The 69,209-nt window shown below is 53.5% G+C and overlaps 3 protein-coding genes across 3 annotated transcripts in view; 2 read left to right on the plus strand and 1 right to left on the minus strand.

The window, feature by feature from the left end:
* Nucleotides 1-8,564: 8,564 nt before the first annotated feature.
* Nucleotides 8,565-33,950, plus strand: Wnt3a (Wnt family member 3A; the record flags this gene model as incomplete). Its single annotated transcript, XM_048801248.1, has 3 exons — nucleotides 8,565-8,826; nucleotides 28,850-29,115; nucleotides 32,109-33,950. Coding segments are annotated over 3 exons (1,008 nt in total), but the record flags the coding sequence as incomplete, so codon positions are not given.
* Nucleotides 33,951-51,937: 17,987 nt separating this feature from the next.
* On the plus strand, nucleotides 51,938-66,661 carry Arf1 (ADP ribosylation factor 1). The gene is made up of 5 exons (XM_015498762.2): nucleotides 51,938-52,078; nucleotides 64,567-64,750; nucleotides 64,853-64,963; nucleotides 65,184-65,308; nucleotides 65,383-66,661. Exons 2-5 carry the CDS (start codon nucleotides 64,603-64,605, stop codon nucleotides 65,542-65,544), a joined length of 546 nt encoding a protein of 181 aa, XP_015354248.1. The 5' UTR covers nucleotides 51,938-52,078; nucleotides 64,567-64,602; the 3' UTR covers nucleotides 65,545-66,661.
* A 715-nt stretch (nucleotides 66,662-67,376) lies between these two features.
* CUNH1orf35 (chromosome unknown C1orf35 homolog) overlaps nucleotides 67,377-69,209 on the minus strand; it is a 4,136-nt gene continuing 2,303 nt past the window's right edge. Inside the window, exons 2-5 of the mRNA XM_015498831.2 lie at nucleotides 69,109-69,203; nucleotides 68,892-68,974; nucleotides 68,149-68,283; nucleotides 67,377-67,981 (exon numbers count right to left, since the gene is read on the minus strand). Of these exons, the coding sequence (XP_015354317.1) occupies nucleotides 67,855-67,981; nucleotides 68,149-68,283; nucleotides 68,892-68,974; nucleotides 69,109-69,203 (440 nt within the window). The 3' untranslated portion in view covers nucleotides 67,377-67,854. The remainder of the gene's footprint in view (nucleotides 67,982-68,148; nucleotides 68,284-68,891; nucleotides 68,975-69,108; nucleotides 69,204-69,209) is intronic.

Consider the following 69,209-nt stretch of genomic DNA (forward strand, 5'->3'; position numbering starts at 1 on the left):
GCCAGCCCAGCCCAGCCGTACTGCAGCAGACCCGACCCCCCCCCCGACACGAATTCTCCTTGTCGCTCAGGGCTGGGCAGAGCCACTGTATCCTCCCTGACTAGATCAAACTCTGTGCCAGTGAAGAATAAGACAGGAGAGGTGCCTCCTACCCCAGATGCAGATGTGGGAGAAGTTGGGTGAGGGTCAGAGGCACCAGGAAGGCACCAGCAGGGCCAGGGCACACAGCTCTCCTACTAGGGGTGACCCCTGAAGAGCTGTCTTGGGATGGGTCCATCCCCAGTAAGGTCAGAGGAGCAATGCAGACCTGGGAGTGAACACAAGTCCAGCCCCTCCTCAGCCTCTCTTGTGGAGCCTTGGGTAGGTCAAGACCCGATCACCTAGTCTGATAGAGAGGAAAGGTGAGGCCCAGGCCGGGCAAGGCTGTCACAGTGAGCCAGCGAATGCTGGGGCCCAGCCGGAGCCCACATCCAGGCCCAGCGCAATACCACTGGCCTCAGCCCCACTGCTGAGCCCTTCTCCCTGCCAGCAGCCTACATGAAGAATGACTGGCAGGTCCCCTGCTTGCACCTGGACCCCCTCCCTGGGACATGCAAGCACAGAGTTATGTCCTTGGTGCACAGGTGCTCCGACCTTGCCAAACTGTACTACAAAAAGAAACCTGAAAGCCTGCCAACCCCGGGAGGACTTACTGGGGAGCAGCAGCGACTCTGGAGCAGGACCCCCTGGGCTACCAGAACCCCACATCCACAGGATATGAGGAGGCCTTGCAAGTCCAGCATCACAGAGCCTGCCCTGAGCTAAGTGCCACCAGAGACGGGACACATGAACACTAAGACACACTTGAGACCCAACAGAAGCTGGAGGCCCTCGGCCCAGAGAGGCCAGCACTGGCCCAGGCTGGGCTGGCCTGCTGCCCGCCTTGAAGTCCTGGGCTGGCCTCCTTCCTCCAGCATGTCACAGCCAGCATCTCTGCTGTACCCCTGGCCAGGTGCCCGGCCTTTCAACAGGAGCGAGGGGAGGAGGGAAAACCATTAGTGCTGGCGGATGGCGGGCGTGGCTCGTGTGGCTGTGGCCACAGCTGAAACTGTGAGCGAGGCACAGGGTCCACTTTCCAGCACAGCATTCTGCAAGCTCAGAGTTGAAGGCAATGGTCTCCCCTTAAAGACCAGTAGGACCGAAAAACAAAAAGCCACCAGCGTGAGAGAGTGAGGCAGGACACACGTCCCACGCAGGCTTCTCCAGTCATGCTCATTTCACTCTCAGACGTGCTTCCCACGGAAGGAGAGGCCCATGCTGCTTTCTAAGGCCTCCTGTCATTGTTGAACAACATCTTCCTCCTTGATAGTGACCATGGGGTGGCCTCCACTCGCCGGTGCTCAGGCCATGACCCACTTGCCCAAGCTTGGCCATTGGCCCTTTCTGGCCGGGGCATGGTCTCTGAAGGCTGTGATTCCAGAGGAAGGCACAGCGGTGTGTTCCACATGGACACCAAGTTTGGGGGTCTGGGGGACATCGCCTTGTCACAGTGGGACAGTTGAGAGCCTTGCTGCTTGGCCAGGGGGCAGCTGAGCAGGGGCTGTGCACACCTTCCGAGACTTGGTTGGCTATGAGAGGGAAACTGGAGTGAATTCCTCACAGGGTGAATCACCGAGGCCAGGTGCAGGGAAATGGGTGCAGCGAGGGCGGGCCAGCCTCTCGGCTTCTCCTCCTGGGGCTGGGCAGGGCCCTCCAGTCTCTGCTATTGCCACTATCCCGAGGCAGGGATGGACCTCCCTGTGACCTGGATGGACAGACAGGTGGGATGCAGGGTGTGAGTGGAAGTTACTGATTACAGGGTCCCACTCCCAGTGCTCACCTGAGCAGGCCGAGGGTGTGATCTGAGCCCAGGCTCCATGGTCCTTCAAGTGAGTGACCTTGAATAAAGGCCTCCTCTCGGTCTGGACACTGGTCTTCGTCCTCTGAAGCCCCTTTGTGAGAGGGTAGTGAGAAGCCTGCAGGAACCTGGTGGGAGTTGGGTGGGCACCTGAGGCTCCAGGCAGGGGTGGGTTCATGCTGGAGGGGTGAGACCTCTAGCTTGGCTGCTGGCCTGTAGATGTCTCTTGGGACCGACGGCCAGACTCAGGGTCCACTGGCTGTGTCCCTGCCCACACCTGGCAGCTTTGCGTCTTGTGCCAGCCTACTCTGGGGTGTCCCCACTGTTTGTGTATCAATGGTACACCTGGCTCTCTGTAGCATCCTTGTGTCCTCCAGAAGGCAAGTTGAAGGTCTAGACATCCGGACCCTCCCAGTTGCTTCTATGGAGATGGGCTGGAGGGAAGCAGGAGAGCAGATGGCAGGGACCTTGGGATCCCTGTGAACTTATACTCAGGGCTGTGGAGGGCAAACACATTTTGCATTTGAACTCATTCTTTGAAAATTCCGGTCTGTCCACCAGCCTTTGACATCTTGGAACATCTGAGTCACAAGTAGCCTCAGAATCCAGCTTGTCTTAAACCAGCAATTCTGCTGTCTTGGGACCACCTGAGAGGACCCTGCTCTAAACCAGGGACCTCCCCCCAGTTCAGCAGAGGTGTCAAGAGTCTCAAAGGACAGGCCAGAGTAGACCAGCCCTGGGGGGCAAGACCTGACAAGGGGCCACCACCCTTGTCCCCCTCAAGGACTATCCTAATATGCAAATAGAGCAGGGCAGGAGGTGGGCATCCTGTGATATCCTATGTCCTTAGCCTGTGGTGGCTGATGTGGGGGCTATTGAGCCATGCCATTGAGATCAGACTCATCATAAATGTTATTTTGCATGGACAGGGCTTAGTACATTTTAAGGTCACCATAGGGTATTGGGAAGGGAGGACCTTGGGTCCAACATGCTGGAAACCCTGTTTTGCCATCCCAACCCAACAGCATGCACAGGCTCCTGGAGGCTCTCCAGTTGTCCTGCAGGTTGTGTGTTGGAGGGAGCCATACACGGGAGAGAGGGCATCATCCATGAGCTCCATCCAGTGGTCACATGGGAGATGGGAAGGGGGAGACAGCTGGGGACAGTCACAAGTGGCACGAGCAGTGGGGGGTTGGAGGAACCAATTTAGCACAGCAAGAGTCCCTGTGCAAAGCAGGGCACTGTGGCACAGGAGTGGCAGGAGGTGGATCCTCCGGGCGGCTTGCATCCCCAGAGCTTGTGGCATTGGGCTCAGGAAGCTGTGTCCCTCCTCAACACATTTCTTTTCCCCTTTGGGCCCAAGAGCTTAGAGGGTGCTGAGACTCAGGGAAGGTGGGAAGTCCAGTATGAGCGGGAGAAGGGAGGTGGTAAACCTTAGGCTCCTACTGCTGTAAAGACAGGGGCTCCTGAGGCTCACAGGCCTGTCTGCATCCGAAGCTCAGGGTCTCAGGAAGCCAAAATCAAGGAGTCTGTTGGGCTTGGGAAGAGCCTGTCTCTACCCTCATCCTCGTGGTCGAGGAGCAGTTGCTAGCTGTAGGATCTACTCTCCCAGTCCTGGAAGGCTGTGGCCCAGGGTCCCTCTCAGCTCTTAGTGGTCATTCTATGGTCCTGGAGTGTGGCCCCCTTCTCAGGGCCAGCAATTGCAAGGTGCATCCCAGGCTCCAGAGAAGACTCAGAGAGCTCAAGGTGGCCACAGTAACTCGGATTGCCCGACATTGATTTTCATCTGCAAAATACCACTGGGACATCCTCTGCACAGTTCTGGGCCCCGGGATGGGGAAGTTGGGGTCCTGCCAGATTCTGAGCTTGCAGAGGTTTGGGGATGAGGACAAGGCAGGTGCCATCCACTATCCAGGCCAGGTCCTCTGGGTGCAGAGCAGACAGCTGAGAGGAGCAGCAGGAGAGCTGAGGTGGAGAAGAGCCCTGGGAGAAGGTCTGTGTCTCCAGATCTCACATCACATCTCTATTAAGGCTCAGGGCAGCCTCCGGGTGCCAGGCCACTGAGCAGGACCTCTCCAGCCTTCCAAGACAGGAAAACAACATCTCATTTTCACCTGCCACTAGTTGCAGCAGGGTCTTGCCTTCCGTCCTAAATGGGGGTGGCTGTGGCCACACTGTCACAGAGAGAAGGCAGGCACTCTCATCTCAGGTAACAGTTGATGTGGAGAACACAAATGCCATCAGTTCTCTAAAATTGTGTAGGAACTCAGCCACTTGTTGGGTGAGCTGAGGGTCACGGCCGGGGACCAGGAGCCTGCTGTCCACATGTCTGATTCCTCCTTCTGTACCAGTGCTCCAATTGTCCCTTCTGGGCCAGCACTTGAGAAGGACATATCCAGCACCCAGACCAGGGGTTGCATGAGTAACAGGGGCTCTTGATGTTGTTCACTAAGGACTGATGAGTGGCTGGGTCAGGAACTTGAATTTGACAACCCTCAGCCATCAAATGCTTGGACTTGGTTCCTTGAAACTGTTCCCTCTCCACCTGCTCCCTCCTTAGTACTTGGGCACCTCAACCCACAAATGCAGACTTCCATGTCTGTGTGACCGGCCCAAGAGCCCAGGTGAGTTTGATGTCATATTTTGTGCATCCTGAGAAACTGTTCTGAGAGTGGCTGGGAGACACAAGCACTCTGTGCCATCCTGGGTGGGGTACTTTTCAGCTTGTGAAGTCCTCTGCCACGCAGCACCACCATCCTAGCCACAGCTCCCTAAGGAAGCCCGTCCAGGCCTTCCCCTCTCTTGGCCCTTATCCCAGGCCAGAGCTCCCATGTCCTCCCAGAGGGTGCCACAGATGGTGGCTTTGCAGCTATTCATTCATTAGGGGCACCTGTGTTCTCCCTGGACTAGAAGTTTGTGTCCTGGAGATTCTGGGGAAGGGAGGGACAGTGTGCACAGTGTGTACTTCTGTATGATGTTTCATAGGACAATATATCTTGTGTGGGGTTGTTAAGGCCCAGTTGAGCCCCCTTGGGCCTTATGCCTCTCCCTCATCAGTGAGAGCCCTCTCAGCTGCTGCCCCCAACCTGAGACGCTGCAGTGCTGGGGCCTTCTTGGGCCCAGCTCTCTAGGAAGGAGAAAGGGTCTGGGTACCCTAACTCAAAGGGCCCTGGGGTTCAGAGAAGACAGGAGAGGCCTCCCCTCCAACCTCCCCAAGTCCATGAGGACAAGCAGAGGGACCCAGTGAGGATTCGTGGGGGCCAGAGCAGCTGCTGGCACCCTGGTTGGGGAAGGTGGCAAGCTGGGGCCTGCCAGGGCAGTGGGGGGAGCAGAGGAGCTGACTCAGCACCTGGAAGAGCTGGCGCTGGGAGAGCCTGGGGAGCCCCCTCTGCCTCCCAGCAGCACCCCACCCTACCCCGTCCTGACCGCCCGGCGAGGTGGGAAAGGTGCTGAGACTGCAGGCCCTGTCCTGTCTGCAGAAGCTGCAGGGTCCAGGGCTGGGCATTCATCAGCTCACTTCCCCCATCCACCATCGGCAGCCCCGGAGTAAGACGCGGCCTCTAGCATCCAGCAGTGGAAGCCACCTGACCTTCAGAAATGGTCACAGCCCCAGGATCAGTTCCTATTTTGAAGACAGCTAGAGAGACAAGTCCTCGTTTTTTCTGTCTAAACAGATGCCTTTATTTTCCATTTGTTCTCCGTCTCCGAGTCAACAAAACATCCAACAACAGTTTCCTTCTTGTGGATGGATGGACAGATGGACAGACAGGTGTAGCTCACCCCTTCCCTGGTGGCTGTGAGTAACCAAAAAGAAGAACAGGTTCTGTGGGCCTCAGGACTGGGCCATTTCTGAGAAGCTCTCAGATGGAGCCACAACCTACAAACCTCTCCCCACAACTTTCTGTCAGGGAGATTGTCGAACATCCAGAAGAGATGCAGAACCTGAACCCCAAACACCGCGGGTCCGCACCCCACATTCCACACTGCCTGGAGCGCCCTGGACCTGCCATCCTCTCTGGCCCATCCTTCCCTCTTCATGCTTTTGTGTACAAGCCAACCCCTGTTGCCCTCCACCACTTGGGCATGCATGTCGCTAACTAGCACCTCCTGTGTGCCAGTGACATCACGTGTATAATGTCACCCCATAGAAGGGGTGGAAGTGAAGCACCCTGGTCCTGGTGGAGGAGAGGTCCACCAAGGTAACTAGCCCATCCCCAATTAGACAGAAGGCTCCCAGTCCTGAGTGGCCAGTCCCCCAGCTCACCGCACTCACTTGCCCCTGAGGCACCTCAGCTGGGGCTGGGGCTCCTGGCTCCCACCATGCTCAACCCCCACAGAGGGCTCCCTCCGCACCCCCTTCTCATCATTCAGGAGGCCTGGCAGGAAGTGAGAAGGGCCAGCCAGAGGGAGACCAGATGTCTCCTCCAGTCTGTTCCTGCCCGTGTGCTGGACACCCACGTGACCCCCAGCTACTTGGTCCTCAGAGACCCCTCTCCCTGAAACCTCCACTCATGGCTGAGGGTGTCATCCCAACACCTCAGGCTGCCTGTGAGGGCGGACCCCAAAAGGAGAAGGCACAGCTGAATCCAGAGGCCCAGCGCCACATGCAGGAGGGGACCCAAGAGGGAGCCAGGGAGAAAGCCTCAGCAGTCATCAGAGTGGGGGACGTAGAAACCAGGATGGAGAGGGTTGGACAACAGGTGATGGAGGTGTGGGTGCTTTGAAGGGAAGCATGACTGAGGTCCAGGGGAGATTCTTCTTAGTTTTTACAGCTAAGAGTATCTTGGAACAGGGTGGGTGCCAGTGGACAGCTGGACCAGAGGGAGGGCTGAGGCATGGAGGGAGTGGCTAGAGCTTTTCATGACTCATTGCTGCAGGAGGTAAGCAGGTGCCCAGTGGGCAGGCCTGATGTGGGTACATCTGGGGGCCTCTGGTTTTCAGTGTGGTCAGCCAAGAGTATAGGGGAGCATGAGGTACAGCCACACCCTTCTCCCTGGTTCAGTCTTTCCCCTCTCTGGGCTCTAGGGCACCTGGCCTGCCCCTCCTCTGTCCCACTCTTGAGGGCAGGGACCACTGATCCTGGCCCCATTCCAGTTTCTCAGCCCCTGAGCCAGGGCCCAGGCAGAAGGCTGACCTTCTGCTAGGCATAATGGCACATGCCTGTGATCCCAGCTGTAACCCAGCTGGGGGTGGAGGGTTGCAAGTTAGAGGTCAGCCTGGCAACTTAGCAGGACCCTGCTTCGAAATAAAATTCTTGGAAAGGGCTGGTGCAGGAGGCAGCTCAGCAATACAGCTTGCCTAGCATACAGGAGGCCTTAGGTTCAAGGAGAAAGAAAGAGGAAAACTATCCTTCTGTCCTGCCAAGTGCCACTCAGACTACACCTGGAGCACCCATGTGGTTTGTGCAGCACTAGCATGGACACTAGGGGGTCTCCATGGCCTGTACCCAGAGAGGAAAATGTGAGCCATTCTCATCCCATGTGGGGCAGGTGTACCCTGAGCTGGATCAAGGAGAGAAGCACAGGAGCGTCGACGGGAAAGTCCATGTGACTCTGAGACCGGAGGTGGCCCCCCAGGTACTCCAGGGCCAGCCCTCCCAGTAGCACTACAGGGAGGGACATGTGGGGAAACTTGGCAGGTGTCACCTGCCCGCAGACCCCACAATAGTGGGGTGAGGAGCAAGCGTGACCCACAATGTCCTGCACACAGGGGACCCATGGCACCATGAGTGGGGTTTGGAGGCAACAGAGGGGGTGGTGGTGGGCAAAAGGCAATTGGACCCACTGATGTCTCTTTCTGTTCTTCCCACCCCACCCTTCTCCAAAAGGACTTGGCAAATCTTTCTTTTAGATTGAGGTGCAGTTTTATAGAGCTGGTCCCGCATCTGAGGCTCTGCATCTGCAGGGTTAACTGAGGATTGAAATATTTGGGAGAAAATTGCGTGTGTCCTGAACCCTGGGGTCCTATTCCCTGAATGATACACTTTAGCAGCCATCTACACCATGCTACATTGTGTCGGGTATCATTGTAATCTAGAGATGATTTAAAGTTTTAGGGGACAATGTGCCATTTTATGCAAGGGACTTGAGTAACTGCAGATCTTAGTATCCAAGGGAGATCTAGGAGCCAGTCCCCACCCTGTGGATACTGAGGGGTGCTGTGTCTTGAACGCATCTTATTGAGGGTGCATGTCTTGTATCTTTGGGGTAAATAGCCAAATATGGGCAGGAATGGGTTTCATGTGATTCTTGCCCCGATCACATCCCTACTCCAGAAGCTGAGCTTCTCCTCCTGGGCCCTAAGGTGCCCCTATTTAGGAAGCCCCTGTGCAGGCCTGGGGCCACCTGTTCTGGGGTACATCCCAAGGCCCTAATTTAGTAGCCAGCAATTCTAGTCTCTGCATTCTCCAAAAGCATTGGGGGCCTCCACCAGTGTCCTAATGCACCCAGGATCCCTGCATTCCCAAGGGTGGGGGGGTGTGGGCCCTTCTTTTGCCTCCCACATCCGTCAGTTTGCTCGGTGCTGTATCAGGTACACGGATGGGAAGGGCCCTGGCTTTTCCTTAATATCAAGTTTCCTTCAAAGCAGAAGTGTCCTGCCCCTCAGTGCACATGTGCCCCCAAAGCAAAAGGCCTATGTGTGCCCCAGGGCAGGGTAGCCTCCCCACTGTGTTCCCGGCTGGCCCTAACCACCTGTCCTCCTTGCTAGGTCACTGGCCATCGGGCCCCAGTACACCTCTCTGAGCACACACCCCATCCTCTGTGCCAGCATCCCAGGCCTGGTGCCCAAGCAGCTGCGCTTCTGCAGAAACTACGTGGAGATCATGCCTAGCGTGGCTGAGGGTGTCAAGCTGGGCATCCAGGAGTGCCAGCACCAGTTCCGTGGCCGCCGCTGGAATTGCACCACTGTGGATGACAGCCTGGCCATCTTCGGGCCTGTGCTCGACAAAGGTACCTGCCCTGCTACCATGTGTCCTCTCAGGGACTTGGGAAGCCTGTGAGGGAGGGGCAGGCTGGCCTGGGATGTGCAGATGCAGGGTCCCTGGGTGTGCCTCCTCCTCCCTCCCTCTCAGGAGCCAGGGCTTATAGGGAGAAAACCCCAGGAAGGGAGAGGAGCTGGGGCTGTGGGTTGGTCCAGGAAAGAGAGGACGGTGGGAGACTGGGTGTTGGTTGGCTGCTGCCAAAGAGCAAATTAACCCATAATGTAGTGGCTAGAGCAATGATTACCATGTGCCGTTGCAGCCTGCTGGCCAGGGGTGCATCTGCCCATGTCATGAGGCCAGCCCAGCTGGACACCATGAAGGGCCTACTCGACGGGGGCTTCTTAACAGCCTGGGGCCTGCATCTCAGGGCAGATATAGGGAGAGAGAGGAAGAGACAGACAGAGACAGAGAGAGGCAAAGAGAAACAAAGAGACTGAGACAAGGGACTAGGGGACAGAGACAGGGAGAAACGGGTAGGGAGACAAAGACACAGAGACCCAGAAACAGACACAGCCAGGCAGAGAGACAGAGGGAAACAAAGAGAAACAGGAGGCAAAGGTGGAGAGAGAGACACAGAGGGGGACCATGGGAGAGAGGACACACAAAATGCAAGCTTTTGTGGCTTTGGAACAAAACTAAGGAAAATCAAACGATTGGAATCACTTCTAAGCATACAATCCTGTGCATTAGCACATTCATAGAATTGTTGACACAACCTCTCATTCCAGAATGTTTGCATCACCCTCAAAGAAACCCATGCCCATGAGTGGCCCCTCCAGGCCCTCTTCCCCTCCAGACCCTTGGCCACTGGCCTGCTGCCTGTACCTATGGACTCTCCTGTTGTGGACATTGCCTACAGCATGGTCACTCACTGTGCGACTTCTGGGGCTAGCTTCCTACCTCAGCATGGCGTTTCAAGGGACGTCTGTAGGAGCATGTCAGTACTTTGTGGCTTTTAGTGGATGAATACTCTACTCTCCCAGGAAGGATGGACCACATTGTCTATCCCTTCCCCAGTTGGTGGACACCAGGGTTGTCTCCACCTTTTGACTATGTGAAGAGTGCTGCTAAGAACAGCATTTCTTGGGCAAGCATTTCTTTTTGAATCTTTGGGGAATAAAATCAGGAGTGGTGATTGCTGGGTCATATGCTAATTCTATACTTAGTTTTTCAAGGAACTGCCCAATGTTTTCCATAGTAGCTGAACCATTGTGCATTCCTACCAGCAATGCCTGAGGATGCCGATTTTACACATCCTCAGCAACACTCAGTTTTGCTTGTGAGCCATTGTGGTGTATGTATGAGGCATCTGTCTGTGTTTCATGTGCACACGCCAATGGTAAAGTGTGCTCATTGGTTTTCTGCATATTGTATTTGAAGAATTGTCTGTTCAAATCCTTGATCCATTTTTTAATTGAATCATTTGTCTTCTTATCATTGAGTTACATGTGCTTTTTATATATTCTGGATACTAAACGTTTATCAGATACATGATTTGCAAATATTTCCTACCATGTGTATCACTTTTGTGATAGCGGCCTTTGATGCACAAAAGAGCTTACTGTTGATGAAGTCCAATAAATTTAGATGTCATATCAAAGCAAGCATTTCCTAAGCCTAACTCACAAAGATGCACAGCTATGCTTTCTCTCTTACCTTCAGGCCAGGTGAGTGAGCTACTTTGAGCTTCTTTATGCATTTGCTATCAAGTGGGGATCCGGTCACATTCCTCTGCCTGTGGAATCCTGTCATTCCAGTACTTTCTGTTGAAAGGTTGTTCCTCTCCCTCTGAATGATCTTCACACCCTGGTCAAGAATCAGTTGGCCAATTCCATTCCATTGGCCTATGTGTCTATATTTTTGTGAATACTACACTATTTTGTTTGTTGTAACTTTGGAGGATGTTTTGGGCAATGTGTGTCCCAACTTTGGATTTCTCTTCCAAAATTATTGTGGCTATTGGAGTTCCTTGCAATTCTATTTTTTCCACTTTGTTGTTGTTGTTGTTGTTGATGATGATGCATTATAGTTGTACATGTTGATGGGTTTGTTATTATATATACAAACGTGCACACAACATGATAATATAATTTGGCCAAGGTCACTCTACCTTGCAATTCTATACAAATTGTAGATCAGCTTTTCCATTGCTGCAAAAAGTCAGTTGAGCTTCTGGTGGGACTGAGTGAAGCTGTGGGCTGCTTTGGGATGGTCCTGCCTTGCCAACCACACTGCGTCTTCCCTCAAGAGCGCAGGATGGAGCACCCTCTCTGTGCCTACTTGTATGCTGTGGCTTTCAGGACACAGGGCTTGCACCTCTGTGGTTAATGTATTCCTGAGTGCTCTGTTCTCCTGGTGCTGTTGTAAATGGAATTGCTGCCTGATTCTTTTTCCAGGTTGTTCATTACTGATCTTTAGAGACACATCTTGTCAGGTGCCATGGTGCATATCTGTAATTTCAGCAACTTGGGAGACTCAAGACAGGAAAATCAAAGTTCAAGGCCAGCCTTAGCAAGACGCTGCCTCAAAATAAAGAGTAGAAAGGGCTGGGGATGTAGCTCAGTGGTAGAGTCCCTGGGTTCAATCCCAGTACCCCAAAAAATTATAAGATAAGAGTTTTCTGTGCTTTGAGTCTGTATCCTGCAATTTTGATTATTGGCTGTGAAGTGTGTGTGTGTGTGTGTGTGTGTGTACTGTTTGCACATCTGTGTGCATACCGTTTGCCCCTTGTAATCCTCTAGGGACAGGTTGAAGAGAAGCAGGACTACTCTCCCCTTACCTCTTTCCCTAACTCCTCTGGCTTGGACCTCCAGAGCCCTGCTGAAGAGAAGTGGTGAGAGTGGCAGCCTGCCTGGTCCCCCACCAGGCCGGAGGCCTTCAGCCTTCACCACTGTGTGCCACTTGGTTACAGGTCCCCACGAGGTCCCCAGGTGGCAGAAGTTTCTGTACTTCACTTTTGAATGTTTTCAAGGAAAACCCTGTGCAGTCGCTGCTCTACCCCCACAGAGTTCAGAATTCAGCAAAGCAGTGTCTTGACTCAGAGAGATGCCAGGTCCATTTTGGGATGCTGGCTGCCACTTGTCCCCAGACCTCCCTGTGCCAGTCTCAGCCCCCACACCCACACCACCCTTTGCTGGGCGCTGTGCCCTTTGGCTATTTCCAGAGGTCTGACTGTGGGGTCCGGCAGTTTGGGCTTGCTTTTCCATGGCTCCTGGAGTTTCCTACCGGGTCCTGGGGTGTGAGCAGACCACAGACCCCACCACTCGATGGCATAGAGGTCACCATGGAGGAGCATCATGAAGTTTGCAGTGTAGTCAGCTCCTGAAGGGGCCATCGCTTCCTGGAGCAGGGCCCAGGAACACACTGTCCATGGAGGCACCCAGGTGACCAGCAGGAGGGAGGAGCTTGGGCAGAGGGCCAGGTCGTATGGGAAGGGCTCACCAGGGACCCTGCATCCTGCAGTGTTCCTCACAGCATGGCCACAGCTGGGGTCCACTTCCCGTCTCCACAGCCCTTCTCCTCTGGCTTCCTGGGCTTGCGCCCACAGCCCCAGCCTTCCATTGCTCAGGTCAAAAGCCTTGGGCTCCCGATGAGCCTCTAAGGCTCAGAGCCCCTTGGCAACACCTTCAGCCTCCATCCAGAGCCTGGTACTTCCCACCATGCCCTCCCACCACCCAGATCCCAGTCACTGCAGGCGCTCCCATGAGACCCCTTGGCCATGCCCCATGACCAAGAGAGCTGGTGTTCCTCCCTTGACAGCCATGCCACGCTGCCCACCTGCCTCCTTGGCCCCGTCCCGGCAATGCACAGAATGTGTGTGCCCCCGCACTCCTAGCCCCCCAGGCCACGGTATCAGGAGGTAAAGCCTGTGGGAGGTGATGAGGTCATGAGATGGGAGCTTCACGATGGGATCAGTGTCCTTATCTGGGGATCCCAGGGAGCCCTCCCCCAGGATCCACCTCTGTCCTCACCATGTGAGGACAGTAAGATGGGTGGCCGTGGGCCAGAAGCAGCCCTCACCAGGCCGGAACCTGCCAGGCCGTGACCTTGGGCTTCGGCCTCCAGAACTGGAGCAGCACATCTGTGTTTCACACCACCAGGGCCAGCGTCCTTGTCAGGCAGCCCAAGTGGACCAAGACACTCCCTGACCCGTCCACCCGTGGGCCTCCTGGCTGCTTCTCAAACTCGAGGCACAGTTTACTCCTGACTCACACCAGGGAGGGCTGCCAGGAGCACTCTTCCCACTCTGTCTTTACAGATCACCACCCGGATCCCACGAGGCCCTGTCCTCATGCCAACAGGTTTTGTCATACATAGCACCCCCACCCCCAGTGCCTCTGTTCCCCTCACATGGCTTCTCAGTCCACCAGCCCTGCCTCAATTTTCCTTCCCATGTACAGTGTCAGTGCAGCCCACCCTGCCCAAGGCCAGGGGAAGCCCACCTTGCACACACTGTCTGATACCCAAGGAAGGAGCAAGTGGCCTTGCCATAGCCCAGCAGCTGGGATTCAGGAGGTTGGGTGTCCAATCGAGGAGCCAGCCCTGCGGGCCACAGGCATTGGTGGAAGCCAGCTGAGGAGGCCTGTGTGTGGCTGGTGCAGCCTGGCTGGGAGAGTCTGCACCCTGGTGTGGCCATGCCCCACCCCCATCCATCCAGGATGGCAGTCCGGTTGGAGGTAGAGGAAGAGACTGGAGCTGGGGGCCTGAGGCCCCTGTGCCCTTGAAGGAGAGTGGCTCACGTCCTGGACTGTCAGCGTCCTGTCTATGAAGTGGGAGAATGCTGCAGCCTGCCACTTCACAGAGCTGCTGCTCAGGTGTCACAGACTTGATCGCAGCTTGGTTCTGGAATTGGAGGAGTTGGGTCCTCAGGGCCACATGGCTCCCCAGGAATGTCAGGGTATGGGGGTGTTACTTGTGTAGGCATGTGCACTTGAGTATGGGATGTGTGTATTGTAGTGCGTGCAGTGCTGACACACAATGGTCCGTGCACATGTGTATATATTGGCCATACACAGTTATCACGTGTGTGTGTCTTGGTGTGTGTGGGTGCAGGATGTGCATAATGTGGCACACACATGTGCTACAGTGTGTGCTGTGCATACAGGTAGCACTGTGTCTTGGTGTGTGTGGGTGCAGGACGTGCATGCATGTGGCACACACACCCGCTGTAGTGTGTGCTGCACGTACAGGTGGCACATGCAGCTTGGTGTGTGCTATGCACGTGTGTACATGGTGCAGAATGGTGGCCCGGGGCAGGGAGAAGTGTGCCGCGTGTGCTGCTGCCGAGCAGACCCAGACAGGGTGCTGGTGTCAGGGGGGTGTATGGCTCGAGAGCCAGGTAGAGTTCCCAGGGCCTCCCCCTCCCCAGAAAAGGAGTAAGCAGCAGGGATTTGGAAAGAAGGCAAGAAGCCTGTCCACCTGGCAGCTAGCCCAGGTGGTGGAGGAGGGTGTGCGGAGTGGGGTGAGGAGGGGACACCATCCTTCCCTAGAAGCCCTGTTGCCATCCAGGGAGCCTGGGGGCATGCCACACCAGTCAGGGTGTCTCTCAAGAGAGGGGAGGATACCTGCATGATTCCATAACTGCTGTCCTTGGGCCAGAAGAGAAGATGGCCCTATGACCCCATTTCAGTGAGGGGCTACAGGGAGCAGGTAGACGAACTCCTGTAGGGCTGCCACTCAGACAGCAAGTCTGTCCCCAAGACTAACCCTCGGGAGCACAGCTACCAGGGCCTGGACTGGACCACAACCTTGGAAAGGCACAGGTTTGCACACCAGGGCCCTAGACTGGAGATTGACTTTGGGACCAGCTGGATGAATGCAAACCCCAAAGTCAGCCTGTGGCCTCATCTCAGCCAGCTGGAGGAGCCTGCAGACGTGTCCCTCTCTGAGCCCCTGGCATGCCTTGGGACTCATCTTCAGGGCTGGGCTGTATTCCTGTGTGGCTAGACCACACTTTGCTTATCCACTCGGATGTCGATGGACATTTGGGTTGTTCTCTCTTCTGGCCTATTGTAAACAACGCCACTCTTTGTGGGGGTGTATGTTTCCAGTTCCCTGGGGAATACAGCCAGGGCAGTGTTGCTGGCCACTGGGGACCACTGGCATTCGAGGAACAGCTAAACGTCTGCAAAGCATCTGCGTCCTTTCACCTTCCTTCGGCCAGAGATGAGGGCTCTGACTTCCGCTCCATCTCACCAGCACTTGCTGTTTCTGGCTTTTGCTCTGCTCTGAGCTCCCTGCTCCGTGAGCAGGGGTGTCTCACTGAGTTTTCCCTTGGATTCCCCAGAGGCCCGAGGGTGTGGAGTGTGTTCTCCTGTGTTCATTAGCCATCTGAGTGTCCTCTTTGGAGAAATGTCTGCTCAGTCCTTCCACCACGTTCTGATGGCGTTGTCTTTTTGCTCTGGAGTTCTGAAGTCCTTTGTATAGTTGGTGTGCAATCCATTATCCAGGACATGATCTGCACATATTTCCTTTCACTCTGTGGATTATCTTTTCACTTTGAAGCATAAAAGTTTTCAATTTTGATGAAGTCCAATTCATCTTCTTTTTTCTTTGGTTGCTTAGTTTGGGGCACCACTGCCTAATCCAAGGTCACAAAGATGTATTCTCCTCAAGTTTTCTTGTAAGAGTCTTATAGCTTTAACTGCTGCGTTTGAGTCTCTGATCTGTGTTGAGTTGATCTTGTGTGTACGGTGTGAGACATAGATTTTCCTTTCCATGTGAAAGTCTAGCTGTTCCAGCCTCATTTGCTGCAGGGACAGCTCCCCACTTCCACAGCCAGCCCCGTTGGTCTGGGCATCCTTGTCAAAGCTGAACTGCCTTTATTTATAGGCCACCTCTTCTGTTCCACTGGTCTTTCTGCCTGACTCTACACTGTACTGTAGAGTCAGTACTGCTTTGGTATCTGTAGCTCTGTAGCATGTTTTGAAGTCAGAAACTGAGAGGTCTCCAACTTTTACCTTTTTTTCAAGATTTATTTGGTTATTTGAGGCCTCTGACAGTTCTGCATGAATGTTAGAATCAACTTATCAGGGGCTGGGGCTGTAGCTCAATGGTAAAGCGCTTGCCTCATATGTGTGAGGCTTTGGGTTTGATCCTCAGCACCACACAAAAATAAATAAAGATACTTGTGTTCATCTACAAGCAAATGAATATATTTTTTAAAAAAAGAATCAACTTACCAGTTTTAGCACAAAAGACTGGATTTTTAGGGGTTGTGTGGAATCTGCAGGTCAGTTGGGGAGTATTGCCATATCAACAACATTAAATCTTCTGATCCACGAACGCAGAATCTTTCCATTTACATTGGTCTCAATTTCTCCCAATGTGGCACAGTTTGAGAGTACCATTCTTATTCTTCCTTGATTAAATCCACTCCCAACTGCCATATTCATTTTTGATGCTGTCATAAATGTGTTGTTTTCTTCATCTTCTGTTCAGATTGTTCATTCCTGGTGTGTGGTATTTGTTTTGGGGATTTTGTTTGTGGTTTGTTTGCAGACCTGGACGTTGAACCCAGGGCCTTGTAGATGGTAGGCAAGTGTTTCACCACGGAGCTACCCTCTCAGGCCTTTGTATTTCATTCTGAGACAGGGCCTCACTAGGTTTCCCAGGCTGGCCTTGACTTTCGATCCTCCTGCCTCAGCCTCTGGAGTTACTGGGATCACAGGTGTTCACCACACCCAGCGTTGTATATTTTTAGTATGCCACAGGAGCTCTGTAACCTGGCTGAAGTTGTTCATTGTTCTAACAGACGGGATTTTTGCAGATATGTTTTTTTGTACATAAGAGGGTTTTACCTCTTCCTCACAGTCCAGGTTCCTTTTATCCAGGACGTGTTGAACAGCAGTAGAGGTGGGGCACTCGTGTTTCCCTCCAAATCGGGAAGATCCAGCTTCTCACCATTGGGCACCATGTCAGCAGTGGGCCCAGCCCATTTTTAAGCTTTATGGATCTAGGTGTGAAAACCTTGTCCTTACAGATAAAGAGAGGAAATGGGAGAGTTTTATTATAATGCATCATTCAATTCTTTGGAATTTTTTGGAGTTATATGTGCCAAAAACTGTAAGGACATCTATTAACAAAAAGTTTAAAAGTCTGTCAGCACACAAATCAATTAGATCTTCCTTAAATTGTGTGGAAAACAGGAAATTAGAAGTAACTGATTCTCATAAGATCCAATCATTATGAATAGCACCCTACTTCTGGGACAAATCCCTAAGGCTGAGGGCTTTCCAGGAAGATTCTGGGATATCCTAGAACCAGAGGGGTATATACATGGGCCTGATGTATACAGTCCTCCCTATTGCAGGCACACACCCGGGCCTGTACACAGTTGGTGCCCTGAGGGCAGCACAGAGGTATGCTCCAGCTCTTCGCAGGTGCTCTGTGAAGGTGTGTCCAGGGTAGACAGGGCTGTGCCTGGGGCTGTGAAGTGGGAAGTGTTCCCCCAGGGGAAGCACCCTTGGCCAGATCTCCTAGTACTCTCCCTCTCAACACACAGATGGTACTTTCCATGTACCATTTCAGGGCTCAACACCTGGCAGCCACTCAGTCCTAACACCCATCCAACAAGGCCAATGCTGTCGTGAGCCTGTTTTCCAAGACAGAAAACCAAGGCACTGTGGCCATATGGGCCTCCAGCCTTAATGGCTTAGCTGCAAAGTCTCCAAACAGAGGGTGGGGCCTCGGATATAAGCCCAACAAGGTCCCCCTGGTGTGGCTCAGGCCTGTGGAGGTAGTGGGGACTGCCTGGAGGGTAGGACAGTTGCTATGGAGGCCAGGAATGGGTTAAGACTCCTGAGCCCCCACCTCACCCCCAAGTTTGTTTGGGGAGAGGGTGAAGAGTCTGCAGGTCACTGAAGATTTCTTCTGAATAAACTCAGAAGGCTCCCCAAGGCCAAGCAACCCCTGCAGGTGTCTAGTCCTGCCCTAAGGAGCGGACAGGCAAGCTGGCTTCTGGCCAGAAGGCTAGAGGAACCCCTGACCCTCATATTCATTCCTTCACTTCCTAACAGTGGCCTATGTGCTGGCACCTGGACTGTTTGGCTTCAGCATCCCACACCCTCTCCCCACCAATGCAGACCCTGTCCTGCCTCAGGGTGGGAGCAGGCTACATTGTCCCTTCTGCAAACATGTCTGAGAGCCCGCCATCAGTTAGCAGCCTCCTCTGTCTCTCCTGCCCCCCCTTCTCTCAGGCTCCCTCCCCTCTCCTTGTACTTCTCTCAGACTGTCTCACCCTCCTCCCTTTTCCACTGGATGAGCAGGGAACTCTCACTGCTTGGTTTAAATAGGAAAGAGGATGCCTGGGATTAAAGGGCAGGATTCCTAGTGGGCCCCTCCAGGTGCCCCAGAGAGAGGCCAGCTAAGGGAGCCATTGTGGAATCCCCCAACCCCGCCAGCCTCAGAGGCTCAACTTGGCTCACAGTAATCAATCTGATTGGATTAGGGTCAGGGTGACCCTAATCATGTCAAAGGTCACCTCCGGCTTTGTGGCAGACACCATGGGGATGCCTGGTCACCCTGCTGAGGCGGCCTCGTTGAACAGAGTTTAACATCGGCCAACCTGTGAGGGGAGCCAGCCTCACGCAAGTGTGCATGTGAAAGTGCATCTGAGCATGCACTGTGTGTGGGTGTGTATGTGTATGTGTGTGTGCACATGTGTGTGCACGTATGTGCTGTGTGGGGAGTGTCTGCGTGTACGAGCATGTGTATGATGCGCCATGCTGTGCTTGTGGAGTGCACATGCATGTGTGTGAATGTGTGTTATGTGGGCGGCGTGTTTGCAATGTAGTAGTTTGTGAGAATAGGAAGGAAGGGCCATGTACACCTTCTGCTTCTAGTCCCATCTGCCCTTGGTCCATCTGGCCTGGGACTGTGGGCCAGGCCCACCAGACAGCTTGGGGAAGCACAGGTGCCTGGGACAGCCAGAGAAGCAGAGCCGGGCAGGTTCTGAAGAGTTCTCTCCTCTTCAATCCAACCTAGCTCTGGGCAGAAAAGCATTTGAGGAATTTTGAGAGCATGGAGACTGGTGCAGCTTATCTGTTCCTTAAGGCCGGCCCTGGACACCTGGAGGGCCTGAGCCAGCTGACACCCTCTCTTGACCTCTGGTGAGGTGAAGCCAGTGGGGAGGCTGTAAGCACAGAGGCCTGCCAGGGCTGTCCAAAGAAGGCTGCTCAGCCCCAGGGCCTGGGACCCACGGATGGACGTCAGAAGAGCAGCAGACATTCCTGGGAGGAGGCCAGTGGGAAGTGCAGTAAATGTGGCTGCCCAGCAGGGTTGGGGGTGACTTGTGGCTTTGCCGGGAGCCCGTCTTTGTATTGGCTGAGTGGGCCGTTTGTACCTCAGAGAAGAATTACAGGGACCATAAGGGGATGAGATCTGATGCCCCAGGACCCCTGGATGCTGGGGCCTCAGGTTGCACTCACCCTGATATGAGTTGCTCCCAGAGTCCTCCTAAGCCCAGGTTCCTGGGCCATGCAGCTCCTTTTGTAGGAGGGGCCTGTCAGGGCTTGCCTCTCTGAACCTGCCTTGGGGGCATTTCTCTTCCACTGTCCCCAGCAGCCCCTGGGGGTGCTCTGCTGGCAGAGGCAGCCCTTACTCACTATAGGGTTCTTACTGGAACCTCACCCACTTGGACAGTCCCCAGCCCACACATTCTGACTCCTGTTGAGGGGTGGCTGACCCCACTCAATGTAGGGTATGGTCAGACTCCCGGTGTTCCTCAAGCCCCAAGGGTGGCAGAGGTGGGGGTTTTGGGGTGTCAGGTTCTCAGTGTGTGCCCTTGGTCAGCCCAGAGACAAACCCCCACGTCTCCCAAACTTAAACCCTGTTCTCTTTAGAGAGGGGCAGCCCAGCTTTCCTTCCCTCCAGGGCAAAGCCCCTTCCTAATGATTGTCTCCAACATCCGGAACCCCTCAGGGGGTGGTCCCTGCACCGTCCTGTGTGTCCACAGCCTACCCAGAGGGCCGGCAAGGGGAGGGGCTGCCGGCCAGCCCCGGGCGTCCCCAGCCTGCATGTTCAGGCGGGGACCAAAGGGCAGCTCTTTAGGGAAACGGCATCCCCAAATCCAGGTTGCGACCCCTGACCCCTCCCATCCGAAAGTGTTGCCATTCACGGCGCATTGGGGGTGGGGGCTTGGCTGGCTCCGGGGGCCTCTCCGGTATATCATTAACTCTCCGCAATGGGAGGGGGACCCCGGCCGACACCCCGCCGCGCCCGGCTCTGAGCACAATGTCCCCGCGACGACGACAAGATTAAGCACAAGGGAAAAGTGAAAATGCTGTTGGCGATTCACACGCCCTTCGGGGTGTTGAATTAGAGCGACTGAATAGGGATTTCCCCTCGCGCCGACGGCCCGGCGGGCAGCGCATACTTCCAGGTTGCTATGACTGGCCGGGGATCGCCTAATCACCGGCCAGGGGGAAATTCATATAAAATATCGCCGGCCATTGTGGGCCTAACGCGGCGTGACAGTGCGGCACAAAGCCGGATTCATCAGCCCCAGCGGGTCAGCAAGGCGTCCGGCCGCGCGGGCCGCCGGGCGGTGTCAGGGGCCGCGGCCACGCTGGGGCGCGGGCGCATTCCGCTCTCAGGTGGCTCCTGGGCCTTTTGTGCCGCCGTGTGATTACCAAATGCCACCGCGACACCCCCTCCGGGCCGCCAGGCTCCTCAGCGGCCTGGAGAGGGGCCGCGGGAAAGAGGGAAGGTGGGCAGCTTGGACAAGAGGCGCCGGGGCGTCGGCCGCCAGCGCGCACCCGCTGGGGCACACCGCCCGCTCCTGTCTGCCTGGCAGTGCCTGGTCCTCCCGCCAACCTGACTAGCTGGAGTACTAGGCCGGGAAGGGGTGCCCACCGTTGGGAGTTCTGGAAGCCCACGGAGCCCTCCCTACCGAAATGGGAAGGATGGTTTTGTTGCTTCCAAGTGACCTAGGATTGGAGCAGCCAGGACCATGTCCAGAGTGGCCTGGAGGCCCCTACCAGGATGGACTCCATCGCTGAGTCCTCCCATCCCAGCTCAGAGTGAACCCCCAGACAGGACCCTGGTGGAAACTGAGAGAACTTGAGGAAGAGGCTTGGTGTATTTGGGGCAGCAGGCGCCCACCCTGACCCTTGTGTGGGCCAGGTGTGGGGGGGTGTTGTAAAGTGCTGATGCTGGTGGATTAGTCTGCTGTGCTCTCTATGACCATCTGCCAGGATCTCCCCAAGGTCCATTCCTGTGCAGTGGCAGTTTCAGCAGGGATAGGTCCTGTGCTCCAAGAATTCTTTGGCAGAGGAGGACCCAGAGAGGGCTCTGTCTGTGCAGGCTGTGGCTGGATTTGAGCTTCCCTGCACCTTGCTCATAATGAACTCTCAGATCCTAGATCAATGAATGGACACATGGATCAATGAATGGACAGTTGGTGAGTGGATGGCGGTTGGGTGAATGGAATCTGGAAGACAAAATGGATAGAATAGATGATGATGGGTGGATGGGGGTGGATGGAAGCTGGAGAATAGGATGAATGGGTGATTGATGGAGAACGTATAGATGGCTTGTTAGTTGGATGGTTGGTTGGTTGGATGGATGGTAGCCAGATGGATGGATGAGTGAATTGATGGATGGTGGATGGATTGAATAGATGGGGAGTGAATGATAGATGGATATAGATGGATGGGTGGGGAATGGTGGATGAAGGGTGGATGGGTGGATGCGTTGATTTTAAAAAATGGAAAGAAGGAAGGAAGGATAGATAGTTGATACTTTGCTTGAACTTTCTAAATGAAACTACAGCAAGTGCTGGATGAAGATGGTTTCCCCAGGTGTCATTCACTTCTATTTTGGAACAATTTACCACATATTTCTCTTATTTTTCTCTTTCCCTACACCTGACCACAGTGTAGGAAGAATCTTGGGTCTGAACAGAGCAAGCTCTCTATAGCCTGAAAAGTTCACCCAGGCTCTGCCCTGGGTGACTTGGCCAAATGTCAGCATTAGTCTAAGTGTCCTGGTCCCTCAGCCCACAGCCTCTCCCCCTCCTCCTTTGACTTTGAGTGGCCCATTTGAAATAAGGCATTTTACCTCAGACTGGAAAGGTCTCCTGCTCTCTGGAGTGATGGCTGATGGCTTCACCCCACACCCACCCACAGACCTCTGTTGTGCCAACAGAAACGGAAATTTCTAACAACGGTGTTATTTGTGGCAAAGAAATTGGCTGTGATGAAGGCAGCAGCCTTGCCCTCCTCAGGGACCTCATGAAGCCTTGTCCCCAGCAACTCCAGGAAGGAGATTACTCTGGACTGGTTCATTGACAACCTGCTTATTGCAACACCCTGAGGAAATCTGATAATAGCAACAGATGCTCTTTCCAGGAACACACACTCCTTCCCAGACACACCCATGCATTCTGCCACAACCTCAGAGGGCTGCCAACCCTAGAGGACTGCCTGCCCCTCGACCCCTGGGTGAAATCAGCAGTCCCTGTGCTTCGGAATGTCACCTGGGGCCATTCTCCTGGGCAGCCTCAGGGTGTTTTCTGACTTTCAACTTTGACATAGTCCTCAATCTGTAAAAGCCTGGCGGGAGGCATACCAGGAGTCCTGGAGCCCTTGTCTGGCTCCAGGATGCTGACACAGGAACAACCACGCACCATCCACTGAAGCCAGGACTCCAGTCTACCAAGTAAGCTGGCTTGACTCACGTCACTGCTTTTCTACTGACCTCCCTTTTCTGTCCCGAAATCCCATCTCAGGTCCTTCATTGCTTTTTGTCACCACATTGCTTAGGCTCCTCTGCCCCTCCTCCCCTGTCCTGACCCTGGGACCACCGAGGACATGGCCAAGTATTTTTAGGAAGGCCCTTGATTTCGGTTCACGGGAGGTCTTCTGACAGTTAGGTGCAGGCTGTGCCCCTTGAAGGTGGAGCAGTGCCCTCAGGGTCCCATGGTGCCTGTCCATTGCTGGGATGCTGATGCCATCCCTTGCTTAGGGTGTCTGCTGGGTCTCCAGCACACAGCCACAGGCCACAGGTCTCTCTTTGTGATCCATCAGTGTCGTGGGGAACTGCTTGGGGACTAGTGACTTCAGAACACACCATCTCTCACTTCTCTGGCCTGCAGCTTCTATGACGGCCTCACAGCTGGGGATTTCTGTCCTGGTGGTCTGAACCTGTTTGCAGAGCCCTGGTATCTCATTTCTTCCTGAGCCAGTTGAAGGTCAGTTTCAGGGCTTCCTCAGCTTGGCCAGCCTGACATTTTCTGGAAGGAACCTCACCTCCTCATTTGACATCAGAGGAAACTGAGGCTCAGCAGAGAGCACTGATCAATTTGCTGGTGACAGAGCCAAGCAAAAATGAGGTCCCTTCCCTGTGTCTTAAGTCCTGAACTCCACCCTCCCTCCCCTGCACACCCTTGCCCTCAAGTGTGTCTGCCAGCCCTGTGCTATTTGCCTAAGTTCTGATAAGCAGAGATCTCCCAGCCCTTACCCTGGGCAGGGCAGGGGCAAGGCTTAGAGAGCTCTGGTCCCTGGCTCTCCTTATCTTTCAGGGTCTGTTCAGAAGACAGAGAAGGGCAGGGAGTAGGGACCAGCTGGGAGACAGCTCCTGCAACAAAGCGGGTTTTCTTGTCTGGGTCAGAGCATTCAGGAATTGGAGTGTCAGCCTGGAGAAGGTCCGCAAAACTTGGAGTGAGAGAGGGCAGGTGGAGAAGCCAAATGTGTTTCTCCAGGAGGTCAGTTAGATGCTCCCTCTGGGCTGCCCTGGGAGGGGCAGCCAGGAAACTAAGTTGCAAAATCCCCCAGGCCACTTGCTTAGGATTCCTAACCCAGGCTCAGGGACAGCAGGGAAGGGTAGGCCAGTCCCAGAGAGTTAAGAAGAAAGTATGCCCAACCCCCACCCCAGAGGGGCAGGGAGGGAGCATTTTAGGTCCTTGAAAGATAGGATAAGGCCAGGTGTGGTAGCCAGGCCTATAATCCCAGAGACTCTGGAGGCCTGGACAGGAGGATCACAAGTTCAAGGCCAGCCTGGGCAACTTAGAAAGACCCTGTCTCAAAAAATAAAAGAGCTGGGGTATAGCTTAGTAGTAGAGCACCCCTGGGTTTAATCCCCTGTACCACAAGTAAATAAATAAATAAATAAGATAAAATTTTTAAAAATAAATAGAGATAGATTAAGGAGGGGTCTCTGTAGAATGGAGGCAGGAGGGAAGTGGCTGGTGTCTGGCATATACTGGCATCTACCTACTCAGTGCCTTAGGGCCTGGGAAAGGCCACTCCAGGCCTGTTTGTGAACTGAGGATTCATATGAGGAAAGGAAAACAGGAGGACCTTGGGAAGGTGCAAGGAAGTGGCCACCTGGCAGGGGGACTATCCTGGGTCCACCAGAGGACATGGCTCACCCAGTGCCATTAGCCTGGGTGCCTTGGAGCAGCAGGGGCTGGCCTGCTGAAGATAGGCTTGCTGCCTACCCCAGGGCTCCTACCCTTTCCTGTGGCCCCACAAACTTTGAGTAGCCTTGTTCTCCAAACTGGAAATGAAAGGTGAGCAAGACACAATCCCTGCCCTAGGAAGTGTCCAGGCTGGGGACACATCACAGGAGCAGCGCAGGTCCAGTTGAGGAGCAGTGGAGGCTGGTGTAGGGGGGACCCCCCAGCTGGGAGACCTGGAGGCTGTCAGGGGCCATACCAGCTACAGACAACATCCAGGACCCTGGCTGTTGCCCCATAGAATAGATAGGACTGTAGTAGGCACAGCCTGAGCCAGGGAAGAACAGGGAGCAGCAACAGATGGAAAAGCAGGGTCACGCAAGGAGTAGCCTTGCAGATCTTGGGAAGTGCCACATTGTCATTTGGCTTTATACAAAGAACTTGGCTTGTGTGGCGGGTGTGATGTGTGTGTGTATGTGTGTATACATACATGTGTGTGTGTCAGAGGAGTTATATGGAACTGGGGATGCCAAGCCCAATTAGGAAACTCTTTGGGGTCCAGGTGGGAGACAGACTCACAGAGAAGGGCCTAGAAGGGTGGAAGAGGCTGGGAGACCCCAGGGCCCACTTGGGAGAGTGGAGAGTTCCTTTCTGGGCTCCTGGCTGGATGCAGGGGCTGTCCAGGCTCTTGGTAGAGCCCTAGGAAGGGTAAAAGAGCAGCTGGGGCCTGCAAAGGGTCATCCAGGGAGTGTGTGCAAATCCATGGAAAGGGTCACCAGGGTCACCCAGAGGGACCCAGGGAGGCTGTGACCAGTCAGCCAGGGGAAAGGTAGCAGGAAGCCACCACCCAAAACACTTTCTGGTTTGTGAATCCTCAGATCTGGGGAAAGCATGCTTCAGGTGATGGACGCGTGGACATGTGCTGAGCCTTGCAGTGTGTGGGTGCATGCTTACTGCTCCCCTGCCCTGCCTGCCTGGGCTTTGGGGCACATGAAGCTGCGGGGCTTCCCTCCCAGGACTGAGCTGCAGAAGGTGTGGAAGCAGCCCTGCAACCTGCCTGCTTGCTCTGGGACAGAGCTCCTGGGTGTCCTGATGGAATTAAGGAGGCCACAGCCTTCCAACCCCAAGGGGCCTGAGGGAACGTCTGCCCAGGAGACCCTCCACACCCCTTCCTGTCCCACTGAGGGAGGTCTCCTGCTCTCTTCTTCCTCCTGACAGCCCAGGGCATCAAGGAGAGAGAGATAAGAAAAGGTCCCTGCAGGACCACAGCAGAGACACTAAGAAACCGCACAAGGGTGTGTGAGCCCCCAGAGACCTGGGCCTGTGGCACTGGAAGCCCAGAGCATTTTTTAGCTAGGTTCATATAATTCCTGCTTATCAGTAGGTCAGATTCTCATTCATCTTGCTCTGGCACTTTCTCTCACTCAGAATGCCATGCTTAACATACAGCAGGTACTTAGCACACCTACGTCAGATGGCAGGTGGAGAAGAGAGTGACCTCCATGGACCACAGGGCCCACATCCCCCCCACCCAGCAGGCAGTGACTGGATACCTGGCAGCAGAGGCTGCATGCACTCAGGAGCAGAGGTACCACTCATTCCTGCATCTCCAAGCCCAGGCTCTCTGAAGGCCATCTGCCTCCCTTGAATCCCAGCCCCCCACACCGACAACCTTCTCACAAACTCCAGCCCTCCCCAACTGCCCTTCCACAAAAATACCACCACTTTCCTCCTCAGCCTCAGTTTCCCTGTTTGGAGGAAGAATCATGGAACACTAGGCAGCTCCAACATTACCCATGAGCCAATAGCGGCCAGCATATATTCCCTGTAGCCCTCAGTGGCCATGGGCCCAGGTTGGGGGCAGTGGAACTGGCACAGAGTGTGCACTGCAGGCCACTGGCCTTGAGACAGTTCCAGAAGAGGCAGCCCTACACCTGGGCTTGTAGGTTCCTGGAGTGAGGGGTGGCAGAGGGGACGGTAAGAGCAGGTTGCCACAGGCAGAACAAGAGTTGCACTGGGGAGCGGGATGGTGGTCTCCACATGGGTCACAGGCCCAGGACCAGGTAAATTCTGTTTTGCTGCCTTCTTGCAGTCCCATGATTATTGTGAGGTCCTGTTCCATTAGTTACTACTTATCCACAGGGATACACTGCAAGACCCCCAGTGGATGCTGAAACCATGGATGGTACCATGCCCTCTCTAAACCATGCTTTTTTTTTTTCCTGTATAAACTTATAAACCTGTGATGACATTTCATGTTTCAGTAAGGTACAGTAAGATATTAACAATTAATGCTGAAATAAAGCAGTTTGTAACAATATACTATACAGAAGTTAAGCAAATGTGATCTCTCTCAACATATTGGTAAGTTTTCCTTTATGAGCTGTGGACCTCATATTTTTCTGCAGTCTGAGGTATTACAGGAAAGTTACCATGTGTTTCTTTTTCCTTCTTCTTAGCAACCTCAGCATACTCTTTCTTTCCTTTCCTTTTCTTCAGATTGAGAACTTGCTCCTTTTCATATACAAGAGGCACTTAATAAATACCTTCTCTTTGGCATATCCAAATTGCCAGCTTCACTGCTCTTGCACTTTGGGGCCATTATTAGGTAAACAAGGGTAACTTGAACACAGCATTGTGATATTGCAACTGTCAATCTGATAACCACGGTAGCTACTGAGTAACTAATAGATGGGTAATGTGTACACGGTGGTTTCACTGGAAGAAGGGATGACTCACACCCTCGCAGGACCAAGCAGGCTCCTGTGAGATTTCTTCACACTACTCAGACCACGGTGTTGTTTAAACTGGTGAGTTCTTTCTTCCTTCTTTTCTTCCTATCTTTCCTTCTTCTTCTTTTTTTCTTTTTGTGGTGTGTGTGTGTGCGTGCACGCGCGCGTGCACGCACACACACTTGAGATTGAACCCAGGGTTGCTTTCCCATTAAGCTACATCCCTAGCCCTTTTTATATTTCAATTTGAGTCAGCAGCATGCTAAGTTGCCCAGGTTGATCTTGAACTTGCAATCCTCCTGCCTCAGTTTCCTGAGCCTCTGGGATTTCAGCATGTGCTACCATGCCAAGCTATGACTTGTTTATTTCTGAAAATTTCCACTTAATATTTTCAGACTGTGGTTGACCATGGGTAACTGAAACCTCTGATAAGGGGGCTACTGAATTGCTAATTGAATTCCGTGGGATGGACATGCCATGGCTTTGCATCTATCTACCTGTTGATGGACACTTGGGTGCCTCCCATTTGAGGATATCACAAGAGTACTGCTGTTGCCTTTGTCTTGTCTTAGTGCAGATGTGGGCTTCTCTAGGGGAGGGATCCAGTGACTCGGTGGGAATATGCCTAGCTTCTGGAGTTGCTGCCAGCATGCTCTCCAAGGGACACACTGTGTCATCGCCTCCTCCTTGCTGTTCTCTGACTCTGCAACTCCAGCTGTTCCTTGGTATAAGTGGAGCCTCTGTTGGTTCTGGTTTGCACTGCTCCTTGCCAAGGAGTGTTGAGCATGTGCTTGTAGACCCTTGTGCACTTTTTAAAAATTCACATATTTATGATACACAAATACATCATTTAATGTTCAAATCAGGGCTTTTGGCATATCCATCACCTTAAATATTTATCGTTTTTTGTAGAAAAACATTTAAAATCCTCTCTTTTAGCTCCCCCCTCATCCTGGGGAATCGAAACCCAGGTCCTCATGCATATCAGACAAATGTTCTATAGCTGAAACTCATCCCCAGCCCCTCTCTTAGCTATGCTTAAATATTCAATAACTTTTGCTCACTGGGCTCACCCTATTGTCACTCATATGTGGAAGCTGAAACATCTGTTCTCATAGAAGTGGACTACAGGCTGGGACGGGAGGGAGAAGGGCATTAGGGAGAGGCTGGTCAAAATTGCAGTAAGACAGCAGGATGGCTCTGGTGGCGGCTGCCGAGCCCTCTGGGCACTGAAAAAAAAAGCAGTTGTAACAATATATTATACAGAGCCATTCCTGCTGTCTTACTGCAATTTTGACCAGCCTCTCCCTAATGCCCTTCTTCCTCCCGTCCCAGCCTCTGGTCCACTTCTATGAGAACAGATGTTTCAGCTTCCACATATGAGTGACAACATGTGCTACTTGCCTTTCTGTGCCTGGCTTATTTCGCTTAGCATGATGATCTCCAGTTCCATCCATGTGGCCATTGACAGGATTCGCTCTTTTTAAGGACTGAACAGTCTTTCACTGCGCATACTACAGAGTGATAATAACCCAGACAGCATGGTATTGGCATGAAAACAAACCCACACAATGCAGCAGAGCAGAGACCCCAGGGATAAACCCACATATTGACAGCGGACTGATTTTCAACAAGGCGCCAAGAACGCATACTGGGGAAAGGACAGTTGTTCCAATAGATGGTGCTGGGGGACTAGAGATCACCTGCAGAGGAAGGCGACTAAACCACACCAAAGACAAACGTGAGACCTGAAATGTCAAACCACTGGAAGAAAACGGGAAACGCTTCCCCGACTTGGTCTGGGCAGGACGCCCCACCCAGGCCGCCGGAACCCCGCGCTCCTCCCGCTCTCCTAGGCTGGNCCACACGGGAGTCGGCCTTCGTCCACGCGATTGCTTCCGCCGGCGTGGCCTTCGCGGTGACGCGCTCGTGCGCAGAGGGCTCGGCCGCCATCTGCGGCTGCAGCAGCCGCCACCAGGGCGCGCCCGGCGAGGGCTGGAAGTGGGGCGGCTGCAGCGAGGACATCGAGTTTGGCGGGATGGTGTCTCGAGAGTTCGCTGATGCCCGGGAGAACCGGCCGGATGCCCGCTCCGCCATGAACCGCCACAACAACGAGGCCGGTCGCCAGGTACGTGCCCGGGATCAAGGGTCCTGGGGCAATGGGGGCTTCCTCAGCAGGGCGAGCGTCTGGCGGGCAGCACGGCGGGCGGGGGGAGGGCTGCCTGCGGTGCCCAGACTGGAGGTCTGTCACGTCCTGTCCAGCAATACCTGAAGGTCAGCACTGTCCACCTGCGCTCCAAACATCCCGTGCATGCCTATGGGATGGCGAGGCCACCTGTGTGTGGGGTCACTGGGAGGAGGGAGGCCTACATGATCCCCTGTGCCATCCAGGGAGAAAGAGGCAGGGGAGTCTGCAACCAGGACATGCACTCAAGGTGACCAGACACCAAGGGGAGCACATGTCTGTAATCCCAGTGACTTGGGAGGTGGAGACAGGAAGATTGCAAGTTCAAAGCCAGCCTCAGCAAAAAGTGAGGTACTAAGCAACCCAGTGAGACCCTACCTCTAAATAAAATACAAAATTGGTCTGGGATGTGGCTCAGTGGTCAAGTGCCCCTGAGTTCAATCCCTGGTACTTACTATATATATATAAATTTTGGAAGATAGTTAAGACACTTTCCCATAAGACAGAAAGAGCCAAAAATAGCCAAAAGAGATGAAAGATAAGCAAGAACAGAAAATGTGGCAGGTCTTTCCAACAGACACAAAGATGAATACAAAGAGGAGCAATTTAGCCAAAAAAAATTATATATATATATATATATATACACACAGACACACACACAACACACACCCACACACACAACACACACCAAAAAAAAAAAAAATCAGGAAGTTTCCCCAGAACTGTCAGTGGCTGAACAGCAAGGAGGAAAGACCCACAAGACGCACTGATGTGAAGTTCAGAGCCTACAACATATTGAAGCCCACTAACTTTCAGGAAGAATGTTTGGGTTTATGCAAAAGATTAGGAATCAAAATTGGATCAGACTTCTCAGAACAACAATGAAGGTTAGAATAAAATAGGGTAATACCTTCAGAACTCCGAGGGACAAAATGGTTTAAACCAAGAGTTTCAGACCCAGCTAAACTATACATTAAACAGCATATGCAGTAGAAAATATTTGTTTTCAGACATACATATTTTACAAAATTTACCAGAATTCATCTTCTGGCAAAAAAAGATATCTCCAAGAAGATGAAATTTATAGAATTGATAGATGCATGAGCATCCTGAAGAAGGCATTTAGGTAATTAAGGAAGAATTGGAGGATGAATCAATGACAGATACATTAATAAAAGCAAAGAGAAAAAGTCATGTGGGAAAAGAAATAATACACCGCATGGCTTCGTGGAGTATGACATTTAACATGGGTCTAACACCATCAGCAGAAATGTTGATCTTACTGAAATTCTGCTATAGTTATTAGATTGGGGAGGGGGAGAATTGAGAAGTGTGGTTGGGTGATGAGACAGAGAACCAAATTTCCATCTCATGGTGAGAAGCCCCCTTGGCTGAGTTACTCATGGTAGATGGCACCGTGGTGGGAGGACAAGTGAGAGGGAGAGATATCATGGAGAGACAGGGAGCAGGGAGGGCCAGGCTTGATTTTCTATAAACCCTCTGACAAGAACTAACTAGGGCCCACAAGGACTTTCTCAATTTCTTCCTTCATCACAGACATTATAGAAGTAGAATCAGCCAAGGGGGTCCATAAGGAGGGACATCACAGGCTACTGCTTTGGGAGCCTTGAGTCTGACAGGAGTACCATCCTTCCATAGGAACAGAGGCACATGGAGAGGGCCTCTGTTCTGCCTGGTATTCCTGCAGGTGAGCTGCAGGGAAAGAGCAGGCCCCTCAGTAGAGACACAACAGGGGCTGTGTCCCCAGTGAGCTAATAACTTCTCACCTCTTTCTATTTAAGTGTATTTTAATTGACATATAATAATTGCACATATTTTGGGATACAATGTGACATTTAAATACATGTATACAGTGTGTAAAGATCAGATCAAGGTCACTGACATTTGTATCACTTCAAACGTTGATCATTTCTTTGTCATGGGAATGTTCAGAATCCTCTCCACTGGTCATTTTGTGGTCAACACCGTAGTTACCCCCACTTCACCACGTCACATTAGAAGTCATTTCTCTTGTCCAACTTAGGCCTCACCTTTTAAAGGTCTTACTATCTCTCCACATCACCACCCTGGGGACCAAGCTCCCAGCACGTGAACCTTGGGGGAAACACCACATCCAAACCATGGCAGCCCCATGCAGCCGACATGTCAGGTTAGGAATGAATGCAGTCAATACCCAAATCATGAACGTGATCCTCTACATCCTTCTCTTCATTAAATCCTGGGAATCCACCATTGGGTTTGCACATGCAGCACTTCTCCATTAGGATCAGCCATATCTGGAGGGTCATGAGTGACCAGGTCCTACCACAGTCAACAGTGTCACCATAGACAGTTCTGAATGCCAGCTGCCCCTTTGCCTTCACCTACACCCCTTTCCCCAGAGAAGGAAAGGGAGGCTGTGTTCCCACTGTCCTCCTGAAGTCCCACCTCTCCCCCCTTTCCCCAGAGAAGGGAAGCATTTTCTATTACCAAACACACTCCTCATCCAGGCCCTGTCCAATGTCCTCAGGCCCCCAAGGCCTCCCTGAGTTCATAAGGGATCACTCCCCAGGGTTCCTACTCAGAACTCCCAGCCCTCAAGCACCTATTCTGGGCAGCCCTCCAATTCTCCCTCTTTGGATGAAGGTCTTCCTTCTGGCATCCACAGACCATGACACCTATGTTTTTAATGTCCCCCATCACACCCACAGGACATACACAGAAAGGAAGCCTCTCAGGTCCTGTGACTTGGAGGCCTTGGATCTGGCAGGACAGACCTCTGGGCTGGAGCACTAGTTGCTATAGGGAAGGTGGTGGTGCTGGGGGAGCACGAAGGGCCCCGGGGGCTTTATGGAGCAGGTGGGCTGCAGGCAAAGAGCAGGGAGCGAAGCAGCAGGGGGTTGAGCAGACCCTGACTCACATGGGCACTTCTGCAGGCCATTGCCAGTCATATGCACCTCAAGTGCAAGTGTCACGGTTTGTCGGGCAGCTGCGAGGTGAAGACCTGCTGGTGGTCGCAGCCCGATTTCCGCACCATTGGTGACTTTCTCAAGGACAAGTATGACAGCGCCTCTGAGATGGTGGTGGAGAAGCACCGCGAGTCGCGCGGCTGGGTGGAGACCCTGCGGCCACGCTACACCTACTTCAAGGTGCCCACGGAGCGTGACCTGGTCTACTACGAGGCCTCGCCCAATTTCTGTGAGCCCAACCCGGAGACCGGCTCCTTTGGCACGCGTGACCGCACATGCAACGTGAGCTCGCATGGCATTGACGGCTGCGACCTGCTATGCTGCGGCCGTGGCCACAATGCGCGCACCGAGCGGCGCAGGGAAAAATGCCATTGCGTGTTCCACTGGTGCTGCTATGTCAGCTGCCAGGAGTGTGCGCGCGTCTACGACGTGCATACCTGCAAATAGGCGGCTCTCCAGAGACCGCGGGACAGGGCTCCCACTGGGGCCCGACCCCCGCCTGGAGGTGGGCTCCTCTCTGACAGGGCAGGGCTTAGACAGGGGCAGGTGGAGTTACTCCTTGGACAGGTAGGGCTGGTGAATGAGCAGAGGTTGCTTGACTGGGTGGAGCCCCTTCCAGTAGAGCCAGGCTCTGAAAGGGGCGGGACTTCGGAACCGGTTTCTCCCTGGAGTGGAGCTGCAGTCCCAGGCTCGGCTTGAAGGGAGGGACCTGCGGGAACTGGGCCCCTGGAAAAGGGGCTTTTTCCTGTTTAAGTGGAGCTCCTGACTGGAGGGGGGCTCCCGTGGGTGGGACTTTGGATGGGGCAGGGCTCCTCTCTGAGGGTGGGGCTTTTTCTGTGGGGCGGGGCTCCTGAGGGCCCACTACCCTCTTCTGCCCGCTGAGCAAAGCGCATCCCCTGATGAAGTGAGCTGCAGAGACCCCACGGGAGGTACTGGATCCCCGTTTCCATGCTTCTGGAATCTGGGAGCTTCTCTCCAACCCCTGGGCACCTCTCTCTCCACCTAGGGACTCCCACTCTCCCCACTGGGACCCTCTGGAGGAAAGTCTCCCGCGTCCCCTCACCCTCCAACCCTGAGAACCCAGCTCAGACCTGGGAGAACTGACTTGGTAGAGGGTGGCTGGGGAGGGGTCTGAATCCCTGGGCCTCTTCCCACTGAGGCCTGCCTCTGGCCTGGCCTCCAATCCCAGGCCTCTTCCAGGAAATGTGCCACTGTTCCCAGGCCACTGGAGTTCCTGTTCTGGTCTGGGCTGTGCCCAGCCCCCAGGGCCACTCAGAGATGAGTTCTGTGAGAACTGTGGGGGCATCAGCTCAGACCCTGCCTTAGACAGAGGACCCACAGCCCCGGCAGTCTCCCTCCCAGCCCCACATGGCCAGCATTGAACCCTCCACCCTGCTGTTGAGGCCAAGGTGTCCAAACCTACCTGTCACCAGCCAACATCCAGGAGCTTTTGAAGTCTCTGCCTGGGCTGGGAGTGAGAGGACACTGGACCCATCCAGCTGGTGCCCAGGGGCTGTCCACAGAGAACTCTCCTTTGTCTCTGCCACTGTGAAATGTCCCCACCCTCCAGGTAGGGGAGGGGACACAGCCAGGAAGGGGAGTTGAAGGCTAGAAGAGGCCATGTGCCAGGAACGTCCTCAGCCTGGAATTATTCATTCTGGGTCTTAATTTCATTTCCAATGCTGCTATCACTGGAGTTTGACAAACAGATGTGTTACCTTTTTTTCTTTTCTTTCTATGAAAGAAATTATTTTAGTGATAGTGTGTAAGTTTCAAATAATGGGGAAAATAAAATAAATAAGGACGCTTTTTTGTGGCTTGTGCTGGTTTTTTTCCCCTTTCATCTTGTTATTTTGGATGAGCATCTACTAATTGCACATACGTGAGACTCAGGGTGATATTTTGACACGTGCAGTCTCCTGCCCTTACCGTTTGTGGTGGGCTGGGCCCATGCTGGGAAAGTGAAGATGCTGCTCAGGAGAGGGATCCGGGACAGGGGACACATGGCCAGCCACAAGGAGGCTGTCAGCACGCCTCTGCAGGGGGCCCAGGGCCAGCATTCCAGGAGGAAGGAGCAGAGGCAGCTCAGTCAAGCAGAGGAGGACCCAGCAACTGTGCCATAGTCTAGATCAGTGTGGACCAGAGTCCTTGGGTAGTGGGGTGACGATGGGGGTGGTAGGAGGCTGTGTGTGGGAGCAGGGCACCAGGTAGCCATTGGTGAACAGACATTGAGAAGGGACCTGGGCCAAACTTCATGCAAGTCAGTGTTGCAGAGGAGACAGGGATCAGGTCACCTCCACATACGTCCACGTTCACGTGTCCAGCATCCCAGCATAACCCTGTATGTGCCAAGTCTTCTAGGTTTGGAGACAGCAGCCTGTCTGCTGTTGGCTTCTGAGTTGAGTCAGTTGGATCCTGCAGGACTCACAGGACCCCAGAGTGGGGCTGGTGACCGGGAATGTCTCAGACCCCATCTGTGGGAATCTATGGACCAGAATTGTACTGCTTTCTAGGCAGCCCAGGGCCTCTGCCAAGCCAAGCAGGGAGAGTCCCCAGAACAAGCAAGGCATCCCACTGCTTGCAGAGCAGGCTCATGCCCACCTCTCTCAGAATAAAAGTGCATCTTAGAAACAAGCTGGAGGCCTCTCTCAAGACTACACTCCTGCCTGTCCAAGCCCTGCTGGGGTCTCTGCTCTCTTCTCTGCCCTTTCATGCCTGCCCCCTCTCACTGTCCCTACCTCTGGTCCTGCCCTGATGTCCTGCTGAGGTCTTCCAGGGTAAGCTCAGAAGGTGGAGGCAGCTGAAGGAAGCAGGACTGGTCCCACCCTCTCAAAAGCTCATGTCCAACACAGCCATTCCTACAGGCCATTTGCAAGCTGATGGTAAGACAGGGCCAGGGGGCTAGAGAAGGCCTTGGCAGTCCTTCTCAGCCTGACGTCCGATTGCTGTAATTCACGCATGAGCTCTGGAATTGGGAAACCCGCCTGGCCTACAAGGGCAAGGGAGAAAGGAGAGCACAGCTATGTGGAGTAAGGAGGTAGGAGGACCGAGGCAGCCCCGGAGAAGGGTGGGCACAGCACACACCCACCCTCAGCAGAGGTGGGCTGCCTGGCCTGGGGGAGGAGGAACACAGTCCCCAGGCCAACACAGGGAATTGGGGCTGCCTGGGTCATGGGCAGGGCCCTAACAGGCCCGCTCATCCCCAACACAACTTCTCAATCTGCCAACCACATGTAACCCCAGAAGGAGGCTGGCCCCTGGGCACTGAAGCTGTGAAGGCTGGAGAAGAGGGGACAAGGCTGCTGTTGACCTGCCACATGCACCTGCTCCAGGGAGCCCCACGGAGCTGGTAACATGACACCTACACTGTGGGGCTGGTACCATGGTACCATTTCCAAGTCAAAGGACCCATTTACTGGCTTTGTGGCAGGGCTGCCCAGGAGGCCCCTGAAGCCCTTGAGTGGACACAGGCAGGCCCAGACCCTGCCAATATGGCCCACAGGCCCTCCAAGGAGTGCACTGTGGAGTCTGAGGGGTTAGGGGAAAGAAGGTGACCTGAGATGCAGTGACACAGGGTCAGTGCCCCCCCACCCACACACACACTCACCTCAACATCTACCCCTTGTCCAATGGCCTGAGGGCTATGCCTCGCATTGCTCTGACCCCCGGTGCAGTCCTTGTACAGATCCAATGTGCAAAACAGCCCAGGGCCGGCTGACTTCTGCCAGTTCTGCCCACCACATTAAATGTGCAAGGCTTCCTTGGTCACATCATCTTGTCAAGGACACCAGCGTCACACAGGGTGGGGACAGGCAAGCATGTGTGGGATCAGAGATGGGCATCGTGGGACAATGTGGGCAGGATGGGACATGTGTGGGAGTCGAGGTGGGTACCATGGTTAGGGTGGGAAAAGGAGCATGTGTGGGAGCCAAGGTGAGGACAGAATGGTGACCACTTGCTAAGCATGAATACTGGTGAAGGTCTTTGGGTCTTATTCTGATCCTACACAGACACACACCCACTCTGGCCAGGTCGCAGAGCCACTCAGACCCTCAGGCACACTGTCCCCTCACAGTGTCCTTAGAGCTCTCAGACCTTAGGGGAGGATGGCTGGGGGCACGGCTGCTGGATGGTCTTGGGAACAATTCTGTGCTGGTGCCTTGCAGTCCCTGAAGGGCTGACTGGCCAGAGCCTGGCATGCCCATGGGGAAGCAGGGCCCAGGCCCAGACTCTGGACCACCAGTACCCCTTCTATCGCCTTTTGAGTCCCCGCTTCAGCCCTGTGTGCCCTCTGGGCAGGTGCTCCTATGTTGCTCTCCAACCCATGAACTCCTTCCCTCAGGCCTCAGGGCTCGCTGCACCCTCACCAGGCACGTTCCAGGAGGTAGCCCACTCTCTGGAGCTGCAGGGGTACAGTAGTCCTGACCTACCACCAGGTAGGGCTACTGAGGAATGCCCAGGTAGAGCAGGGGTCAGCCAGGGCCAGACAGGTGGCAAGCAGATGCTCTGTAAAGAGAGCCTGAGACTAAGGGTGCGGAGCCCAGCCAAAGCAGGACAGGCACCCATTCTCCCCTCTGGGAAATGAGTCAACAATGGGAGGGGCAGGGGATCCCAGGCCCACTCATCCTGTCAAGCCATCCTGGGTGATAGCCATAAGACGGTCAGTCCCTGGGGCAGTGACGGGAGCCTTGGTCTAGGCCAGTCTGTCAGGTGTGCAGCTTCTCTGAGTTGGGGCCCTGAGCAGGAGCCACCTTAATTGGCACCTGCCGGGGGCCCAGTGCCAGGGGCATCCCAGATGAAAGAGACAGACTCAACCGGGAGGCGGCTGGGCAGGCGGGCAGAGGAGGTGGCAAAGTGTGGGCACGGCCACCAGGCCACAGATACCTGAGAAGTTGGAGTCACGCAGGGGTGAGATGCCCAGAGATTCCCAGGGGGCTGAGATGCCTAGAGTCCCACATAGCTTTCAGAGGAGCAGAGCCCACATGCTCAGATGTAGGTCCCTGAGCCGCATCCTGACCCGGCTGGGCACGGGAGATCACTGGGAAGATGGTCTCTGCTCTTTAGAAGGGAGATGCCTGGCCAGCTGTTCCCATCCCCAATGCCATGGCCCTGGGGTAGACAGGGGCAGATCCCAGAAGAGTGCCAAGGAATTGGGCATCTGCAGCCCACAGGGCCACAGGACAGACCCCGGTTAATGCCCATGTGGGGGTTGTAATGAGAAACCCTTGAGCAAGCTCTGCTCAGGGCCTCAGTTTCCCTTTCATGGAAGAGGAAATGGCCTGCAGGATTCTCCCCCACGGTGTTGCTGGCCCAGCTGCCATCAGAGGCCACTCTGGAGTCCCTCACCTGCCAAGAGTTCAGCATGCCCCCCAGGAGCCCCAGCCCCCTGGCCCCACTCAGAGCCAGGCGGGGCGTCAGAAGCTGCCTCTCTGGGGAGTTTATAGCCCCCTCCCCGCCCTGGCAGGGAGGAAATGAGCTTGGTGGGCCTGTTCACAGGTCGTTGAGACAGCCCACGAATAACCATATAAAAGGCTGTGGGGCCCCACCCCACCAGGGGCCCCTGCCACAGCCCCTGCAGATCTCACACTCTCAGGCTTTGAAGTCCTGCAGGGGGTGTGGCCGGCCCCACCTGGGGCCCACCCCCTGCCAACCCTCCCCTGGACTCCCACTTTCTGGGAGGTGGGAGGTCCTAGGGCCTCAGTTTCCTTCCTTTGGGGACCAGCCTAAAGGTTGCTATCCTGGCCAAGCCCCCCACCCAGAACACTTGAAGCCAGCCAGGCTTGGACCCCAGGGCAGCAGGTGCCAGCAAAACTTGGATCTCCATGCCTGGCACAAGGTGCCAAGGACCAGCCACCTACACACACCTGGAGGCCATGACCAGCAGGGCGACACTGTGGGCTGAGAAGTCTAGGGCAAGACACAGGGAGCCCTACACCTAAGGCTGCAAGGGGGCTTTCACAGTCCCCAGGAGATGCCTGGGGACAGGAGGCACAGGAAAGAACTAGGGAAACGCCCCACGCATCCTGGAAGAGGCAATCGTCCAGAAGCCTATTGCTAGGACTGGGGGGAGCCAGGGTGCCCCAGAAGGAAGAGAGCTGGGGGTGTGACAGCCCCGGGGACAGCTCCTCTAAGGATGGGGTGTTTTGTGGTAACACCAGCCCCAGGTTTCTGTACAGATACCCCCTAACCTCTGTACCAGCCTTCTCATCACCTCATCACCTCAGTTTACCAGTCTGTATAGCCGAGAGGTTGTCTGGTCAACTCAGTCCTGACAAGGGTGGCCCAGCCACTGGGATCCAGCAACTGGCCTCGCTCCTTGCTTCCCTGGAGACTTCCGGAGCCTAACCTGACAATGCACATGCCTTTTCCCCGTCAAGAGCGTTTCACCTGGGATAATAGTCATGGCCACACTGCAGCCCAAGCTCAGAGCCAGGCATCATCGAGTGCGGCCCCCAGGCCTCCAGTCAGCCAAGTGAGGCTCAGCTGGTCGATGGTCCACCCTCTGTTCAGGGCCCTGGCTACAGCCCCTGCCCTCCCACCCACAGTCCTTGCCCTCCTTGAGCTGCCCGAGTGGGGTGAGGAGCAAGTGTCAAACAAGTACTGACCTTCCACATGTCCAGGGAGTCTGAGAGTCAGCTCTTCCCTGGGACCCAAGGGACACAGCCCTGCCCTGGAACCCGAGGAACACAGCCCTGCCCTGGGATCTGAGGGACACAGCCCTGCCCTGGGGACCTGGGATGTGGAGGACATGCCTCTGCCTTGGGGCCTGGGGGTCTGGGGGACATGGCCCTGCTCAGAGCCTAGCTGGTGGACTGGGCTGGGCCCTTGTTCCCTACAGTTCTCCCCTACAGTTGCCCCAATAGGCCCCAGGCTCACCTCTTGCCTGGCTACTACCCTTGAGAATACCCCAGTCTCCTTCAGAAACCCTCTCCAAAGGGACACCCAAGAGCAGGACACTGAGGTCAGAGCCCTCAGGGGCAGCAGCTTCCCTTCCAGCAGCCCTTGGCCTCCAGGGCCAGAGCAGGGGCTGGACACCCTCCCCTCAACACACACACTGCCCCACATGCTGGGCTGGCATGCTGTCCATCCGGAGTCCAGTGATCTGGAGAAGTGCATGACCTTCCAGGGTAATACCCCAGGCTGGGGAAAGGGCCAGTGTCTCTCCTTGGAGAATTGAACCCATCCTTTTTGGTGCCCTCAGGCCTGCCTGGAAGGGTTTCAGCAGGAGGCGAACACGATGTCCTGTCTCCAAGGCTCCGAAATCCTCTGAGAGGTCATCCCTGTGATACCAGGACAGGGCCGGCCATGGCTGGGGAGCCTAGGAGCTGCCCACTGCCTGCCTGCCCCTCCTGGCTGCAGCTGGGACAGGGGCTGGAGAAGGTGCTAATTGCTGTTTAGCTTGGAGCCTGCTCCTGGCTCTTGCCTTTTCCCCTCTCTCTCTCTTTTTTTATTTGAGCTTCTAGGCACACGGTAAATAGTCATTTGGCTCTCAGGGCCCTGCAAATTGGTGTTTATGGTGTGAAGACCAGGACTCTCCACCCAAACACAGGCTGGCTGGGAGGGAGGAGGCACAGGGTAGGAGGGAGGCACCCCCCAGTCTCCAGGCCCAGCTGGGGTTGTGGGTTGATGCAGGAGGGCTCCTAGAAGAGTTGAGGCTCCCACAGCAGAGGAGCCCTTCTGAGGAGACCCCTGGGTTGGGGCAGCTGGGTGGCAGAGTACAAGCTCAGCACGAGCAAGGCTGGGATTCAGTCCCCAGAGAGAGAGGGAAGCTCAAGTTTTCTCAGGCCCTGCTGCACGCAGGCCCCCTCGCCCAGTGGCCATCTGCAGATAGAGAGCAGGAATAAGGGCCTGCGTGCAGAGGGTGCCCAGGGGAACTTCATGCTGGGAAGATGGAGGCTGGAGGTCCTGCTGGGAGAAGGGGCCTCCAGACACCTGCCCCTCTGTGGGGAGGCCGGTAGCAGAGCCTCTGCATGCTGCGCTGCTCAGCGGGCCTCCACCCAGGCTCCTTGGCTCCCTCACTCTGCCCAGAAACCTGGGCATCACAGCAGCCTCATTCTGTCCCCTCTCAGTCCCTGGCTTGGCACGAGCTGCCCTGCTGCCCTGCAGTACCAGCCCTCACAAAGCAAGTTGGCTCCAGCCCAGTGCAGACTGCAGCCTGCAGAGGCCCAAGTGCAGGAGCTCCAGGGAAGACCGATTGACATGTAGAGTCTGGAACAGACATTATTATCACTGGAGTCTGGATTAAGGGCCTGCAGCAGACTGGTCCAGGCAGCCTTCCTCTGGGCACAGACCTGAGCCTGTATCTTCTCTGTTCAAGCACCTTCCATGGCTCCCCAGTGCCCAAGGGATAGAATTTGAGTTCTCAACCTGTGTCCCATCAAAATCTGATTCTGCAGTGGAGCCTCCCATCGATGGAGCAAGAACTGAGCCCCCAATAGGGGGCTACTACCTTTCTGTCCCCTGCCTCCATTCCTTCAGCCTCAGATACCCCCTAATCTCTGTACCAGCATTCTCATCACCTCTAGCAGGAGCCAAGTGCTCACCTCTCTCCATCCTGTTTTATAACCCTCAATGACTCCCACTGACTCCAAGGCTAACTCTACCTCACTGGCCTCCCCTGCCCACATTCCTAGGGGCCCTGGAAGGGACCTGGGACTCACTAGGCCCATGCATGGTAAAGAAGGGGGTAACTATGTGTTCCTGGCCTCTCCCCCTGGACACCCCTGAGTGCCTTGCAGGGGAGGCCCCCAGCTCAGCACTGCTCTTTCTCTACCTCCGCTGGCTCCCACAGTCCCAGTTCCCAGAAGATTTGCTTCCCCAGGCCCGGCCCTCCAGCAGGCTGGACAGTCAGCTCAATCTGCACTGCAGGGCCATTGTGGGGAGTGCCCTATGATCTGGGGTAGATTTGGGGAGAGTTGAGGCACCTATGAAATGGTCCCTGGAGACATGTGCACCAAGGAGCCACATCCTGGGCCAAGAGTCCTGCCCCCAGACCTGCCCCAGGAGGGACAGCCCTCACACAGCGGCATGGCTGTGAGGAAGGGCCCCTGTCTCAGAATTGTGGCACCACAGCCAGTCTCATTAGGAACGTGGAACCCAGGGCCAGGAACAAGCCTGGCTGTAATGCTGACCCAGCCCAGCTGGAAGAGAAGGGTCTGCGGGCTGCTGCTGGTCTTCTCCACTCAGGCAGCACCAACCAGGGGGCACAATGGGGCCTGTGTCTCTAGACCAGGTCAGCTCAACCTGATGAGGAGGACTGAAGGTGCCCCTGAGGATGTGTGGACAGCCTCCATGGTGTGCAGGAGGTGGCCAAGTCAGATTCCTGGACACCCCAGACATGGGCCTGCAGTCCTCCCCTCCCAAGCTGCCTACCTGTCAGAGGATTGGGCACCTCTGGCCATCAAGCAGCTGCCCCAGGCATAGCTCATCAAGCCAGACCTGACTGCTTCTTATCATATAATGAAAGCTTGCTTCTCATCTACTGTGGGCACACTGTTGTGGGGAAACTGCAAGTGAGGAAGCCACAGGTGGGAATGGTGCAGGTGAAGATAGTGCAGGTGAGATGGTACATGTGGGGTGGTGCAGGTGGGATGAAGCAGATAGAATGATGTGGGAGGATGGTGCAGTGAGGATGATGCAGGTGAGGTGGTACAGGTGGGATGGAGCAGGTGGGGATGGTGAAGGTGGGGATGGTACAGATGGGTGGTGCAGGAGGAATGGTGCAGGTGGGGATGGTGCAGGTGGGGATGGTGCAGGTGGGGTGGTGCAGATGGGGATGATGCAGATGGGATGGTGCAAGTGGGGGTGGTACAGGTGGTGATGGTGCAGGTGGGGTGGTGCATGTGGGGATGGTGCAGGTGGGATGGAGCAGGTGGGGATGGTGCAGATGGGATAGTGCAGGTGGGGTGGTGCAGGTGGGATGATGCAGTTGGGGATGGTGCAGGTGAAGATGGTGCATGGGGTGATGCAGGTGGAGTGGTGTAGGTGAAGATGGTGCAGGTGGGATGATACAGTTGGGGATGGTGCAGGTGGGATGGTACAGGTGGGGATGGTGTAGGTGGGGATGGTGCAGGTGGGGATGGTACAGGTGGGATGGTGCAGGTGGGGATAGTGTAGGTGGGGTGGTGTAGGTGGGGTGGTGTAGGTGGGGATGGTATAAGTGGGGTGGTGCAGGTGGGGATGGTGCAGATGGGATGGTGCAGGTGGGATGGTGCAGGTGAAGATGGTGCAGATGGGATGGTGCAGGTGGGATGGTGCAGATGGGGATGGTGCAGGTGAAGATGGTGCAGGTGGGGATGATGCAGGTGGGGTGGTGCAGGTAGGGATAGTGCAGGTGGGGATGGTCAGGTGAGGTGGTGCAAGTGGGGATGATGCAGATGGGATGGTGCAGGTGGGGTGGTGCAGGTGGAGATGGTGCAGGTGGGATGGTGCAGGTGAAGATGGTGCAGGTGGGATGGTGCAGGTGAGATGGTGCAGGTGGGGAGGTGCAGGTGGGAATGGTGCAGGTGGAATGATGTGGAGGATGGTGCAAGTGGGAATGGTGCAGGTGGGGATGGTGCAGGTAGAATGATGTAGGAGAGTGGTGCAAGTGAGGATGGTGCAGGTGGGGTGGTGCAGGTAGTATGGTGCAGCTGGGGATAGTGCAGATGGGATGGTGCAGGTGGGATGTGCAGATGGAATGATGTAGGAGGGTGGTGCATGTAGGGGATGGTGAAGGTGGGGTGGTGCAGGTGGGATAGTGCAGGTAAGGATGGTGCAGGTGGGGATGGTGCATGTGGGATGATGCAGGTGTGGTGGTAGGTGGCTATAAATCAGGAGGATGGTGCAGGTAGGATGGCATAGGTGGGGATGGTGCATGTGGGGATAGTGCAAGTGGAGATGATCAGTTGGACATGGTGTAAATGGGTATGGTACAGGTGGGGATAGATCAAATTAAGATGGTGCAGGTGGGATGATATAGGTGGGGATGGTGCAGGTGTGATTTGCAGGTGGGATGGTGCATGTGGGGATTGTGTAGGTGGGGATGGTGTAGGTGGGGATGGTACAGATGAGGATATTTCAGGTGAAGATAGTGCAGGTGGGATTATGCAGTTGGGAATGGTGCAGGTGGGGATGGTGCAGGTGGGTGGTGCGGGTGAGGATGGTGCAGGTGAGGTGGTGCAGGTGGGATGGTGCAGGTGGGGATGGTGCAGGTGGATGGTGCAGGTGGGATGGTGCAGGTGGGGTGGTACAGGTGAGGATCGTTCAGGTGGGGATGGTGTAGGTGGGTGGTGCAGGTGGAATGGTACAGGTTGGGATTGTGCAGGTGGGGATGGTGCAGGTGGACATTGTGGTGACAGGTTTTGGGTCATCCTCCTTGCCTTTCCTGTCTGATGGCCCAGTCTTGAATTCAGGTAAAGACAGAAGTTTCCTCAGCCCAGGTCTGGCTCCTCCTAACTATAGGTAAGCCCGGTCCAGGTCATCCTGCGGAAGCTTTGAGGTAGAGCTGGACCATCCACTGTTTTGCTCCCAGAGCCAGGGAGTTCATGAGCAAGCAGGAGAGTATGATGACCGTCATGTCCCTCCCTCTGGGGCCTGGGGTCCTTGAACAGTCCCTAGTTGTGAAGTATGTGGGACACATCGGGCTGGCCCTACCAGTGGCCTTCCAGGTCTGTGCCTCACCTGGCTGGCAGGAAGTTCAGCATTCAGGCTGACCAGGCAGAAGGCCCAGCCCATAGACACACCTTTGACCAGCTCCCAGCATAACCTTGGTCCCCAGCTTCTATTCTGCCATTAGGTGGATTTCTGGGCTTTTCTCTCCTGTGGATGATGGTTCCATTTCACACTCCAAAGTGCTGGTTTGGGTCTCCTCACATAGACTGCCCCCAGTTTCCACAGGCCACGCCCCCATCCCACATGGCCTGCCCCCATGTTCTACGCCCCATGCCCTGTTCCTATTCTCAGCACTGCAGGTACTTCTGGGCCAGAACAGCAGCTGAGCACTACCCAGATGGGTGCTCTAGCCCTGGGCGGGCTGTCATCCTGCAGGCCAGGGAAGGATCTCTGCCACCCCCTTGGGAACAGAGGCCCAGGCTCACCTGTCCACCTGCCTGTGTCTCTCCCTCTCTGCCCCCCATTCCTGTCTCCCTCACTGCAGCCAAGCCCAGGGGAATGTGAGGGCCTGAGGCCTGCAGACTCTGACACCCTGCGGTAGGCTCCCCTTCCCTCCCTGACTGCCTCCCTTCTGGAGCCATCTATCCCTGTACACACCTGCTGCACCCTCCCTCCCAGAGGCCCTGGCCACTCTCTGCAGCGGCCAGCAGGCAGAAGCTGGAGAACCCCTCCTGAGTAGGGGCTCTGAGTGGCAAGCCCACTGAACCTGCAGTGGAGGGCCAGGGATTGGAGGGAGCAGGCTCAGGAGCCACGTGCAACACCCAGATCCCATGGGGGACAGTTAGGCAATCAGAATGCTGGAGTACCGGAGGGCCAGTGCCCCTTCCATGAGATCAAGGAGACAGTTTGCCTGAAGATGCCCAGCACAGGAGCATGAAGTCGCTGTCCAGGCTGTGAGGGTGGCTACAGGTTTGGTGATAAGCCTGAGGGAACAAGGAGGGGCCATTCCCCTGGGCTAGGTCCTGCCTATGCTCCTGGCCCAGCCTTGAGCCCAGATGCTGGGGGTGGGGCCCACGCTGGCGGCAGATGCCTTCAGCTGGGCTTTTTAATTAACCTCTGCTGGCTGCTCTGAAGGGCCCCAATTAAGTAGAGAATGTGATGGCAGAGTGGGGTCAAGGAGAGGGGCCATGTGATCACAGTGCAGTAGCCTGGGCAGGAGCGCCCCCACCTGACGGCCACCTCACAACTTTGCTCTCTCCAAGGGCAGTCCAGCTGGTGGGTGACAGGGAAGCTCTGCCAGCCTGCAGGCAGGAGACATGCCAGTTCTCAGTACTGTCCTAAGCCCCTCTTGTCCAGTCTGCGTGGCCCCAGACCAGGTGGCCCCTTGCTGAGCCACCTCATCCTCTCTGGTCCCTGCTCATTCCTTTCCTATCCTGGAATAATGCCACCCAACCCTTCATTCTATAAGCTTGTCCTGAGCATCTGTGGTGTGTTCACTTCAAAGACAGCCAAAAAGGATAAACAAATAAATCTGTCAAATGTACATACACAATGAAATTAAGTGGAGCAGCAAGAGAAGCAGAGAAGATTGTTCCAGCCAAGAAAGGGGCAGAAATCTACAGGAGGGAGCCAGGCATGCTAACCACACCTGTAACCCCAGCTGCTCTGGAGGCCTAGGCAGGATCGCATGTTCCAGGCCAGCCTGGCAACAGAGAGACTGTCTCAAAATAGAAAGTGAAAAAGGAATGGGAATGTCACTCAGTGATAAAAGGCTCCTGAGTTTAATTCCCAGCATCACAAAAATAAAATAAAATTTTAAAGAAAACATGAGAGAAAAGATAGATGTTTTTCCAAAGAAGATATACAAATGGCCAACAACACATGAAAAGATGCTCAACACACTTGGCTACCAGGGAGAAGCAAACCAGATCTACAGTGTGACACCATCCACGCCTGAGTGAGAGGGCTGCGAGTACCAGGGACTTCAAACTCCTCTCCAGGGCACAGAGGTCTCACAGGCTCCTGAACAAGAATACCAGCAATGTGCCTGACCTGCACATGACCCTGGGGCCCTGCAGGAGGGGTTGTGCCCTAGGACCTCAGGCCAGACGTTTGTGGGTCCCTGAGAGAGCACTCGTGCATCCTGACCCATGTATCTGAGGACACTGGCCTGGTGGGCAGGTGGGTGGCCACCAGTGTCCAGCTGTGCAGCTGCCTGCCCTTATTCAGGGCAGTTCTGCAGAACCTGCAGCTGCAGAGTTGACATTCTCCATGCCTGGCTTTCTCCAAACATGTACATGGGGGGTTCTGGGGAGTGATGAGTGAGGGAGGAGGAGTAGGGGATCTCTTCTGGGTCACTCTAAGCCCTTCACCTACTCAGGAGGGCCAGGTGCCCCATGCAACCCTGGCCCTCTCCCCAGACCTGAGGGCCCAAGGTCTACTGAGCCAGGTGCTCCCTGGGTTCTTCTGGGGTTCCTGGCAGAGGGTTCCCAGCAGAGAGCCACTTTATTCCCCTGAGACGGTCACTAAGGCAACAGGTTGCCTCGGAGCTTGTCTCCCAACCAACTACTGTCCACACTGACCTGGGCAGTACACATATTCAGCTGAGCAGGCCAGTAGCCACCTGTAAGAAAGATAGCTGCCCTGCAGCTGCTGTGTGCAGAGACCATATGGAGAGCCCTCCCAAGGTCCTGACCCCCAGGACCTAGGGAGAACAAATATGAGGACTGCCACCAAGTCACCAGAGCCCCTGGAAGCTGCTGTGGTCTAGAAGGGTCTCCCCAAACCCATGCTTGGGGGCCAAATCCCCAGTCCTATGTAGGAGGGATGGTAGAGGGGCCCACGAGGGCATAGTGGCATCCCAGGAGGGGGAGCAACTGAAGCTAGCAACTGGCTGTCTGCCACATGCCCTGCAGCAGGAGGAGTGGGAGATCTCCCTAGGGCTGCCTAAGCCCTGGGACAAAGGGTTTCTGAACAGGCCCTGAGCTCAAGTTGGGCCCTTTGCAGATTCTGAGAGGGTTTTTCAAAATTTCTGAAAATCCCAACTCATGGACATTTGCATTGAAAGGAGACTAGGGATTCTGTCTCCCCCTAGAACCCCTAGGGCCTCAGGACTCTGGGCTGGCTGGCCTTGGTCCACATAGAATGAAAGTAGCTGTACTGCAGGTAAGAGGCAGAGTGCTGGGATCCCAGGGAGGGGCCAGGACTATCTGCCCCTGGGAGGGAGAGAGGGACTAAGGGGGGATGCAGAGGGAGACACACAGCTAGAAAGGAGCAACCCTCATCATGGCAGGGTGACTACGGTTCACAAGTTTATTACATACTTCTTAAAGAATGAGAAGAGAAAGGTTCAAAGGCCCCCAAAGAGAAATGAGGAATGTCTGCGGAGATGGGAATGCTAATTACTCTGACAATCATTACAAGTCGCAGACATCTGTCAACTATCAATGTACCCCATAAGCTCAGACGATTATTATGTGCCAACCAAAGAGTTTTTAAAAACACAGGTCCTGCTAATACTGCTTTGGGCAATGTTGCCTGCATTCAAAATGGAAGAAAAAGCTAAATGTCAATCAGAGGTTGATAAAGCCAAACCTGCTGCCGACTCTCCCTCACCATTTCACACCTGTCCACCTGCTATAGGATGAGGCTAGGACCGCACAGAACACCACCTTGCCTGGTGGTGCTGGCCTGCCAGTGTGGGCTGCTGTGCCAGGACTGAGATACACCTCGGGGGGCATCAGGGGCCCCATCCCCAGGCCTTGTCCCAGCAGAGGAAACCTAGCCTGCGCAACAAGGCCACACACCCCTCTAGGCTGGCATGGGATGGAGAGAATGAGGGTGGAGCAGGTATAAGGGGAAAGAGAAATTGCCTGAAAGTTCCAGAGGTAAGAGAGGTTCCTGAGTCCACCCCATCTCCATTCTCAGCCTGGCCTCTGATCTTCTGGATGGGATAGCCTAGAAAAGAAAAATCAAATTCAGCTTCTCCCATACTCTCAGCACCCAGTGCAGGAGGCTGCTGTCACCGCACACCACAGGATTTTCTCCCCATATGCTAGCAGCAATTCTGCAGCACTGGACACCAGCTGGGTGTACTCTAGCTCAATTCCGCTCTGATTCTGTGAACAGAGTCAGATTCCACAGATTGAGGGCTCAGTCCCCAAGGAAACCCCCATCTAAGATGCCAACCAGGCTGCCCTAACTGGCTATAAACCGGGATTCCTGCAACCCTCCCTGGATTGGATTAATTTGCTCAAGTGGTTCACAGAGCAGAGGGAAATACTTCCTTACATTTACTGCTTTATCACAGGATATTACAAAGGATGCAGATGAAGAGACGCATCAGTGAGGTAGGGGAAGAGGGCTGCATGCCTTCCATACTCCAGGAACCACAGGTTCAGCCACCAGGCTCTCAGAACCCTGTGCTTTTGGGGGTTTATGGAGATTTCTTTCCATGGGTGTGACACATTAAATCACTGGCCATTGGTGATCCACTCAGCCCGAAGCCCCTCTCTCTTCCCTGGAGGCTGACCCTGCCTTGGTCTTTCAGGGACCAGCCTTATCCTGAAGCTGCCTGGGCTGCCAGTCAGCAGAGGGCTCAGCAGCAGGCAAACACAGCCCTTAAGAGACTCCCAGGACCTTAAGGATGACCAAATACATATCTCACAGTGTCACAGCTCTGGAGAAGAGAGCAGGGCATGGTCCTCTCCCCACCCCATCCTCCAGGCAGCCATTAAGGGCATAAAGTTCTTCCTGTACTCAGATGCTGATGTTGGTGCATGTATGGTGGTGCCTTATGGCGCATGAATGGTGATGCCTGTATATGCATGTATGGTGGTGCCTTATGGTGCATGTATGGTGGTGCTTGTATGGTGTATGTATGGTGGTGCCTGTATGGTGCACGTATGGTTGTGTCTTCTGGTGCACGTATGGTGGTGCCTGTATGGTGCACGTATAGTGTTGCCTTGAAGTGCATGAACAGTGGTGCTTGTATGGTGCATGTATGGTGGTGTCTGTATGGTGGACAAAAGACCAAATCCAACTGAGAATCAGGATACCACACAGAACCGTCCCAGCTCAGCTGAGCTTGAGATCCCTCCAAAGTTAGCCTGCTCTGAGTCTCCTGCTGGGTGACGGGGAAGAGAGAATTCATGGAAGGGCAGAGTTGGGCAGAAAACCCCAAAGAGGTGGCCTCTGATCTGTCCAATGTGGTGGACAACCAACCCAACAGGCTGGACTGCCTGGTTCAATAGTGAGCTCCTGGGCAAAGAAATCCAGATGACACTGCAACCTGCAGAGGCATCAGAGCCATCAAGTCCCAAGAGGCAGGGAAGGGCCTGGGGAAAGAGCCAACCAGCTGGCCACAGGCAGACCTAGGGGCTCCATCCCAGCTGTGTTCCATTTCAGGTACAGATACAACTACTCTGAGCACCTGAAGCCTGGCACAAATGCCACCCACCTCAGTCTGTACACAGAAGCTGCACAAAATGCCTGGGTGAAGAGTGGGATCCTTTTGGGTACAAACAGCTGTCACTGGTCTTCTGTTGGTTCTCACCTCCTGGGCACTCCTGCCTCGCCCCTTGGCTCTGGAGCATCCATCTCTCTAGCCACTCTCTCCAGGAGGCCAGTCTATTCAGCATCCCTGTCTCTGACCCAGTCCTCAGGCACAGGGAGGCACTGAGGGGAGGAGCCCTGGCTAAAAGCTAGGCGCTGAGCTGGCTGGTGCAGGTGCCACCCTGCACCAGGGGTCTCCAGGCTGCCTCCACAGAAACAGTTCCCTCCAGCCAACTCACTTCGCCCCCTCCTGGCCAAAGCTGCTCCTATTTCGGTGCTCCGGAAAGAGAGGCTTCCGGTCTCCAAACTACTTCAGGGAGCAAAGCCAGTTTCCCCTGCAGCTTTTCTGGCAAGGACCTGTTCCAGGGCTCTCCACACCTGCTTGGCTCTCTTACCCTAGGATGGATCCCAAACAGACGCCCCAACAAGAAGGAAGGTCCATTTCTTAGTTTAAGGAGGGCATTGAGCAATTTGTCTCATTTTTTTTCCACATTCAAAGCAATGCAAATGTATTCTTATTTCATTTTATTATTGTTTTTCTTGCAGTGCTGGGGATCAAACCTAGTGCCTGGTGCATGCTAGGCAAGGGCTCTTCCATTAAGTCACACCCCCAGCCTCGGGCTTTTTTTTTTTTTTTAACTGAATGTATCTTAAATAAACTTCTTCCTTTATTTTTTTTTCATTTTACTGACTATTCTCAAAAAAAAATGGAAATTTCTTTTATTGTCTAATTTTTAATATATAAATCTTTTAAGTGAATATGTAATTTTTTTTAACACTCAAACACCACCAAGACAGTGCAGTTTTACTGAGGGCTTAGCCCTACTTAGGGTATGATTGCTTGCTGGAACATAGCAATATTTTATTTACTGATTTATGTATGTATTTATTTATACATACAAGAACTTTTAAAACATTTTTAACCGGGCTGGGGATGTGGCTCAAGAGGTAATATGCTCACCTGGCATGCGCGGGGCGCTGGGTTCAATCCTCAGCACCATATAAAAATAAAATAAAGATGTTGTATACACCGAAAACTAAAAAATAAATATTAAAAAATTCTCTCTCTCTTTCTCTCTCTCTCTTTAAAAAAACACATTTTTAACCAACATATAGTAATTGCATATGTTTATGGGATACCTGAGGCATTTCAATAAGTACATACAGCGTGTAATGACCAAATCACAGTAATCCACGAGTCCATCACCCTGTCTGCATTTTTTTCAGTTTTTCTTTTGAATACCCCCTTTCTTGGTCTGCATGCCTCTAAAGTGGCCATCATTGCTGCCTCAAAGGATGGCTGGGATTGCAGGTCCCCCTGTGGATGTGGGGGTTCCCCAGCACCACGAAAGTCCAGTGGGTCTCTGCACCCTCCTGAGGCTTTGTGTGAGCATTTGTTGTGTTTAGGGTGGGAGAGAACAACCTCCAAACAGCCACCCACTGCTCCTTGATGGCAGTGAGACTCATGCCAGAGCCCAGGCAGAGGAAGGGGCTGCATTTCAGGGACAGGGGTCACCATTGCCTGGGATCTCTGCAGCCTCCACAAGATCAGCTGCAGAGGAGTTTCCAGAAGTGTCAGCCACCAGATGCCCGGACCAAGGGAGAGAGTGGGCGAGAAGGACAGGGTAGTAAGCAGAAGGCTTTGGCCAGGCCCAGAAACCCCTGAGCTGAGCCCTGCCTCCTGCCTCAGCCTGGACACAGTGGGTAACTGGGCCAGGATCCAGGTGACCACCTACTTCCTAACTCTCCATAACACACAGGGTACTGGGCTGAAAAGAGCCTCCACTGCCCTCCAACACCTCTTGATCGGGGGACCCCTCAAAACACACAAAAGTTGCCAGGTCTCATTCCTTCAAATATGGAGAAGGGCTCTGATGGTCCTCTGCTGCTTTTTTGTCGTACGGGTCGAGGAGGGGAGGGGTGCCTCTGTTGCACCTGCATCCCAGCTGAAGGCCACTTTACCAGAGGCCACTCAGACCACCATTCAGGGCAGCCTGGTCTGTACCCTGGCCTCTGTCCCCTGCGGACCCTGACCACTCTGGGGCAGTGATGTCCCCACCCTGGCCTCTGTCACCTACTGAATCTGATCAGCCGGCTCCCCACCTAGCTTCTGACCCTTGCTCCCCCTCGTTGGCTCTGGAGAGTGGGCACAAGTCTGCTCTGGTTATTGCAGTCTCCAGGGTAATGAAGCTAGCGCAGGAACACAGTGGGTGTCTGATACTTGGCCTGCGTCCCTAACCGTTTTGGTCACCTGTCAGTGACATTGGTTTCCTCAGTGTCCGGTTCCAGCAGGAGAATCTGGGACCCTGGAGAATCCTGAGAGGGATATCGCACCCTTTTGGTCCTCACATGGTTTTCCCAGAACTCGGCACCACTGCCTGGTTGTGGACGGTAAGGGTGACACCCCGGGCCTGCCGCTTTGGGGCAAGAAAGACGCGGAGCAATCTTAGTCTCTGCATCCGCGAAATGGGCTGGAGTCTGGGCACTGTGGGGCGCATGCGCACGCGCCCACCGACTCAGAAGCCACGCCCGACGGCCGGCCGAGGGGCGCGCTCCGAGACAGGGAGCGCGGGTGCCAGCAAGGGCTGCGATCCGGGAGCCGGGCGTCCCTGGCTCCGCCCCTCACAGCCCAATTATAGTCAATACGCGTGCGCTGAGTTGTGGGCGTGACCTCAGCCGTGCCTGCCTCTTCCCGGTGTGCCTCGCGGCCGCAGGCGCTGACGTGGCCGCCGTCAGCGCCGCCATCTTGTGGGAGCGAAACCAACGCCTGGCTCGGAGCAGCCGCCGCTGAGGTGAGGGCGCGGGACGAGCCAGCGGCCAGGGTCGGGACTGGGGTCGGGCCCGGGGGCAGGGCAGCGTAGGGCTCGCGGGGACACTCGGCCGCTGCGGCGGCGGCGGCGGGGCCGGACGAGGCAAGGGCCGGGCGCGGCTGGGCCGGGGCCGGGATCGGGGCCGAGAGGGCCTGGGCGACCGGGCGGAGAGGGCCGGGCGCACCTCTCAGGCCCCGGCTTCGCTCCGCGGCGTTCCCCGCTTCCTCCTGCCCCGACCCTCCCGCGGCCACCGCAGTCCGGAAGTCCGCCCGAGACGCCGGGCTCTTGAGGAAGCCTGGGCTTCCTGCCTCCTCCGCTCCGCTCTACACTGCTCAGGAGGCCCGGCACCCCGGGTGCGGGGTGGAGGGGAGCGGGCTTCCGGGGGCGGGCGAGGCCGCGGGGTCTGCCCCCGCAAGAAGGGCGATCCGGCTGCGTTCAGTCTCGGTCTTAGCCGTGGGGATGGGGAAACTGAGGCTTGGGCGACCCCGAGACGCCGTCAAGGTCACGCGGGTGGCAAGGGCTTGTATCTTAGCCTCCGGAGTCCAGTTCCTGTTCACGGGGACGGGGGCTGCGGGAGGAGCCGGGAGGGCATTCGGTGGGCAGGGACCCCGGTTGCGGGACTGACTGCTTGGAATGGAAGGAGGGAGCATCTGCGGACTTCAGGAGGAGCCCAGAATGCCCCCCTGATTCTGTGAGACGTGATTTGGGGTCAGCTCTCCCAGAATTTCCCTCTTCTCCCTTCTTGCAGTGTGCACTCAAGGGCCTGGGGCCTGCAGGGGAATCCAGAGCGTCCCCTTTAACTCTGCTGTTCACGTGAGACAAGATTTGTGGTGTGCATTCAAGGCCCCGTGGCCTGCGGAGGGAGGGCTGGCTGATCCTTGCTTCAACTCCAGGCTGGTTTCCTTGGTGCTGTCCTGGGTAGATAAGGGCTCTTTCAGGCTGGTGAATCTTTAACCTGCGTGTGGAATGGTGTGCTCACAGCCTTCACTGCGGAGGCGAGACCCATTGCACAGTTGTCGTTGCACAATGAGGGTGGTCATGGCGTGTCAGATTGTAACTGGACCATTGTAGAACACCAGAAGTGCTGGATAATTGGCTGGGAGAAGGGGGCATTTTCCCATTCCATCCAAACAGCAAGTGGCTGCTTTGCAGAAATAGAGTAGGATTGTACATGAAACTGCTGGCAGGAAAAGAAGATCTATGGCTGTTTTGGGTGGTCTCAGAAGTCTCTGTGGAGAGCTGTGTGGTTGGTGTCACTACTGATGTTGGAACGGTCAATTGTAGTTTTTGTTTCAGAACTAGTGGTCAGCAGTTTTTTCTGCCAGTTGGTTCTGGCGTTTTCTGCAGTGTCTATCTGAAGGCTAGTGAGATGCCACAGTGAGTGGTCTGCTGGCCATCAGTGGCCTTGACTAGTCTCTAACATGTATCACTTGGTGGATGGTGTCCTTACTTCATCTGCATTTTCAGTAGCACAAGTTGCCAAAACTGAGGACTTGAAATCCAGTGTTACAGCAGGGTCCAAACTTGAGAGATGAGTGTGTGAGTGATCTTGGTGAGAACTAACCTGAGTTGTTGTAACTCTAGCAATTTGCTTTTGTCCGTGAAGCAGATACACAGAGTCACTACTTGAAAAAGGTTTATGGGCTGAGGTGTAGTTTAGTGAGAGAGTATTTTCCTAGCATGCTCAGGCCCTGGGTTTGATCCCCAGCACCACCATCAAAACACAGACACACATGCACACACACTTACAGTTGATATGGACAACAGCTGACTCATATAGTCTGCCTATCGTGGAAAGAAAGTTAGTAGAAAGCAAAACCTTTTTCTGCACTCTTAAATCATGTTAGTTGCTATTTGCTATGTCTCTTGCACAATTCAGTATGGAGAGAGTAGAGGGTGTTCAGACATCTTCACCTGTCAGGTGTCTCTGTCTAGGACCAGGCAGGCTTGAAATTAGAGGAAGGGATGTTTGGCTTTTTTATTTTCCTGCAGCAAAAGGTAATGTGGCCTGCCAGCTGCTGAGGTAACCCCAGTCAGGGAGCCATAGAGTAGAACTAAACAAGAGAAGAAACCTGTTATGCAGGTTCTTGGGATACTATGTTCCTGTTTCCTGTGGTTTGAGAGAGTTGGATCCATTTATTTATTTTTTTCTTCAAGTTAAATGTTACTCTTATGTGAGGATTTAAATCTGCTTTTAATCACAAGCCCTGCTTACCAGGCTTTTCCAGACACCCCTCCGAGAGCTATGGCTGTACTCACTGAGCAGATCTCAGACTCCAGCTAGCACAGGCTTGCCGTACCATTCATTGCCTCTTCCTTGACTCTTCTGGGCCATCTCCCCTTTGACCTTTCACTTTCATAAAATGAGGATAGTGAAAGGAAGTAAATGCACATCTGTCCGAGGTGGCTGGGAGAGAAACATGAAAATTTCTTTCAGTTGGAATCTTAATTAAGAATGTCTTTTTTTTGTGCCATATCCACTCCTCATTGGAAGTGCTCTTGCAGGTTCACGTAGGGGATAGAGAGGCGTTGGGATTCCTAGCACACACACCCCACTCAGGTTCCTATTTAAAAATACTATATCTTTTTTTGATTGTCATAAACCCTTTGAAGTGCAGTTGCAGCTCATGGGTGACAGCTGTGCAACAATATCACTGTTCAGCATTTTCAGATTGGTCAAATGGCCTGACTAGGTGGGAAAATGTTGCGCGGTTAAGCCGTCCAAGTTCTTTGTTCTTAGGAGGATCTGTTGGGCCTCACCCAGAGTTCTGTCAACCCAGCCTGCCACCAAGGTTGGGAGGTGTGGTGAGGATGTCTGATCAGGGCCCCACCTCCATATTGTCTCTAACTGGTCCTCATTTCCTGAATTTTATTAACAGTGGTTAGCCAACAAACAAGGCAGAGTAGCATTTCTTGTAAGCCCATATAAAGGGAAGGTTAAAGTGTCAAAGGGAAGAGACAGAAGAAAGTATAAAAAGCAGGCAGGTATTTACAGATAGCATTTAGGAGTGATTCACTTTAGGAGGCACATATTTCCACATACCTCTTGAGACCCAGGGGTCACTAATGTTTAGGAGACTTGGTATGATCCATGCACGTGCCACGAAGAAGTGTATGATACATTTTCAAAAACCTAAGTTTTACTCCTTGCTGGTTGTGGTGGTGCTTGCCTTAATCTCAGCTGCTTGAGAGGCTGAGGCAGGAGGATGGCAAGTTCAAGGCCAGCCTTTGCAACTTAAAGAGATGCTGTCTCACAATACAATATAAAAAAGGCTAGGGATGTAGCTCAGTGGTAGAGCACCCCTATGTTCAATCCTTAGTATCGCAAAAAGAGTTTTACTCCTTAAATGATGATAGCAGGCTAGGAATAATTTCCAAAGAGTTTCTGGTGGTAGATGCCTATATGTAAGATTTAACACCTTTTTGTCTGTGCCTCACTTCAAAACTTTTGCTACACCATATGCCTAAGTAGGAAGCTTTGTACTTATCCTTTGGGGGTTTTTAACAGAAGGTCTTTAAGTATTCTATCAGTATGTTTCAGGCACAAGTGGCCAAGAAGCGGATTTCTAGATTTTTTATCTAGACTTGTTTCTGAAGAGTAAAAGAAATGAAGGCAGAGTTAGATGTGCCTGCCAGGTGATAAGTTTGATTTCCTGTGAAGCTACCCGTCTTCTCTAGGTGAGACTGTCGTTCCACACTCATTAAATCCGTTAATCTATTTTAAAAATACTATATCTTTTGGCAACTTTGGTGGTGAAATTTTGCTCAAAATACTTACAGCATTTAGTATTTCTATTTTGTCAAAATGATACCTGATCCTGAAAATTACCAGGGAAATTAACCATGACATTATTTTTATTGTTGGAGGTACCTGAGGGCAGGTTTTATGCATACTCCACTCCCTCTCATGATTTGGACATTGAATAGAGCAGTGGAGATGCAGTACTTTTGCCTTCAGCAGTTCCCAGTGTCTCTGCAGGCCTGAGTCTCCACATTGTTAGAGTCACAGGAATTTTCAGACTGAACCATATTTGTGTATAGGTTAAAACAGCACAGTGTTCATTATTAACACTGCAGTTTTTTACCTGACTTAGTTCTTAGGAAAAAGCATACCTTCGGACATGTGTGATTGATATTCTTGGTCCCAAGGGCCCTGATAACTTTCTTTAACCATTGCTTTCTTTCTATCCCTCTGATTTCTCCCCTTTCTCAGCAAGGGGCCTAGCAGAAAAAGATGGGAGAGGCTGTGCTCAGCAGGAGACACAAAGCTGCCTGTGCTAGTGGGGATGCCATTTGGCAGGTGACATTTGAGCAGAGATATGAAGGAACGAGGGATCTGCAGCTTCTCCATAGCCCAGGACAGTTGGCACAAGGGTCCTGTGAGGTGGGTGGGTTTGGGCTTGCCAGAAGCAGTTGGGGAGGGTAGATTGCTTGCTGGGTGGTCCTGGTTCTTGAGTGCAATACAGTCCCCAGAAAGGGCATTTTGAAGTTTGTGGGAGCATGTTTGCTTTCCCAGGTTGGGAAGCAGCCCTGGTGCTTGTTGGCAGCACCAGGAATGCACTTGTGTGGCTTTCATGTAGGTGGGAAATCTATCTGTAATATCCTCAGCCTGATCTGTTTTACAGACAAAGCTGCTTTTTTTTTGCTTGTTTTTGGCATGGTTTTAACATGTTCTTAATTTTCCAGGAATGTAGTTACCTTGTAAGTCAGGGGTAATTGTGTTTTGTTCCATTCAGAACTTTACCAAGAGTTGTTCTTTGTTTCCAGGGCGGGGGAAGTCATTCATAGAACTGAAATGCTCTTGAGATTTGCACTCAGTGCTCCAGTGGCCTGGGTAGGGGGGCTCTCTGGCCACCTCCCTCCATCCTCAGGCATGGCAGTGTCCAGCACTGAAACTCGCCTTTCAGTTGAAGTCACCCCCCTCTATCTCCGGGTGACGTCATTGCTGGGGCAGCCTCGCCAATTCTCTGTAGTCTACAGTTGGTGTGTGTGTGTCAGTTAGGTTGTCTGTTGGCTGCCTTTTGGAGTGGCAGGGGTGTTTTAAAGCATGTCTTGATACAGTGTTGGGGAAGGTGAGGGGAGGTGGCATGTCACCAGGGGTTGAGTCAGAAAAACTGGAGTTTTTTGATATTACACATTTGGAAGGGGGGGGGGGTGCTTTTTGATGGAAAAGCTGGAATGTATACATGGGGTCATCTGCAGGAGCCATGTTTACCTGGAGAGCAGAGACAGGTGCTAGGCTTTCCAGACACTGGGACTGCCAAGGGTGTGGCCAGAGACCATAGGCTCAGCTAGGACATTGTTCTTCAGGGCTTGTGTGTGTGTATGTGTGGTGGAAGTCCCTGTCCCTTTGTATGTCTGGCAGACCCTGGTGGGGTAGGGTGGACCCTGAGAGCGAAGGGAACCTAGTGACTGCTCCTTCCAACTCCACTTTACTCTTCTGTTTCCTTTGGAAGAGCAAGTCTTCAAAAGAAGTAGGCTGCTTCCTGCCTGCCTTCCTGCAAAAATGAAAGATCCCTTAAGACAGAAATCAAATTTTAGAGATTGGCTTAATCACCCTTGGAAGGCCCTGCCCCTTCTGAGTGGTTTGAGGAAGCACCATTGGGTTCTCTGGGAGCTTATTTTATGAAAGCGCCGCAGCCATTAGCTGTTCCAGTTCCCTTTTTATTAGGGTGTGGAAAGGGGCCTCCAGGACACCAGCCCCCTAGCCCTACCCCTACCCTTGTGCAGGGAGGGAAGCCCTTTGTATTCTATAGAGAACCCGTAGTTAAGAAGGTGAACTGGCAAAGCTAAATTGCTACGATTGCCTTGCCGCAGAACTAGAGTGCTGGTCAACTTCTCTTCCCAGGTCATTTCCCACTGAATCCTGGTTAGTGGTGTTTATTGTGAGCATCTGTTACATAGTCTAGGTGTGTGCCTGCCTGCCCTCCATGAGGAGTTGGGGTGGGAGACTTCAGTGAAAAGACGACAGCTATGCTGGAAGGTCATTGCTGCAACCAGAGACCTCTCAGTAAGGTTTGGGAACATGCACTGCTAGCAAACTAGGGTTCTGTGGATCTCAAGAGGGAGGTTGGGGCATGGTCACCACCAGGGTCCTCCCTCAATTCTGTTCCACAAGGATGTATTGCACCTGTCTGTGGCCAGCACTGCCCTTGGTGCACAAGTATGCCCTCCATCTGTGTGAAGGGGTAGGCTCTGGGGAATGCAGGCAACCCAAGACCTAGGGCCTTACCAGGAGTCAAGACTCTGCACAGAGAGCATGGGGAGGGTCTTCTACATGAACAACAGAATAACCCCCACATGACAATCCTGTGACCTCTGGGGTGGGCTGAGTGTGAGGACTGCTGACTAATGACTATAGCATGGCTGGGGCAGCCTGTGGGGTGACCCCACCTATTAACTACAAGGTGGTTTCTCACTTGCATCTTTGCCATAAGTTATCATGGTTTTACTCCATTTTCATTTTAGGTTGATGCAGATTTGGGATGCTGGGTTTTGCTTTTCAGTGACTGGTCTTTCAGACTTAACTACATTTCAAGTTGGGTAGAGGCAGTCTGTATCCTTCCTGCCAAAGTAGAAATGCTCCAGTATTTGGGTTCTGCTGGTGTCCCTGGCCATGGGCATGCAATGATACCAGGGATGGCCAGGAAGTGTGGGGTTTATGGTTTTTATTCTGGAAGGTCTTGTGTCCAGTGACAAGTCAGGTTTCTGTTACTGAGAGAGAAGGGCAGGACAAAACACTGAGGGATAAATACTGTTAACTACAAGGATGGAGACTGCAAGGTATTCCTGGTACAAGCTCTAGAGAAGGCCTCCGTGACTCCCAGAGCTGCATGTTTCCTTATTGAAGCTCCTGTTGGAGGCCTTGTGAGAGCCCATCTGGATATTTGCTCGGAGCTACCCAGGTATGACGTTCATAAGGCCTTAAATGTGTTTGATAAAGTGCTTTGAGGACAGTTGTGGTAAAATTAGTAACAAAATTTGAATAACAGGGAGCAAAGAATATAAACGTGCAGCAGTCCGTGGACAAGTCTCTTTGGCATTTGAGCTACTATGAATCTAGGATAGATTCATGAGTGACATTCGTTCTAGCTGTCCAGATTCAAACTGATTTCATCTTGAATTTCAAGCCTGAAAAGAGTGATCTAACTTGAAGTTTAGTCATTGCCCCACCTAAGCCTCACACCTGGTGGGTAATACCCCTCCCTTAACTGAGAAGACCTGCAGCTATGAGACAGCTATATAGCCTGTGCTCAGCTGAGGTGCAAGATTGGGCCTACCCTGTGGACTGCTGCATAGCCAGCCTTTGGCACTGGGTGTGCTCTTTCTTTGGCAGTTAAGGCACAGTTAACCTGGTTGAATGTGGGGAGTGCCTGGGGTTGGGCCCTTTCGAGTGTGCTGGTTGGGTCATACCTTTGTCACAGTTCTGCAGGCCTCCAGTGTGTGTCTGCCTGTCCACAGTATCAGCACATTTGGTTTTCTTACACACATTTTATAAAATGGTGTCAAGATGTGCAGTGCAGATACACAGCAGACCTAGAAACCTGGACATGGCTGAGGGGCATGCAGTGACCTGAAACTTTAGCAATAGATGTGCTAAGACCCCGTGTTGTTACACAGAAAGCAGTGTGTGCAGAGTATATCTCGCCAAGTCTCGCATGAAAGTAGAAGGTAGAAGAGCTGCTTTAAATTAAGAATCTCCTATATTGGAAATGAATCAGGCTGTCACGCAACTGATTGTGCTTGCATCACTGTTGGAACATGGTTGCTCTTTGCTAAGTCTTAAAGAAAATGTTTTATGATATAAGTTCCTCCAGAAAATCTTCAAATTTTTAAATTTTCCTCAAATTAGATATGAAAGCTGAGACTATGAATCACTTATCAGTGCATTTTACTGTATGTAATTAATGCTATAATAATTTGACTTTAATAAAGCTTTAAAAAAAGAATAACTTTTTTTTTTTTTTAAAGAGAGAGAATTTTTTTTAGTTTTCGGTGGACACAACATCTTTATTTTTTATTTTTATGTGGTGCTGAGGATCAAACCCAGCACCCCACGCATGCCAGGCTAGCGCGTTGCCGCTTGAGCCACATCCCTAGCCCAGAAGAAGAACTCTTAATGTCACCAGTGTTCCATGGTAGTAGAACGCATTGTGAGAGCACAGCATTCATGAGCATAGCCCCCAGCTGGATCAGCAACCGGGAGAAGTCTGGGCACATGGAACCCATCCCTATGTGCTCCAGTGGCAGGCCCTTGCCTTCCTAGTTAGGTTCTGTGAACAGCACTAATAGTTGGAGGAAAACTGAACTCTCTACCTGAACCTATTGTTCTCCAGAGCGGAATTTAGACAAGGGCTGTCTGGCTTGTCCTGAGGTATCCCTGAGAGCTGTAGAGGGACAGTTGGGGTGCTGGCTGCTAGTCAGTATCTTCTTTAGCACCTGGACCAGTCAGGTAGTCTTCACTCCTTGAAGCTGCTCTATCTCCTCACCCCAGCTCAGGAGGCCAGCAGGTTCCCTCCTGACAGAGAGAGACTCCAGAGCAGAGACCACCTGCACTGGTGTCTTAGAGCACATTGTTTGTGAAGGATCTTTCTTGGCCTAAGGTGGAGCCCAAAGCCTGGCAGGAAAGAACCATGGTGGGACTGCATGACCTCTGATAGTGTGGGGTCACAGAAGGAAGGGGCAGGAGACTCTCAGGGAAGTTGGTTTTCACTGCTTACTAATAACAGGGTAATTCAGAGGAACCTGAAAGGCAGGTTTGGCTTCTGTACAGAGTTCTGGTGGAAGAAAGGTGACAGTACCTAGGCTGGGCATTGCACAGTTATTAGGGGCCTGTACCTTGGCAGTGACTTTTTTTCCTCCAACTGCAGAGGTTCTCTTGGACCTGGGCCTATGAAAGCAGCAGTGGATGATGCCCAGGCCCCACAGGGACACTGGGGCGTGTCGAGGCAGGAAGCTCTGACCTCTGCCTGTGAAGACAGTAGAATAGGCCTGAGTGCTTGTGGGGTGTGTCTTGAACCTGAGCCTTCAGGCTCGCCTCTTCCTGATTCCCCCACTAAATTGTGTGACTGCTTTTCCCCTTGGGGAGGGGTGACTCTAGTACTTTGTTTAAAATTTAAAAAGAAAACCACCTATGGGGAGGGGTTTGTGACCACTGTGGTCCCCACAGCTCCTATGTTGAGGGTGCTGCAAGGCAGGCCAGGCCCAGCACATGTAATTCTGAGGCATCCTTGGCACAAGAAGGCAGCAGTGGGCTGGGGATATAGCTCAGTTGGTAGAGTGCTTGCCTTGCATGCACAAGGCCCTGGATTAAATCCCCAGCACCATTAAAAAGAAGAAGAAGAAGAAGAAGGCAGCAGTGGGCAGTGCTGAATCTGAATGGGATTGTCTCCCAGCTGCTTCCCATCACTTTGGGCTCCCTTCTTCCCACCCTGTACCTGGGTCTCTGTGGGAGATTTTTTTTTTTTTTTCCCTTCCTAATACCTGGTTGAGAGTCTTGTTTTCAGTGTTGAGAGAGGGGCAAGAATATCACCTGAGCCAGCCTTTGATCTGCTGGTGCTGCTGTGTCCAGAGTGCCACAGGCAAGGCCTCAGCCTTTAAGAATCTCCCTGCAGTTCCTTGGGTTCTTCCTTGATGTTTTTTCTTTCTTTCTTTTTTTTTTTTTAATTCCTTTGATGTTGATCTTCATTTTGCTCCTTATCTCCCATATTTTCATTTTGTCCTGCTTTCTGAGAGCCTTCATTGTAAACTTTTCATTTTGGCTGTTGGTATTGTATATAAAAGTCTCTTGTTTTTGTTTCAGAATCCTATTCTTATTTTGTAGACATAGTATCTTTTAACTTGTTGGTGTTGAGAGTGGGTCTGGGATTTTTTGTTGTTTTGTTTGCTTAATTGTTTTTCCTTTTTGGTTTTTATTTCCTATTTACTATTTGGTTTTCCTTCGGGTGTTGGATATCTAACCTGGGGCCTTGAACATGCTAGTCAAGTGCTTTTACCACTGAGCTACATCCCCAGCCCTGTTTTTCCTTGAAGATAAATTCCATCTCTTGTCTTTTCCTGCTTCCTTCCAAATTCCTTTGTGCTTGTTGCTCATTGGAGGCTTTCTGAGAGAATATGGGGCCTCCAGATGCTGAGTCAGTGGGTCCTTGCATTGAGGCTTAGACTGACCATGTCTTTATATGCTTGGGTGTTCCAGGGCTCTCCGTGTGCTCACATTCCTGTTCTCCCTCCCTGTGGTGTCTGCCTGGTACATCTGCTCCTAGGGTGCTCGGGGCTGGACTCTGTCCACAGCCTGTGTCTCAGGAGGTGCAGCTTTTTGCATGGATGGGTGTTGGTCTCCTGGACTCCATTCCTCTCGCCCTGACCCTGGATCCCTGTGGGTGGGAGGCTTGTGGGCCTGAGATTACTGTTACTCTTCTCTTACCCCTGACTGATGAGAACTAAAGGTGAGAGCCACACATGTAGTCTTAAATGTCTCGCTCCTTTCTCTCTCTCTCTCTCTCTCTCTCTCTCTCTCTCTCTCTCTCTCTCTCCTCTCTTGAGATTTTACTGCCCTATGGGCAGTGATTTCAGGAGTGCTCTGAGGGGTAGGGTGGTGCTTGTCTGCTCTGTCTCCCAGAGGCTCTTTACCCAGGGAGCTTAGCTATCCCAGAAAAGGGACCGTAATAACAAAGTCTGCTTACATTGTAGACATTGAGTAAGTTTTTAATACAAATTAAATATGCAAATCCAAAAAGGGAAACTGTCCCAGGGCATAGGATCCAGCAGGCTATATATGGAACAATGGTGATATCAAATCAGCAGGGCAGCTGGGTCTAACCCCCTGAGCAAGACAGGTGCCCAATGAGCAGGCCATGTGGGTACCAAGAAATGGAGAAGGGAAGGTGTCCCTGAAGTGAGTACTACACAGCAGGTGAGGAAGTTAGAAAGTAACATTTGACTGTCATCCCAACTGTAAGGCATATATACCCTTGCAGCTGGGCGTCATCGGGGGCTCTGAACCTGGAGAAGGAGAAGGTATAGTGAGGGGTGGAATCTCCCAGAATGCTTCTGGGTACACAGTGTCACTGGAGATGGATGGGCAGTAGAGATCCATAGGTGGGTGCTAGGAAGACAGCCATCTGAGGTGGCTTGGTGGTGCAGTTAATTGCAGGTAATCTCTCCCACTTCTGTTGTTCCTGATTGACACACAGTACTGTGGACTGAATGTGTCCCCCAAGATTTGTGTGTGGGAGGTTGGACCCCAGTGCAACAGTAGCAGGCAGGTGTTCAAGTCACAAGGCTCTAACCTGGTGAATGAATCAGTGATGCCTTGAAAGGGGCTTTCAGGGGTGGATTCTCTCCTGTGCCTCCACCCTCTGGAGGATGTAGGACAAGGCTCCATCTTAGAACCAGATATGGAACCTGCCAGGCCTTAACTCTGGACTTCCAGCCCTGGAGCTGTAAGCAGTAAACACACGTTGATGAGCTGCCCTGTGTAGGGGTGTTCTTTTGTAGCCATCTCATCACCCTATCTCACCGAGCTGCTTTGCCCTCCTGTTGGTTGGTGAGGGCTGCACAGCCCCCAGTTGAAGGCCTTCACTGTTAGCTCTAACGGTCTCTAATTTTCCAGCAATCAACATTTTTAAAAAGTGATAAATTTCTGTTTGGGCTAAAAACAACTGAAAAATGAAAGTGCCCTGGATGGTAAGGCCAGAGCCTGGGCAGTTTTCATCACCTTCCCAGAGGCACTTCAAGTCTTGGACCAGGCTCTGGTGATTTGGTAACAAATGATTTGCTTGGTGTCTCCTGCGTTTCTTTTCTAATGGATCCTGTGGTTGTAGTGTGGGTTGACATGCATGCCCTTGTGGCAGCATGGCATCACGGAACCATGTGCTCCTCAGGGCCCTGGCTACCTGGGTCATCTGGAATGAAAGGTGATGCTGAGACCTGAGTTGGCAGAGAGCCCGCTTGACTGGCTCAGGTGACACCACAGTGCTCCCTGGCTTGTCCTGTGTTGTGCTGAGGCAGCACATTGAGCTCCTGGGTGTGTTGGGGAGGTTTGGCCTGTGGTCCTGAGACTAGTGACACCTGCTCTCTAACCCTCTGGGGGTGGGGGCGGCTCCTAGCCCCTCCTCTCTAGTTGTGTGGGGAGGGATGTTGAGTGGTTCTAGCCCCTAAGAGCTGTCTTTGTAGCAATATTTCATGCTTCTGAAAACCCAATTTTCAGATGTTTGCTTGCCTACTCCACAAGTAGGAGCAAGTGTGGCTGTGTCAAATGTCCCCGCAGCCTGATGGTATCAGGCCAAATAAATGTGCTGGGAGGCAAGAGGTCACTCTGGCATCTCTGCCTTCCTGGGCCACCAGCTAGGCTAGGCCTTGTTGGGCTTTTGTCATACCCCCATGGGATTTCAGGAGGAACACGTGCCTGGGCGGGGGGGTTTCCTGTCCACTGCAACATGGAAACAGGCCCGGACACCTTGCCTCCCCAGGTCTCTGGCCAGTGTCGCTTCCAACCACCCACAAGGATGGGGAATATCTTTGCAAACCTCTTCAAGGGCCTTTTTGGCAAAAAAGAAATGCGCATCCTCATGGTGGGCCTGGATGCTGCAGGGAAGACGACGATTCTCTACAAACTGAAGCTGGGTGAAATTGTGACCACTATTCCCACCATAGGTGAGATTTCTGGATGGCTGTGTGGCAGGGGCTGGGGAGGCTCGGGAGGCCAGGGACGGGTTGATGGGTCCAGAGGACCCTAAGCTACAATCTCATCCTCAGGTTTTAATGTGGAGACCGTTGAGTACAAGAATATCAGCTTCACTGTGTGGGACGTAGGTGGCCAAGACAAGATCCGTCCACTATGGCGCCACTACTTCCAGAACACCCAAGGTGAGCAGCTGACCTTCACCCCAGGTTCCTGTCATCTGCCTCCTAATAGAAGCTCTGTAGCCTTGTTGGACAGGGCAGAGGGCACGCTATAGAATCATGGCCAGGAAAGCCATGCCCAGGGCCGTGAGGGCTGCCTGTGAGCCGGTGGTTGTATCTGTTGCCCGTGGGTACGCTTGGGTGGGCTGTTGTCCACATTTGCAGTAATGCTGCTGCATTGCAGGCTTGATCTTTGTGGTGGACAGCAATGACAGAGAGCGTGTGAATGAGGCCCGCGAGGAGCTCATGAGGATGCTGGCTGAGGATGAGCTGCGGGACGCTGTCCTCCTGGTGTTTGCCAACAAGCAGGTGGGTGCCACCCAGGAGCGGGGGTGGGCCTGGGGCCAAGCTTAGGCTCTGCACTGACCCCTTCTTCCCCCCAGGACCTCCCAAACGCCATGAACGCAGCTGAAATCACAGACAAGCTGGGGCTGCACTCGCTACGTCACAGGAACTGGTACATTCAGGCCACCTGTGCCACCAGCGGGGACGGGCTCTATGAAGGACTGGACTGGCTGTCCAATCAGCTCCGGAACCAGAAGTGAACCAGAACCCCCCCACCCCCTCACTTTCTCCTCTCCGCCCTCGCTTTCCTCTCATGTGGCAAACATGCAACTCTGTGGTCCTGAGTGCCAGAAGCTGTCTCCATGGGTTGGTCAGTGTGCATCGCACCATGCTGTACATGTGCAGACACAGCCTGCAGCCAGGTTTTTATTTAATGTAAATAGTTTCTGTTTCCACTGAGGCAGTTTCTGGTACTCCTATGCAATATTACTCAGCTTTTTTATTGTAAAAAGAGAATCAACTCACTGTCAGTACTGAGGAGGGATTTAGGCATGTGGGCACCTGGCCTCCAGGAGCTCCTGGGCTGTAGATTGGTGTTGGGATCCATTTGGTGGTTGGTTTTTAACCCAAACTCAGTGCATTTTTTAAAATAGTTAAAAATACAAGATAAGGAGAACACTTGAACACACAGAAGGGAGACTATGCCTAGTGTACAGCCTGAATGCTAGTCCATCGGATCAGCTGTTCCCCTGTGGGAACACAAAGACGGTGACACAAACCGCCATCCACTGCATGGTCCCAGTAGAGACCCCCGTGACTCGCCTGTCTTTGGGTCACTTGCATTCCATAGCGTTGTGCTTGTACTTGTGCTCACACAGTCACCTGGGGGTGGGCTGGGAGAGCCATTGCAGGGGACACGGCCCAGATGCGCCCTTTGTTGGCGTGTGGCCAGAGCAGTAGCCCATGTTCCCAGCACCCACTCACTCTTGCACCTGCTCAGCCCGCTGGCAGGAGGTCTGGGTCTCACCAGCATGAGTGCGTGCAAGCTGGGAGGGTTGGTCCACTCCAGACCCACAGGTCCCGGAGCACCCCCATCTCCATGTGTGAAGTAGCTTCCTCCCTCAGCCTGCAAGGGTCCGATTTGCCATCGAAAAAGACGACCTCTACTTTTTTCTTTTGTATTTTGATAAACACTGAAGAAGCTGGAGCTGTTAAATTTATCTTGGGGAAACCTCAGAACTGGTTTATTTGGTGTCGTGGAACCTCTTAATGCTTTCAATACACGATTAGTAATCAACTGTTTTGTATACTTGTTTTCAGTTTTCATTTCGACAAGCACTGTAATTATAGCTATTAGAATAAAGTCTCTTAACTATTTCACAGGCTCCAATGTTTCTGTCTCCTGCAAGGTAGGAAAGAGTCACTTTCATGCCAGGAAGTACAGGTGGTACTTTGCTCCCCAAGTCAGGCCTGACCATGCATAAGAGGGAAAGCCTTCTGGAAGTCTCATTTCTACCATGAAAGCATCCTCCAGCTTATCAGTGCCACAGGAGGTAGCCAGAATAGGAGTCAGCAAATGCCCTGGCCACCTCAGTGCCTCAGTTCTCAGCAGCTGGCAAGCAGGTCCAAAGTCTACTCTCCCTCTGGACAGTGTCCCCAAGAAGAGGCTGCCCTGGAAGATGGAACTCACCTTCGTTTCCTGTGCAGGGCTGAGGGCAGTGTACAAGTCAGAGTTCAGACCTCTAGAGGATAGCTTCAGGATCTGTCCTGGGCCACACCCAGCATTTTCAAGTTTCTTTTAGAATCAGCAGAACTAAGCATCATATAAAAATCCAGCCTGGGCTCTGCCCCAGGTCAGTGTAGCAGTCTAGCCCACTGACAAGGCAGGCTAAGCCCCTGGGCAGGTTGAAGAGGTACCTAGAGGCTCTAGGTATCCCCACCACCTGACCTTGTCATCAGCTACCCAGCTGTCAGGCAGCTCCACACTACTGCTAGGCCAAGACCATACTGTGAATGCAAGGCCATTGCCACTGTCTCCCTTTAGTGGGGTTTCGGGAAACTCCACACTATCCTTTCATTCTTGATGACACACTTATGTTTTAAGGTATTTATTAAAGTACAAAGAGTGAGTCCATACAAAAAGGAATAGAGATAACCACACTTGGTTTTAGCTAAACCTCTGATGGGCCTGGATGGCTACACAGGAGTCTAGTCTCTGCAAAAGGCTCTTAGGCAGGTGCAGATCTTGTCTGGCAGCAGGCAAGACCAGGGATGGTTGTCCCAGAACCCGCTGAGTTCTATGGACTCCCTTCACAGGAATCTGGAGGGTCTCCACAAAGCAGGTTCCTCTTGAGTTGGCCAGCCAGCTCACATGGCCCAGCAGGCACAGTACACAGCCTTTGCCTCAACCCAGACAGGAGGCCTTTCCCTGGGTGGTCCAGCAGGCCAACAGGGTGGGAGGAGCGAGCTGGCACCCAGAACACATAGGGTCCAGTCGTCCTCTCATGCCCCACAAGGTACAGTGGTGGGTAGGGTCCAAGGCTCTGGCCTCCACTGACCCAGCTGCAGTCTCAAGCATCAGAGCCTCGGTCCTGACGTCTGTAGGATGGGTTCCTTCCACTGTCCCTGCTATGTCCCCGCTTCCTCCTCTTGCAGCAAGGGGAAGAGGAGTCAGAATCATGCCTCTGGCGCCCAGATCTGAGGAAACAAAGATAGCCAGACATATTCAGGGGAAGGACCCTGGGTGGGCACCCAGCTGTTAGATTCCAGGAGCCCCAGGGCCTTGCTCAGGAATTCCTGACTACTCCATCAGGCCCCAGCCAGCACTGGATCCCCAAGGCAGAGCAAGCTGACTCTGGGCTTACCGAACAGGAGAAGGGGATGAGGAAGAGGCATCAGCCTCTTTCTTGGACTCCTTGTCTTTCTTCATCTTCTGTTTCTTATGTTTTTTCTTTTTCTTTTTCTTCTTCTCCTTCTTGCTTTTCTTGTGGCTCTCGGTGCTTAAAAGTAAATATAAAAAGAGTCAGAGGCCTAGCATTTGGGTACAGGAGACAGCCAGCTGAGGGGCCAGGGCAGTCCCACCAGCAATCCACATGCTCCTGCACTGTGGTAACCAGCACCTACTCATGGTTTGTGGCTCTGTGACAGTAGTAAAGGAGCCTAAGAGGCTCCTCATTCACTGGGCCACATTTCAAGAACTGGACAGTAACATTCTGCCAATAGACTGGAACATCCTGTTAGGAAAGAAAGCACTGCAGGACAGTGCCTGCTAGGGGTATCTCAGGTCCTGCCACTGCACCTCCCACTAAACTAAGTGGGATATCCACTTTTCTGAAGTGACAGTTGTGCCCTCCCCATCAACCCACTTGGCTCCCCAATCTCTGCCAAGCTCCTCTGGCCTCCTGGCAGGCAGGCCTGAGGTCAGCCTGGGACCAACCCAGGGTAGCTTCAAGGGCTGCTGGCGCCTGGCCTATGCAGGAAAAGCCCCCACCAGCTGTGAAGTGGGCTCTGTCTCCAACTGCGAGCACTGCAGCCCCACAAACACTCCCCAGGGGACACATGAGAGACAGGCAGCTCCAGTTGCTGGGACTCAGGCCCCTTGCCTTACCTCGGCTCAGCCTCCTCCTCCGCGCGTGGCCTCCTCTTGGAAGCTGGACAGGTGCCCGGGCTGCTGCTGTCCACGCGGTGATGCTGCGGGGGAAGCAGTGCCGTGGGGAGGGCAGGCAGGGATGTTGGGGCCTGGCCCGCCTACCCCCACGCTCTCCCCAGCGGCACCCCCTGGCTCCCAGAGCACTAAGCGGTGTGTGTGGTGGGGGTAGGGTTACCGTGAACACCGACAGCCCCAGCTTGGCAGCCTCCTTGTCCTCCCGGGACAGTGCCACGCGGCCGGCGGAACCACTGTGGGGACAGCGCGGTGAGGAAGGCC

The sequence above is a fragment of the Marmota marmota genome, unplaced genomic scaffold (genome assembly GCF_001458135.2).
Source record: "Marmota marmota marmota unplaced genomic scaffold, marMar, whole genome shotgun sequence".
Lineage (NCBI taxonomy): Eukaryota > Metazoa > Chordata > Mammalia > Rodentia > Sciuridae > Marmota > Marmota marmota.

What these genes read in the sequence shown, in the direction of transcription:
- Arf1 (XM_015498762.2), top strand. Translation starts at nt 64,603, where the DNA reads ATGGGGAATATCTTTGCAAACCTCTTCAAGGGCCTTTTTGGCAAAAAA. An exon ending in GACCACTATTCCCACCATAG is followed by an intron (nt 64,751 to 64,852) that starts GTGAGATTTCTG and finishes TCTCATCCTCAG; the next exon opens with GTTTTAATGTGGAGACCGTT. An exon ending in CTACTTCCAGAACACCCAAG is followed by an intron (nt 64,964 to 65,183) that starts GTGAGCAGCTGA and finishes GCTGCATTGCAG; the next exon opens with GCTTGATCTTTGTGGTGGAC.